Here is a 70661-nt window from a genome sequence, read left to right as displayed (position 1 = left end):
CTTACAGCAAGGCAGGCCCTTGAAAAAAAAAGGAAAAAAAAATAAAGTTTAACTCTTTCTTTTCTGTGTGAATAAAGCAGCAGAGATTTTTCTAATGAAGTCTCCCTTTGATCTGAGAGGATGGGGCCAGGAACACAGAGCAGAGACAGATGTTGAAGAAGACCATGACAAAGTCTGAACTTCAGAGGTGCACCCAGCATAGATCCCACCAGGGGCTCCAGCCCAGCTCTGGATGGGGAGATTTGGGAAAAGCCTCAAAATCCTTGGACAGTTCTGCTTTCCCTTCTCAGGGTGACAAGGAGGGCAAGGCCAGCCCTCCCTCCTGTCACAGGTATCAGGACAGATCATCTTCCCCAGCTCTGTTCCTTGGCCCTGAACACCACAGGGATGAGTAATCTTCCAAAGAGGGAATTATTCCCAAGCCAACCTGTGAGAAACTCTGCTGTTTGGTTTGGGATTTAACCTGTCCATGTGTCCATCCTGCTTCCCTTTTCACACCCTCCCCTCTGGATGCAGCCAGAGGTTCAGCCCAGTCTGACCAGGAACAACCTGAATTATTGGAGTTTATTCCTCATTTCTGCCAGGTGCTGGGATAGCCGGGCCTGAAGGATTCTCCAAGACAGGTATGAAACAAAACCTGATCCGTTAGTGGAGACGCCTTGGAGCAAAGACAAGGAACACCTGGAGCATGGTGGAACCTGTGACCCTGCTGTGACACTGAGTGACAGCCAGCAGCAGTTTTAGAAATAACTCAAAAGCACCAAATCATTGGGTCCTGCTGCCCGCAGAGGTCCAGGTCCCTCTCCAGCCAAGCACTCAATGTCCAGACTTCCAAGTTTATCCCCAAAGGGAAAACAATTCCTGAAGTTTTTATTGCCAAGAAGCTGCTTCACTGATGACTTGTAGAGGGATTTCTCTTCCCAACTTTCACCCCCAGCTTGCACCTCTTCATCCTGCACTTCTTGTGGTGATGAAGACAAGACCCGAATGCCTCAGACAGCAAAAAGCTGCTGGTTTTCATCTCCCTGACAAACACAGGCCAGGCCCCAAACTCTTCTCATCCAAATTCTCTTTCCTAAAAAGAATATTTTACTTTCATAACGGCACGGTGCTCAGAGTTTGGGTTTTTACTCCCGAAACCCAAGCTGGGGGTGCTCCAGGTCAGGGGGTCAGGAGAAATCTGGAGCACTCAGCAGCTTCCTTCCCTTCCAGCTGGTGGCAATGCTCTGCCTGAAGTCACAGTCACGCAAGTCACTTTTTGAATAAAACTCAGAAATCACCTCCCAGATAAAAACTGAAGCTTTTGGAGTCCCTGTTTCCACATATTTTGATTTGGAAGTGAAGAGGAACGTGAGCAGCACGGGCCTGGTCCTGCTCCCACGGCAACACCTACTGCTGCCTGCCCTGGCCCTCATCCCAAGTTTCACTTTCACCACTGACGAAACCAGGATGAGAAAAAGCAGGAAAGAACGATTCCTGCTCGGGATCTGTTTCCATAGAAACACTGAAATTCAGAGGGAGAGGAGCCTTGTAGCATCCCCCAGTCCCCCCAGTACAGCAGCGAGCACCGGGCCGGAGCTCCCTGCTCACACCCGAGCTGACAAAACACATTTCCATGGGAATTCCACAGAATTCCTGCCAACGCCGACCTGCGAGCCATCCCAGGGAAAATTCCTCGCTGTTGGGATTGAATCAGGGAGCCAATGCTCCATGGGAGCATCTCCCAAGGGCATTCCCTGGATGGGATGGGCAGGGGCCGCCCTCACGCTCCTGCCTCTCGGATATATTGAACTGACAAGATGCACAGAAACCAAAGCAAGGAGAACACAGGAGTTACTTGGACAGGGTTCACAGGTTTGCAGTATCCAGATGGAGCACACAACTCCTCCAGGAATGTGAATATCGTCTCTTTTTTCCCTTTTTTTTTTTTGTAGCAAATTAATGTGGGCCACCAGCCAGGCTGTGTCAAGAGGAACGTTCGCATAAGGGAAGCAGTCACAGCGCGACCCTTTGTCCCCAAAAACCATCTCTGTACTTCCCACTGCTGCTGGGTTTAGGGATAACCCAAGCAGACAAAGGAGGCTCCCACCTGGCACCAAAATCCCGGGAATCTGCTGGTCCTGGTGTCCTCCAGTGCTGGCTGGGAAGGAGGAATTTCATCTTCTCCTTTGGACGCCTGGAAACGAAAACATATGTGCCAAAAAAACCCCCAACAACTAAAAAAAAAACAAACCCAAGCCCTGAAGCATTAATGAAAACTGGATGCTGCTCCTTGTTACTTTCTAAATTTGAGATATAACAGGAACACCGAAAAATGTGCAAAGGAATGTTCTTCCCCCTGCACTCAATGACAACAAGCTTTTCCCTGGCAGTTTGCAGCACCATCCCTGCCCCATAAAAACACAATAAAGTCACTGGGAGAAACACTAGAAGAGATTGACAGAGTAAAACAAGAACAAAGTATAAACCCAGAAGCATCAAGAGTAAGCTCTTAAGTCTCTTCTTCCTAATCTTCCCAATGATCTCCTCCACTGCTCTGTTTTATTACCTCTCAGAAGGGTTTTAGCTTTAATATAGATTGGAATTACTGGGGAAAGGAAACATTTTAAACATTTAGGCATCCTAACTCTTTCAAGAGAGGCTTCTTAACCTTTAATCCTCCTTCCTCCACCCGCGGGCCACGCAATATGCGAGGGAAGAGGTCAGGAACGTGGACAAAGGCAATAATCTGAGTCTAACCCACTTTCCTGCGAGCCAGGCAATCAGCAGTCCGTGCACAAACACACAGCACTGCCTTTGCTGCTGCTGGGGGCTGCCGGGCTCGTTTTAAACACTGGCAAGAGTTTAATCCACCCCACAGGCAGGGGCGGGCAAGGAGGAGGGGTGGAGGGGACAGAGAGGGGCACGGGCAGCAGAGGGGTCAGAAAACCATCAGAAAATCATCAGCATCCCTGAGGTGCTGCTGGAAGGGATGCCTGGAGAAAAAGGAGTTGGGAATCTCCTCACTCACCCCCTGTGAGCAAGGAGGAGCAGCTCACACTTCCCAGGAAAAATATTCCTGTTTAATCCCTGCCTAGCAAGGATTAAAGTCTTGTCCCACTCCGTGCCATGGTCAGGGACACCTTCCACCATCCCAGGTTGCTCCAACCTGGCCTTGGGCACTTCCAGGGATCCAGGGACAGCCACAGCTTCTCTGGGCACCCTGTGCCAGGGCTGGGCCCTCTCCCAAGAGCTCAGGGCTGCCCAAGCAGCTCCTTGGCTGATCTGCGTTGATCCTTTCCCCTTTTCCTTGCCCCTGGGGGGTTTTTGGGGTGATCAGTGTGTTATGATCAGCTCTGTCCCCAGCCCTGGAGCCCCTGAGGAGCCCCAGCTGTCACAGCCCCGTCACTGCTGTGCACCAGGGCTCTCAGCTGGCTCTTGGGACTGTTCCTGGCAGCTTGAAATCAAACAGAGGCGGCAGAATCAGCTCCAGAGCCACCCCCGGGCTGAGGCAGCAGAATCAGCTCCAGAGCCACCCCCGGGCTGAGCAGCTCCGTGGAAATCCTTCCTGGATTTCACCACAAATATCCACCAGGTGCCCCAGGGAGCGGTGCCTTCATCTCCCCTGCCCTCTGGCTGGCAGGGTGACAGCTCTGGAGCCACGGACACCTCCCCAGCACCCTCGGGAGGTCTGCAGGGACAATGCTCGCAGCAGGCAGGGATGTGCTACAAAAGAGATGTCACAGCCACGCTGCCTCGGTGACCTTTCCAAACCCACTCACTTCACCAGCTCTACTGAGCACAGGCTAAATTGCCCAGAAATGCCATTTTTTACACGGTTTCGTTCACTCCCAAAAGCTCCCAAAGGAACAGGGAATTAGGTGCAGCCACGGGGGTACCCAGAGCCAGAACGGGGTCCCAGGGGGGAGGTGAAGGCAGCTTCTCCCTGGTGAAAAGACTGAGCACAGCAGAAAAAGAAAAGCTTTAAAAGAGATTCAGCCCTTCTGCTGGTATTCCACACCAAGCTGATTTACTCAGCTAAACATTCAGCCCCGAGGCTTTCCTCCCTCAAACTGATTCACTCCAAAAGTTGTTTTATTCGGGGCAGGAAGGATGGGCAAAGCCAGGATCTCCTTTGTCCTTTCTCCCGAGCCATTCAGGCTTGGCTGGGAGCAGCTGAGCTGGGATTGCTCCCAGGGGATGCTGAGTTTTGGGGTGATGGAATGATGATCTCAGCCTCCCCTCAGGGCTCTCCTGGGTCCCTCTGTGGAGGAACCTCTCCAGAGCTCGCTGCTCACCCCCAGAGCGGGTGAGGAGCGACTTTGGAACCGTCTGAGGGAGAGGAATAAAAATGTGAATTTGAGTATTCAAATACACACAGATGTGTTGATGCTGCCTTTTGTTACACACACCAGGCACTGATCTGTACCTTCTGTCAAAGCTTGGGATTTGGGAGACAGCACAAAATGTTGGGTCTGCTGCATGGAGTTGGGAAAAGACCTATAAAATCAAGAAAATCGTGTGCACGTTGCTGCATCCCTGGGTTTTTGGAGTTCATCTGCAGGTTTGAAGGAAATATTAATTCAGCTCCAAGGAAATAATCCTGGGGCTGTCAAAGTTGTGCATCTGTCTGAGAGGTGAGTGACATTTAAAATTAAAAAAAAAAAATCATCAGGGAATCAGCAAAACGGACCAGGAATGATCCCATTTCTTGTGATCAGGATTTATTTATCTGGGAGGATAATTCAGATTTACCCCACAGATGAACCGATCATTAACCCCAGTGATGTTCCTTTTTTCAGTCGTTTGGAAGACCCTGACAACTAAAAACACAAAGTGCACCAAACCAGCCTTTGGCTGCTCTTTGCAGGATGGGAACCCGCAGCATTTCACGGCTCCATCCCACAGACAGGGAATTTCAGCAAACTTCCCTCTCCCTTTGATCACCTCGCAGGTCTCATCTGTTCCTATCACAACTTTTGAAGAGGAGTGTCTGATGTTTTCCTCTGAAGTCGACGTGAGAAAGTGAAGAGCCTTTATTTTAATTTACCTTTGGAAAGGAGGAGGTTGACACATGCAAAATGGAATTTTCAGTCGTTGGGTTGAGTCATTCCAAGGCAAGAAAAGGAATCTGTGAGTGACAAGTCAGGAGGTTGTTTGTTATTCCTGAATATTAAACCCACCAGGAACGTGTTCTGGGAATTCCACTGCTCCCTATTCTTCCTGAAGGATAAAGAAGTGCTGTGCCATGGAATGAGGCAAATCAGCAAAGAAGCAAATTAGGAACAAGAGTTTGGTGACAGAATTAGGTAAGAGCACCTAACCAGGTTTGTCAGCAGAAGGGTTTTGTTCTCCACAGCAAAAACGCTCTCCGAGTTAAGAGATTTAACTTTAAATACCTGACAGAGCAAAATGCAGCAATTTGAATAATTAATTACCTCATGACTCTACCCAAGGCCTCTCTACAGCAATAATTTTACCCCCAAGTACCAAATCAGTGCTGGAAAAGGGAGTTTACACCTGGAATCCGCCTCACTCACTGATTCAGAGAGGGAAATACCTGAGAATTCCTAATATGAAATAGTTCCCAATGGGAATTTTTATGCCAGTTTTCACTAAAGGAATTGGAAGGTGTTCCATAAACTCTATTGAGCTCTGAATGTGGGTAAGGAGAGTCCTGATGAGGCTTTGCAACGAGATTTTCCGTACTGTATCCTGAAATTCTGGGGTTTCTGACCTCCCTTTTCACAGAGCTAAGATTTGCTCCTAAAACATGGGACAAAAGAGGAATACCCAGGGATTTTCAGCATCCCTGCTATGGCATGGCAGCAACAGGCTGCACAAATGACTGATTCCCTCAAATCTGCAGCCAGGAGCTTTGGTTAAACCCCATAAATTTGGGCAGCGAGGGCCTCCGACCGTCCTGCCTCACACGTCAAGAGAGACATTTTATCACCACATCCATCAGCCGTCCCGGCTCCTCCGAGTGGGGAGCTCTGTGATTTCTGGTTTCACGTTCTGCCAGATGCTGGGCTCTTTCATTCCCTGCCAGACAGGAACAGCCTCATAACTCACAGGCTGCACACGATGCCATAAAGCTTTTTGCGAGACGCGCTCCCCGTCCGCGAGGGTTAAAAAATACGACCCCATCTATTTAAAAAAAAAAAGAACAATAAATGAGGAATCTGGGGGGATAAGTAGCCCATTAGGCATGGCATTGGGTTGAAGCAGGAATTCTGCCTCCTCGGGTTTTCTAACGCTTCCCAGATGGATAAAGATTGACCAAAATAGAAGCAGCCCACAAAAAGGTGATTTTGATGCAGTTCTGAGGAGAACCTGTCTCCTTGCCTGGCACCCAGCACGTCTGGCACACAGAGCCCAGCCCAGAGCCTGGAATGCCACATTCCAGAGCACTTGGATGGCTCAGGACCATTCCAGGCTCCAAGCCCGGCGTCTTTGCCCCACAGATCCCAAGAGAGAGCTCCACGTCCTCCTGCTGCTTCTGGATCTCTCCACCCAAGAGCTGGGACCTCAGGAAAACGCAGCCCTGGTACAAACCAGTCCTTTTCCAGGTTCAGCCTCAGTGTGCACCAAATTCAGGTCACATTAAACTTAATCCAGGCTCTTTCTGGCCTCCAGCTTTGGTGACAGCCTCAGCACTAAATTACTGATAGCTAAATTCCATAAATTCCCAGGTTTGGAGTGGGACCAGCTGTAAATACAAATATCTCCCAAAACACCCAAGCTGCAATCATTCCCTGATCCCCACAGGCCGTGTTGGATGTGGCAGCATCCCTGAGGTGCTGCTGGAAGGGATGCCTGGAGAAAAAGGAGTTGGGAATCTCCTCACTCACTCCATGTGAGGAAGGAGGAGCAGCTCACACTTCCCAGGAAAAATATTCCTGTTTAATCCCTGCCTAGCAAATTATAAAGGTTTTAAAGCTCAGCTTCTCTGTTTTAAACCAAACAAGGTGAATTCATGCCTGCCTCAACGTCAGATCCATTCGGATAATCCTGCATCAGGGCTCTGTTGGAAGGATGTCCCTGGAAATGGCACATTCCCATTTAGGAAGTGACAAAATTCTCTATTTGGTAAAAATGCAAACAAGGAGATCACAGATACAGGGGAAGCTGTGCTGGTAAAGGATTCCCAGAAAATCCCAGTAAAGCAGAGCCAGAGCCAAGCAGTTTTCTGGGAAGAGCCCTTTTCCTCCCCATTGGGATGGACATTCCAGAGGGCAGGGACACGAGGCCCTGAGATAAAGGAGGAAATCCCTGCCAGGTTCACAGCCATCCATCCAGGGGGGAATGTCTTCCCAAAAAGAAAACAAACCCTGCAAAGACTTATCTGGTGTAATTGCAAGGCTTGCTTAAAAGCCTCTTTTCCCAGTGGTAGCCAGCAAATCTCTGGAAATGCCAGAAGAAAGGGATTGTTCGTATAAACACATCCATTTCCAGGGGAAGTTTACTCTTCCTATAGCCAGAGGATGTTTATTTTGTGGAAGAGCAGCACGTTAAAGCCTCTCCTCCCTTCTGCTCCATCCCCGTTTCCCTGGCACTCAGGAACAGACATTCCTCATTCCCGAGGTTCAGCGGGTCAGGGGAAGGGGGAGCCCCAGGAAAAATAAATACAGGCAATGAAATGGATAAACAACAAAAAGAAAAAAGAGCTGAGCTGGGGCTTGGAGGTTCAAAATTCCCTGGCAAAGGGTGGCTGAGAGGTGTCAGCTCCGCAGGGTGATCCCAAATCTCCCCTGGACCCCAGGCTGAGCTGCCCTGCCCTTTGGAACCGCAGGGAATGTGCCTGGAATGCCGGGCACGCTCGGCTCCCCAGGCTGCCGCCGGGATTTGGAGATGCAAAATCAATGCCAACGATCCGCACTCGGGTTTAACACACTCCTAATGAAGTTTAATGGGCGCCATTAGGAAAATTGGGAGCGCCGGCAGGATCCATCATTGCACAGATAAATGGACAATGGGAATAAAGAATATCTCGGGGTTTTAATCACTGCTTAAACCAGCATCTCCGGTATCCAAAGGGAAAAGCACCAGGGAAAATTCCAGTGTCTCTAGGGGATTCCCAGGGTGGAACTGGGAATAAAACCAGCAAATACCCACAGGAAGGATTTGGGGGTTTCCAGTCCAATTCCAGGATCTTATCCCAGAGTTTTGAGGACTCCGAGGATGGAATTTTCTCTGGGTTCCTGGAAAAGCAGAGAGGGAACAGCTGAAAATTCACTTTCTGCTTGTCTTGGGCACCAAAGCAGCTTCTCAGGGGCACCTCTGGCTCCTCTGTTTCCAGAGCAAGGAATCCAGCAAGTCTGGGGATGGAAGGAGAATCCCAGATGAGGTTTGGAGTTCAGTTTTCAGGGAGAGGGTGGTGGGGACTGGGAAAGTTCCAAAGTTCTTGAGGCTCTTCCCTGTGCTGCAGCCTGGTCGAGGTTCCAAGAGGAAAGCACTGTCCCATAGAAACAGAGAAGAATCATGGAATAATGGAATCATGGAATGTTTTCGGTTGGAAAGGGGCTTAAAGCTCATCCATGGCACCCATTCCATGGGCAGGGACACTTCCCACTGCCCCAGGCTGCTCCAGCCTGGCCTTGGGCACTGCCAGGGATCCAGGGGCAGCCACAGCTGCTCTGGGAATTCCAGCCCAGCCAGGAATCCCTTCCCAATCTCCCACCCAGCCCTGCCCTCTGGCACTGGGAGCCATTCCCTGTGTCCTGTCCCTCCCTGCCTTGTCCCCAGTCCCTCTGCAGCTCTCCTGGAGCCCCTTCAGGCCCTGCCAGGGGCTCTGAGCTCTCCCTGGAGCCTTCTCCTCTCCAGGCTGGACAATCCAAATTCTCTCAGCTTTTCCCTCTCATCATCCCCCTGTCCCCTCTGGAGCTCCCTGAGGAAAAAGAGATCTCATCAACAGCAGCAAAACCCGGGCACCACCTCCAGGTTCCACCTCAGAACCGCTGCAGGTTCTGGACACAGAGAATTTTCCCTCAGCTGAACCCACGTGGGTTTTCCAAGAAGGCTTTCCAAGGAGGAATCAGGAATCCTGTCATGTGCGTTCCTTCCTCTCCTCAAACTGAGAGCAGCAATCTCCGAGGGAAGAATTTAATCAAAGCCAGCTGCTAATTACTTTCCTGACACCAGGGGAGAAAGATGTTGGCATCCGAAAGATCTGGAAGATTTTTCCTTATTAATACTTGATAAATCTGTAATTGGATCGTTTGATTCCGCAGTCTCCTTTGGATAGAGACTTTATTGAAATGAATCTTTATGAATTCAGGCCGCAAACTTCAGGGGCTGGTAACTCACGGATTGATTGGAGGATCTGGAAGTGGCAGCCCTGGAGAGGAGATAAATTGGGATTGCCTAAGGACAAGTCGATACAGGCTGGATTTAATCCAGAGTGCTTCCTTTTAGAAGACATAAATTACATTCTGTAAAGAGTTAAAGTTAAATTCCTCCCATTCCTCTTTTTTTTTTTTCTCTACAGTTCAGAGATTCCAAGCATGAATATTTAATTCAAAAGCAAAATGAGAATTAAGTGTGCTAACATTGAATTAATAAAAAGAGTTGAGTGGCATCCAATAGTGAAAAAATGTGCTCATGAACAAGTCCAAAAATCAAAATTGCAACGTTAATAGCTACTTAATACATCACATTGTTTAGGAATGGATAGCACAATTTCCTCTTGATCCCGATAAAATAAAGCCAAACCTTTATGAAATGCAATAAGGACATTGTAAGGCTCAGTGTTATTACCATGGACACCAACCCAATGTCTTGCTCTGATTCTGAACTATGGAAACCTCTGGAACTGGTTTATGTTAATAAATTTCTGCTAATAAACCAGTGGCAAAGCAAAATAAATGTCCAGAAACCTCTGGTTTAGAAGGAAAATAAATTCGAGACTTGTGCAGAGTCGCTGAGGGATGGGAACGCCCAAACTTTTATTTGAGAGAGATTAAAATTCCCTTTCCTTGACCAACAATCCTGCTTGGAACAGACAGCAAAGAAACGGCAAAAAATGAGAAAGAAGAGTTTTAATCCCTGGGGCTGTGACCATTCCCTGGGGAACCCGCCCAGAGCTTTTCCATTAAAAAATAAACCAAAATAACAAGAACAACAGGGAGGGAAGCCATTGAAGAAAGTTTTAAATATTTTTATTATTATTTTGTATAAGTTGTTCGAAGTCTTGCCCTGAAGTCAGTGTTTTGTGGCAGAAGTGCCACTGATGCTCCCCATTCCTGGCCTCGCGCTTTTCCTTAGTGGAAACACTCCCACCCTTTCAATTCCCTCCAATAAAATCCCTTTTCCCCCTTTTCCCCTTTATTTTCCACTTTATGGATCCCCGGGAATGATGAGTGGAATGAGGGCGGCTGACGCTCCATGACCGCCCCCTGGTGCCCCCCGCGGGTACTGCCCCGCCCTTCGCCGCCCCTCACACGGGGCAACACCGGCCCGGGAGCACCGAGAGGACACGCCAGCCCCGCCACGACGGATGCCAGCCCCGCTGATCCCACGGGAACCCCGCCGGCCCCGCCGGGCCCGCCGCCATCGCCGCGTCCCCTCACGGCCTCCCACAGCCCCTCCCGCAGCCCCGAGCAACCGAACGCCGAGCGGCGGATCCAGCCCGGTTCCGCGCCGCGCCCATCGAGGTGTCGGCGGATCCACTGGCTCGGCCTGGGGGAGCGCAGCGAGGGCGTGGCGAGGGCGGGTGAGCGCCGCCATTTTGCAGGAAGAGGTGAGGGGGGCCGGGGGTTCTTTTTTCTTTTCCTTTTTTCCTGCTGCCTTCTCCCCTTTTCCCGTTTCCTTCTCCTTTCCCGTCAGCTGCCGCTGCCTGTCCCCGGCCGCGCCGCTCCTGGGGCGCGGGGGAGCGCGGGGGAGGCCGTGTGGGGCGGGCGGGGTGTGAGGAGCCGTCGGGGCTGGGGTGTCCGGCGCCTTCTTTTTCCTTTTCCTTCCCTTTTCTTGTCCCTTTTTTGTTCTCTCCTCTCTCCTCTTCTCTTTTCCAGGGGTATCCGGGCCTGCCAGCGAGGGGAGAGCAGCGTCTGCCATGGCCAATGTGAGTGAGGACGCCCGATCTTGTGGCTATCCCGGGAGCGGCGGAGTTGAGGATTAAATAAAGTTGCCAACAGGTTTGGGTGGGAAAGGACCTTAAAAATAATTTCATTCCAACACCCTCCATTATCCCGGGTTGCTTCTGCCAGGACCTCGCACCCTCCCAGGGAAGAATTCCTTCCTCACGTCCCCAACCCAGCCCTTCTTCAGCTTGAATATCCCAAAATAACATCACTGAGGATTAAATCCCCTTTTTTCCTGTCCTTTTCCCATTATCCTGGCCTCAGCCTCAAAGCAATCCCGCGTTTCTGCAGCACTCAGCTGATTCCAGGCTGGAGAATAAAACAAACACCTTTTATTGATTTTATTTTTATTATTATTGCCCTCGCCGCGGGAACACGAATAATTCCTGTTGTTCCTCGTGCAATGCCAGGTGTGTCAATATTTGCATGAGTGAGCTCAGTCACAGCTGTAATTAGCGACATCTCCGTGCTAAGTGAGGCTGCTAATGAGGAAAATGCTCTTTTCTGCTAATTACCCGTCAGCCGGGATTGTTTACATCTGTTTGTAACATCATCGTCGGGCAAAAATTAATCTCAATAGCGATTTTACATAATAAAGAAGAAAAGATGTGAGTGGGATCAGATTTTTGTTGTTGCAGGAACCTTTCAGAGCTGTTTTGCAACGAGGCAGTTCCAGGTTTGAGCTGTAAATAATTGATTTAAGTCATAAATTAAATGTGTCTTTAAGCATTTGAGGTTTTTATAATTTGGTAGAAATTATTTTATGTTTATACAAAGGTGCTGGATGAGAAACTTTCTGCTGCCTTAGGATCTGCTGCTTTAAATACAATTTTTATATGAAACATCCAAACAGCACCATTTATTCTCTTTTTTTTAAAGTAAATTACTTCTGAAAGTCCCTCTTTTGATGTAAAATTGCATCAATTTTTATAGAATCAAAGCTCCAGCTCTTGAGGAAAACCCTTTTAAGTGATTTTCTCTAAAGAATTGCTGTTCCTCACCTGAAAAGTTGAGTTTTACAAAAAACACCCACCCTGTGCCAGGTGGGATTTGTATTTTCCAGGGTGACATGCATGGAAATAATCATGGAGACAATTCTTATCTGTCATTTAGTTCAAATTAGCTTTAGTTATGTAATTAACTAATTAAACTAATTAGTTTTAATTGTAGTGCTGAATTCAGTGGTACTGGACTTTTATTTATATTTACTTCTAATAATTTTTTAGATTTTAATTTTGTTTTTATTTAGAAATTTAAATTTTCAGGGCATTTTGCTCACATGAGAGGCCTTTAATTACCACCAAACCCCCTTGTTTTTGAGGCTTTTTCTTTGGAGTAGCAAAATGTAAAAATCACAATAAAATCCTTCTGCAGCTGGCCATAATTAAAATTTTAATATCATTATTGACGGAGGATTTTTCTCGTGACTCACAGAGTTTGTTGAAATGATTATTTTGATTTTTTTCCTCTCTTCAGGTGCTCTGTAACAGAGCAAGATTGGTCACCTACCTGCCAGGCTTTTATTCCTTAGTCAGAAGAGTTGGGAGTGCCAAAGCTTTTTCCACTGCAGGATCCTCGGGCTCCGATGAGCCTCACGTGGCTGCTGCACCTCCTGATCTATGTGAGAAAAACCCAAATTTCTTCCCTTGGAATCCCAGTCTGGGAGCGGGATTTGGGACACACTTGTGCTGGTGTTTGTCACCAAATCTCCCTGTGGGAGAGGGGCTTTCCTGCTTTCCTCCTGTGGGAGAGGGGCTTTCCCTTGGGTTTTCCTGCTTTTCCCCTGTGGGAGAAGGGTTTTCCCATGGGTTTTTCCTTGGGTTTTCCTGTTTTCCCCCTGTGGGAGAGTGATTTTCCTGCATTCCTCCTGTGGGAGAAGGGTTTTTCCCATGGATTTTCCTACTTTCCTCCTGCGGGAGAGGGGCTTTCCCTTGGATTTTCCTGCTTTCCTCCTGCGGGAGAAGGATTTTCCCTTGGATTTTCCTGCTTTCCTCCTGCGGGAGAGGGGCTTTCCCTTGGATTTTCCTGTTTTCCCCCTATGGGAGAGGGGCTTTCCTGCATTCCCCCTGTGGGAGAAGGGTTTTCCCTTGGGTTTTCCTGTTTTCCCCCTATGGGAGAGGGGTTTTCCCATGGATTTTCCTGCTTTCCCCTTGTGGGAGAGGGGTTCTCCCTTGGATTTTCCTGCTTTCTTCCTGTGGGACAGGGGTTTTCCTGCTTTCCTCCTATGGGAGAAGGGTTTTCCCATGGATTTTCCTGCTTTCCTTCTGTGGGAGAGGGGCTTTTCCCAAGGTTTTCCTGCTTTCCTCCTGGGATAGGGGCTTTCCCCAGGGTTTTCCTGCTTTCCCCCTGTGGGAGAGGAGTTTTCCCATGGATTTTCCTGCTTTCCCCCTGTGGGAGAGGGGTTTTCCTGCTTTCCTTCTGTGGGAGAAGGGTTTTCCCTTGGATTTTCTTGCTCTCCTCCTGTGGGAGAGGGGTTTTTCCCTTGGGTTTTCCCTTGGGTTTTCCTGTTTTCCCTCTGTGGGATAAGGGTTTTCCCATGGATTTTCCTGCTTTCCTCCTGTGGGAGAAGGATTTTCCCTTGGATTTTCCTGTTTTCCCCCTATGGGAGAGGGGCTTTCCTGCATTCCCCCTGTGGGAGAAGGGTTTTCCCTTGGGTTTTCTTGTTTTCCCCCTATGGGAGAGGGGTTTTCCCATGGATTTTCCTGCTTTCCCCTTGTGGGAGAGGGGTTCTCCCTTGGATTTTCCTGCTTTCCTCCTGTGGGACAGGGGTTTTCCTGCTTTCCTCCTATGGGAGAAGGGTTTTCCCATGGATTTTCCTGCTTTCCTTCTGTGGGAGAGGGGCTTTTCCCAAGGTTTTCCTGCTTTCCTCCTGCGGGAGAGGGGTTTTCCCTTGGATTTTCCTGCTTTCCTCCTGTAGGAGAAGGGTTTTCCTTTGGGTTTTCCTGTTTTCCCCCTGTGGGAGAGGGATTTTCCTGCTTTCCCCCTGTGGGAGAGGGATTTTCCTGCTTTCCCCCTGTAGGAGAGGGGCTTCCCCTTGGCTTTTCCTGCATTTTTGGGTTTTTTTTGGGATCTGCTGAGTGGAATCCCCGCAGGTCCCCGCACGGTGTGGCCGGACGAGGCGATGGGGCCCTTTGGCCCCCAGGACCAGCGCTTCCAGCTGCCTGGCAACATCGGCTTCGACTGCCACCTCCATGGCACTGCTTCCCAGAAGAAATCCCAAACCTCCAGGAGCCTTCCCGACATCCTGGCAGAGCCCTCCGCCAGCGAGAGGCACGAGTTTGTCATGGCACAGTACATCAATGAATTCCAGGTGAGATAAAACCCCCCTGCCTCGGGGGTTTTCCTCCTGGAAAGGGATTTGCTGCAGTTTGGAAATCTGAACTTTAGCTGGGTTGAGCAAGAGGTGCCACAAAAGTTGTTATTTTTAGGAGGAAAGATTTCAGGCTGTTTTGAAACAGCGTTTTAGGGGTGATTGATGGGAGGATTTCAGTCTCCAAACCTGCTGTTTGCTAAGTCTCACCACCTTTTACAGAGTAAAATTGAAATTCTCTGCAGTATTTTATTGAACAGGTCTGGATTTGCCAAGTTTGGGCAATGTTTAGTTGTAAAAACCGTGGAATTCACACAGGAATGCTCACAGCAGGAGGATTCAGATTCATCATTCATTAATCAGAATTATCAGTTGGTAATTGCAGCATGATCCAAACATCTCCACAAATCTTCAGTGCTGCTGACTCAGTTTGGAATGCTCAGATTTTGGGAATCAGTGAGGAAATCTCCATTGGGAAAGTGCTGGATCCTGGATTTTGGGAATGAGTCGTCGTATCCCAAAGGGGCTGGGAAATACCAGCTTCTGAAAGCTCCCCAGGTTGTGTTTTCAGCTTGGCTGGACCCTAAAAAGCCCTAAAAAGGCTTTTTTTCCCCCTAAAAATCCACCAGAAAATTCTGCTTTAGTTCATTCAGTGCCACTTTTAGAATCAGGGAATATCTGAAATCTGTCAGTTAATTTTATATTAAATAATTCAAACAATAATTTCAGATAATTAACAAAAAAATCTGTAGTTATATATGTGTATGTTTATAATATATTTTTATATATTCTGTATTTATATTACATTTATATTATGTATAATAATATTTCTGTATTTATATGTGTTTTGCTTTAACAAAATACAGTTCCTGTGAAATATAAAACTTTTTTTGATATTTCTAAAAAATATGAATATTTCTGTGTGGATTTGAGTAACACCAAAATCTATTTTACTTTTAATGGCTATTAAAAGATATTAAAATATATTAAGAGATAGTAACCTTCTAGTATTTTCTAATAACTTTTAATGTATTTAATAATATTTTAATACTTAATATAAAAAATATGCAGTCCCAGTGCAAATCACCTGAAACTGCTCAAGTGTATCTGATCACTAAACCGTATTTTGATGTACAGAGTTATTCCTGTTTGATATTAACTGAGAAATTTTGTATTTTTGTGGGTTTTAGGGCTCTGATGCTCCCCAGAAGCAGCAGATCAATAATGCAGAAACCTACTTTGAGAATGCCAAGGTGGAATGTGCAGTGCAAGCCTGTCCTGAGCTGCTGAGAAAAGGTTCATTTTTATTTATGGCCAGGAAAATCCCAATTTCTAAAGTGTAAAACCAGTGCAGGAAATGCTCTGTCATTGATTGCAAAGAGTGTGGTGTAGAAAAGGTGAATTCAGAGTTAAAAATTACAGAAATCCCACTGTATAGAATGGAAACCAAAGCGTTGCTGTTGACAATATATAATATTTAATTTCAAATGTCATTTTTAAATTGTTGTTTTAGTGCCAGGGGAATTCTGCATTTAATCCCCCACCCAAAATCCAGCTGCCAAATCCTTTGGAACTCCTAAACAAAACAACAAATGGGAATCACAAAACTTCCCACCAGCACTCACTTGATGGTTTTAATTTATTCAGGCAGAAAACAACTGAAATTAAATGGGAATAAAACAAATTTCCAAGGGGAAATGTGCCTGAAATTTGGGTGTGGGTGAGAAGGGAAGGCTCCCGTGGAGGAGCAGGGCAGACTTTGCTGCTTTTCCCTTTTGCAGACTTCGAGTCGCTGTTCCCAGAGGTGAATTCCAAGCGTCTCACTGTGCTCACTGTCACCCAGAAAAGCAAACACGACATGACCGTGTGGAGCCAGGAGGTGGAGGAGGAGAGGGAGATGCTCCTGGAAAATGTGAGTTTATCTTCTTCTTCCTGAAGGTTTGGTGCATTTCTGGCTCTGGTTTGGTGCATTTCTAGCCCTGCTTTGGTGCATTTCTAGCCCTGGTTTGGTGCATTTCTAGCCCTGGTTTGGTGCATTTCTGGCTCTGGTTTGGTGCATTTCTAGCCCTGCTTTGGTGCATTTCTAGCCCTGCTTTGGTGCATTTCTAGCTCTGGTTTGGTGCATTTCAATCTCTGGTTTGGTGCATTTCGAGCCCTGATTTGGTGCATTTCTAGCCCTGCTTTGGTGCATTTCTAGCTCTGTTTTGGTGCATTTCTAGCCCTGCTTTGGTGCATTTCTAGCCCTGGTTTGGTGCATTTCTAGCTCTGGTTTGGTGCATTTCTAGTCTGGTTTGGTGCATTTCTGGCTCTGTTTTGGTGCATTTCTAGCCCTGCTTTGGTGCATTTCTAGCTCTGTTTTGGTGCATTTCTAGCTCTGGTTTGGTGCATTTCTGGCTCTGGTTTGGTGCATTTCTGGCTCTGCTTTGGTGCATTTCTAGCCCTGGTTTGGTGCATTTCTGGCCCTGCTTTGGTGCATTTCTAGCCCTGATTTGGTGCATTTCTGGCCCTGATTTGGTGCATTTCTAGCCCTGGTTTGGTGCATTTCTAGCCCTGGTTTGGTGCATTTCTGGCTCTGGTTTTGTGCATTTCTAGCCCTGGTTTGGTGCATTTCTAGCCCTGGTTTGGTGCATTTCTAGCCCTGGTTTGGTGCATTTCTAGCCCTGGTTTGGTGCATTTCTAGCTCTGTTTTGGTGCATTTCTAGCTCTGGTGTTGTATTTTAAAAACATTTTGGATTTATGCTTTTCCCGTATAAAATGGAGATTTTTTTTTTCCGCCCCAGCTTTATTTTTTTTTATTTCTTTATGAAATGCTTGCTTAGAATTCTTAAATTCTACAGAATTTAAGAATTAAAAAAACCCTTTGCACCTGTTAATGATCCCTTTGTCCCCAAAAAATGAAATTTTTCTTCCTCTGCAACAGGGGGAGCTTTCAGTGGGAGCTGAATTTTAGTCTGAGCTCTGCTAAAACCATATCACAAAATTCTATTAAATTTGGGGTGAGCCAAATCCTAAATACTGGGGTGAACCAAAAGTCTGTTAAAATGTAACAGGAAATTAATAAAGACACTTGATTGTTGTCCTGATCCAGCAACTATTTTCTCACTTATTCCAGCTTTAATCCAATGGATTTTGTGGGATTTCACTGCTGGTTTTATTTTCCTGTCATTTAATTAAGATTCCACTGCAGAGTCTGTCTGAGCACTTTTTACTGGTCAAAAATGTAAAAATCACCAATTTCTCTGCTGGTTTTTTCCACTTTAATGGATGCTTTTAATTCTTTTCCCCTGGATTTCAATTCTGTTATTTCATCTGAACCGTGTCTTGTTCTTTACCCCTAGAGGGCTCTGAAAATCCCTTTTATTTCCCATTTTCCACAACTTTTCCATTTCCCCAGCAAGTGTCGCTGTTCACTGCTGCCCTTCCCCCTTAGCACCTCAAAAAAGAACATTTCTACCTATTATTGGTAAAATATCCCCAAACCCAGCGTTTATTCTGTAAAGAAATCATATTTATGCCTGAAATTAATCTGGGAATGTCCTAAAATGCAAATGTGGGCTCTCTAAAGCAACCACAAAATAAAGGAATCACCATAAAATGCCACAGAAATTAGAATTCCCTTCATTTCAGTGTGTTCTTCTCTTTGAATTATTTCTGGGCTGTTGCTCTTTGGCGTTTTAATCTGGTCTAATTATGTGTTAATTGGCATCTTTCTTCCTCAGGCTCCTCCTTGTCAAGTCTAATCCAGTCACTGGGGGGGGTGTGAGTTACAAACAGCAAATTCACAGGGAAATGTTGGTTTGCTTGGCAGGATTCACCTGAAAAATGCTCATTTCAGGGGCTAAAAAATGAGATTATACAGCCAAATCTAAACATTTGCATTAATGCAGCTCAGGGGTTTATTAACCTCACTCTGAGGGGTTGTTCCACCACCAAAAGAGATCCTGGGTCAGAAATGCTGTGTCTGAAATGGTGATATTTGGGATTTAATTTACAGTTTGGACATAATTCATCATGAAAGCCATCAAACTTCAAAATAAACAATTTACTGGGGTAAAATTCCCTTATTTTGAACTAATACAGAATTTACTGTAAAGGGTAAAATGCCCTTATTTTGAACTAATACAGAATTTGCTGTAAAGGGTAAAATTCCCTTATTTTGATCTAATACAGAATTTGCTGTAAAGGGTAAAATTCCCTTATTTTGAACTAATACAGAATTCACTGTAAAGGGTAAAATTCCCTTATTTTGATCTAATACAGAATTTGCTGTAAAGGATAAACTTTCTTTATTTTGAACTATTATAGAATTCACTATAAAGGGTAAAATTCCCTCATTTTGAACTAATACAGAATTTGCTGTAAAAGGTAAATTTCCCTTATTTTGGACCTTTAAGAGACTGAAGCTGAATAAATCTAATTTTTATAAATTTGGAACCTTGAGCAGCTTAGGGCGCTAATTGCAGAGAAAATCCAATTTTTTTAGAACTGTAAGTAAATAAAGGATTTTATTTATAACAGGTCAAGTTAGAAATAATTCTTTTAATGTAATAACCTCCTTTGATACCTTTCTTTTCCCAATTTTTTCCCTTTCAGTTCATCAATGGTGCCAAGGAAATCTGCTATGCAATTTCTTCTGAGGGCTACTGGGCCGATTTCATCGATCCATCCTCAGGACTGGCAGTAAGTTCTTGCTGTGTGGAATTTGGCTGAAATCCAATTTTTTTTCAGGAGAATCCCTTTCATAAATTAAGATTATAACCCCGAGCTCAGCTGTGTCAGCTCTCAGTGCAGGGCCAGCATTGTCAGGAAATGAAATTGGATTTTAGGGAACTGGAGAAGTTTTGTGCCCCAAATCCCTTGGGTGCTTTATGCCCTCCCCAGGTAACTTGGGAACCCTGACACCTGTGCAGGTGAAGGCTTTAAAAAACCCCTTTGCACCTGTTAATGATCCCTTTGTCCCCAAAAAATGAACTTTTTGTTCCTCTGCAACAGAGGGAGCTTTCAGTGGGAGCTGAATTTTAGTCTGAGCTCTGCTAAAACCGTATCACAGTTCAAGGGGATCGTGGCAAAGCCGGGCTTAGTGGGGTTTTATTTAAAAACACTGCAAAAAGCAGGGATTTATTGTGTCAACAGAGGCAAGCAGGGGGTGTTGGTAAGGCTGAAGAGGCAGTGCAGGGGTGGAAAAGCTCCCCAAAATTCCATGCATTGAAGGAATTGGGGATGGATGGAAGCGGGGTTTTGTCTTCAGTCCCCAGCAGTGACATCCTGGCCAGGAGTCAGGAGTGGCTTTAAATCAGAAACTTCCTCTAGAAATAAAGAACTGAAATCTCTGGTTACAACTGAAATACCAGCTCAATTTAAATACCTGTTTTCAACTAAATACCAGCTCAATTTAAATACCTGTTTTCAACTAAATACCAGCTCAATTAAAATAAATACCTGTTTTTAACTAAATACCAGCTCAATTTAAATATCTAATTGCAACTGCAATACCAGTTTAATTTAAATACCTGTTTGCAACTGCAATATCAGTTTAATTTAAATACCTGCTTCGAAGTGAAATGCCAGTTTAATTTAAATCTCTGTTTGCAGTGTAATCACACTTTGCTCTTCTAACCAGTTTTCTGTAGGGACTCAGTGCAAAGTTGAACTGTTCATTTTTGCTGTTTCCCTGGAAGTTTCTGTGCTCAGTCCCTGCCTTGTCTGTGCTGTTTCTGGCAGGGTTCTGCCCTGAGCCCCTGCAGAGGCAGCAGAACCTTTCCAAAGGGGAGGGTGGGATTGGCACCAAAGGAAAACCCTTCAAAATCAAACTCAACACTTCTCCAGCTGCCCTCAGCCTTCCAAACATCCTCCAGGGTTGAAACCCCTCTGTTTTTTTGTTCTTTTTGCCCTCTTTGTGTTCAGTTTTTCGGGCCTTACACCACCACGCCCCTGCTGGAGACGGACGAGCGCTACCGGCACTTGGGGTTCTCAGTGGACGACCTGGGCTGCTGCAAGGTGATCAGGCACAACCTGTGGGGCACCCACGTGGTGGTGGGGAGCATCTTCACCACCGCCGAGCCCGACAGCCCCATCATGAGGAAACTCAGTGGGAACTGAGCCCTGCTGCCCCCTCAGGGTGACCGTGGTGTCCTGGGCTTGGATGAGTCTCCTCTCCCTCGGCAGCGGCAGGAGTTCCTCCCTTCCGAGTGTTCTTAGAGAATAAAAAGTAGCTGGTATTTATTTGTAGTCTTTTTGGGAATGTGTGTTCACCACGTGTGGCTTGGAATGTGGATTTGACAGCCTTGAGACGCACGGGAATTGTTTCCTGTTTGAATTTGCCAGATTCTCTTCTCTCGACAGTTCTGTCTTTCCCTGGGCACTTTAGTACTCAGCATCCTCTGAAAATGCCACAGAAATTTCCAACCAGTCTGTGCCACTCCTGAAATCAGGAACTGGCCCAAAAAAAAAATGGAATGAGTCATAAAATTGTTCTCCCAGAATACAGAACTTTAGAAAATCTGGGCTGATCATTGTCATTTTGGAAAATGAGAATGAGGTCAACTTTTAGTGGTCTCCAACTCATCCAGAGACTCCATAAAAAGTCCTTAATTACCCTGGAATTACTCATCTCTTATTGTTTTTTGTCTTCATGGTGCTTGGGATTTATTTTCTCAGTGTTAGCTAAATATATTTAATTAGTTTATATATCTAAATGTAATTTAAAGTTGCTTTTGTAACTTTCTTAGGTCATTAAATACCAAAAAAAAGAGGTAATAGGGCAATGCCTGGATCTCATCACTGTTTTCCTGTGCTTGGATGCAATCTAGACTTGCCTTTGGAATTTGGAAATGCAAAGAGCAATTAGGATCAATTATTGCAATTAGAAAGATGTTTCAACAGGAAGGTTCCAGGCTCCTCAGGTATCACAAAAACAGTCAGCTCAGTGGGGGAGCAACAGGGAAGGAATTCCAGGGCACCTGAAACACCTGGAATTTCAGTGCCTTGCAGTTTGGCTCCAGGGGTGAAGCAATAAAGCAGATTTCAGTCTCAGCCTGGGCACTTTTGGAGCTGTTTTTCATGGAGCAGTGGGAATCCCTCAGGCTGGATGAAGATCCAGGAATTTTAACTTGATCACTACTGGTCTTTTCCCAGTTTTATCCAACCCCGTGGATCCCAAACCTGCCCCTGTTCCCTGCTCAGGCTCTAAGCCAGGCTCACCAAAGCTCTCCTGGCTTTAGGAGCAGCTCCTTGCCCAAGTGCCTCTCTCTGTCCTTGTCACCACTGCCCATCCGTGGCTTGGCTGGATCCCGGACCCGGGAGCCAGGAGAACTTCCCAAGGGAGCAGTGAGTGCTCCCCATTCCCAATTCCCTCCCCAAGGCAGCAATTCCAACCTTTTCCTGCTCCTCTGCAGTGTTGGCACCTTGGATTTTGGGGCAGGATTGATCCCTTTGTCATGGAATTTGTGCTGTGATTCCAGAGCCCCATCCCTGACCCTGCTCTCCATAAAAACTCTGTGACTTCAAGGACTTTATTCCTGTTTTTTTCTCCTTCTCAGCAGGAAGATTAAAGAATTTGAGAACTGCAGGGTGTTGTGTCTGTTTGCAAAATCCACACAGGAGCGTTGTCACTGGACATTGGGGGAATTTTTCTTGGATAAATACTGGAAAAGTTGTGGAGTGCTTCACATAAATTGTAAATATCTGAAAGATTCAATGTTTTATCTTCAGCTGGCTTCCTGTAACTCCTGTGCTTTGGAGAGGGTGGGAGCTGTCAGGTTATTCCAGTTAATGGGATGTTCATTTTTGAGTTCAGGTTCTTTGAGTTTTGTCCTGTAAAGAACTTTTCCAATGGTTTTTCCAGTGGCTTTTCCTGAGGCAGAAATCTCCCTGGCAATAGTGGGAGTTTTGCCTTGACCTTGTTAATATTAATGTTTTATTTCATGGTTTGAGGGGAGGTCCAATTCCTGATATTTTTCTCGATACAATTTTCTCAATGAGAGTGGAATGAATTCATTAATAAGCAATTAATTAATGAGAGTAGAATGAAGTGCTGCAGTGCAGTTACTCGGCCATTCCCCAGCATTGCTTTGGTGACCTGCAGAAATTCAATTTCTTCCTCTTTTCCTTTTCTCCAGTGACCTTTGCTCCCTGGGTTTCAAATCCAGAAATGCATAAAATTCTGGGAATATTGGAAAATCCAGGTTGGTGTGAGGGCTGAGGTGAGGAGAGGTGCAGGAGGGAGGGATGTTTGTGGAAATCAGGGAGTGAGGGCGGAGCGTGGGATCATTCCTGACATTCTGGAGTGAGAGAGACCAGGAAAATTCATAATTTAGGGACAAAAGCGTGGACAGAACATCCACAATTCCCACAGGCAGGACTGTGAGCAGGAATGAGAGGAAATGCAGGGATTTCACTCCATCCTGTCACTTATGGAGCTCATCCACAACAATGCCTGGCTGCTGCTGTCCCTTAATCCCAGGAGCCAGGAAAATCCCAAACTGAGCTGTATTTAGGGAATTTTATTTGAATTCCCCTGTAAATAATCAATTATTTCCGTGTTTTCCTCCTATCGAGCTCCAGGGGTTACCAATTATTTTATACTGGACACAAATCTGAGGAATTCCCGTTTATCTGGGGATCCCTGGATTCTGTTTTCCCTCTCCTCTGGAAAACTCCACGTTTTCCATCATTTTCCCACATTTAGCCTGCTCTGGGTGGGGTTTTCCTGGTGTTCCCTCTAATTCCACGGCTGGAATTTGATCAGACGCCTCGCAGTGAATATTTAACCCATTTATTTATACAGCTGTACAGAATTTACACCTGTTAAAAACAATTAAACATTTCAAAGCAACAGCCCTGAAAAATAAATAGGGTGCAGCTCAGCATTTTCTGGGGTTTGGAGCCCCACACTGGTGCAAATTTCCTTTTTTAAAACCATCCAGGGAGATGCCAGAGGAGGGACAGGCTTGGATTTTTTTTTTTAGGGGGGGAATTTCCAGAGCCAGGTGGAATTTGCATAGAAAAAGAGATTTTAAAAAACAGAGATAGGTGAGGAAGTCCTGAAAGGACAGCAAAATTCTGGGAATGAGACCCCAAAAATGTTGATTTTATATTAAAAATAATGAAAAACAAACAGCTGTGAAGGTCGATTTTTATAAAGATCTATATCTATAATTTATATATATAGATAGATTTTTTTAAAAAATAACATCTGTGAAACACACTGAGCCTTTCCTTCCCTGGAGAAATCACCTGGAATTAAATGGGGAGCTGCTCCAAGAAACCTCCCTGGAAATTTCAGTCCCAAGGCCACAAAATCCAGGACAGCCCCTTCCATGAGCAGATTCCTGATTTTCCAGGATATCCCACACGGATTCCGGACCTGGGAGCTCTCCAGGAGTCTGCATTTCCCTGCAATTGCCCCCAAAAAAGCTTCTGAGCCTAAAAATACCAGAATTCGATAGAGCTCAAGTTACCTTGGAGCAAGAATAGGAAAAAATCTGCTCCTGAAAAAGTAATTAATGATTATTTAGAAAAAAAACTAATTATAAAACAGTTTTAAAGCAAGTCCATGACAGCCTGCTTTTATTACTGACTTTGCAAGACAAAGTTGATTCTTTTTTTAAAGTGATGTAGAACATTTTATATATATATTTATATTTATATATATTCTTTTTAGCATTTATATATTACAGGCTCGCTGACTTGCAAACCCTCCCTTTTTTTCGGGCAAGATCAGCGATTTGGGAATCTTTTCCAGCACTGGAATCTTTTCCTCCTCGACTTATAAAAATAAATATTGCATCCGTGATTTCCGGGCCAAACGAGCCCCACAGGTCACCCGAACAGGCCCGGAGCCCGTGGAATAAAAATCCCAGGAGATGTTCGGGATTCACCTTCGCTCGTTCAGAGCGCGGGGTTTGGGGCTAAAATGGGAAAAAATTGGAAATATCCCCCTGAGCCAGCGGGAATCCGGCGAGCGGCGGCTCCTCCTCATCCTCCTGCTCCTCTCGGCGCCTCAGATCCCGCGGGAGAGGAGGAATTTGGGGATTTCTCTGCTTCGGTTCGGGAATTCCAGCGGAATTCCCAGGGAAATTCGCGGGGAATGAGGAATTCCAGGGCAGAGGCACCGGGAATGCGGAACCGCGGCGGTGCCGGAGCTGCTGCTGGGCAGGGCTCGCTCCTCCCCGTGCCCATGCCGGGCTGCGGAACGCGTTAATTAACGCCTGTTAATGAGCCAGCGCAGTTAATGACGCTGCTGCTCCCAAGGGGGATTCGATGACGCCAGCAGTGACGGAACGCCTCAAAGGCCGAGATAAGCCGGACTTGCCCAGAGTTAGGCGGGGCTTGGTGGCTGTTGCAGCCTCAGAGGTCCCTTCCAGAGCGATCAGCGCGGGGTCCCGGGAATTCCTCCGGGAGTTCCTCCGGCGACACGCGGGGGTTCCGCCAGCCCGTCCCGGTTATCCGGGTGGGATCGGGAGGAGCCAGAGGCCAGGAGGGGATTCAGGCCCGGCCGGGTGGCTCAGCTGGGGCAGCGTGGCACTGTCCCTGTCGTGTCACCGTCCCTGTCATTGTCCCTGGTACCATCCCTGTCACTGTCCTGTTCCTGTCCTGTCACCATCCCTGTCTCTGTCTTGTCACCGTCCCTGTCGCTCTCCCTGGCACCATCCCTGTCACCGTCGTTGTCACCGTCACTGTCTCTGTCCCTGTCCCTGTCGTTGTCCCCATCCCTGTCCCTGTCTCCATTCCTCTCCCTGTCCCCATCCCTGTCCCTGTCTCCATTCCTGTCCCTGTCCCCATCCCTGTCCCTGTCCCCATGGCTGTCACAGTCCCTGTCTCTGTCGCTGTCCCCGTCCCCGTCACAGCCCGTGTCCCGCGGCTGTCACAGCCCGTGTCCCGCGGCTGTCGCTGTCACAGTCCGTGTCGCTGTCCCCGCGGCTGTCACAGGCCGTGTCCCGCGGCTGTCACAGGCCGTGTCCCGCGGCTGTCGCTGTCACAGCCCGTGTCCCGCGGCTGTCACAGCCCGTGTCCCGCGGCTGTCACAGCCCGTGTCCCGCGGCTGTCCCTGTCGCTGTCACAGCCCGTGTCCCGCGGCTGTCGCTGTCACAGGCCGTGTCCCATGGCTGTCACTGTCGCTGTCACAGGCCGTGTCCCGCGGCTGTCGCCAGCAGCGCCAGGCACAGCCCGAGCGCGGTGGCGGGGCCGGGCGGGGCCGGGGCCGCGGTGGCGCCGAGCGGGGCCGCGGTGGCGAACACGGCGTCCGAGGCGTTCCGCGGCAGCGGCAGGTTACAGATGGAGCCCTCGCAGCAGGACGTGCACACCTGGGAGCGCGGGGGAGGAGCGAAAACAGGGAATGAGGAATTCCAGGGAAAACAGGGAATGAGGAATTCCAGAGGGAAAGGGCAAACAGGGGATGAGGAATTCCAGAGGGACAGGGAAAACAGGGAATGAGGAATTCCAGAGGGACAGGGACAGGGAAAACAGGGAAGGAGGGATTCCAGGGGAAAGGGAAAACAGGGAATGAGGAATTCCAGAGGGGCAGGGACAGGGAAAACAGGGAATGAGGAATTCCAGGGGAAAACAGGGGATGAGGGATTCCAGAGGGACAGGGACAGGGAAAACAGGGAATGAAGAATTCCAGAGGGAAAGGGACAAGGTAAACAGGGAATGAGAAATTCCAGGGGAAAACAGGAAATGAGGAATTCCAGAGGGACAGGGAAAACAGGGAATTCAGAATTCCAGGGGAAAGGCACAAGAAAACAGGGAATGAGGAATTCCAATGGGAAAGGAACAGGGAAAACAGGGCATGAGGAATTCCAGGGGAAAGGGAAAACAGGGAATGAGGGATTCCAGAGGAAAGGGAAAACAGGGAATGAAGGATTCCAGAGGGAAAGGGACAGGGAAAACAAGGAATGTGCAATTCCAGGGGGAAAGGCACAAGAAAACAGGGAATGAGGAATTCCAATGGGAAAGGAATAGGGAAAACAGGGAATGAGGGATTCCAGAGAGAAAGGCACAGGAAAAAAAGAAAATGCCGGAATTTCAGGGAGAAAGGCACAGGGTAAACAGGGAATGAGGAATTCCAGAGAGAAAAATGAAGGAAAAATAATGGTACATTTGCAAAGGAGCTCACTGGGATTTTCCCCTCCTTTTCCCCTCTCCTCCCATTATAGATATATAAAATATAATATATTGTATTATATTAATTATATATAGATATATATTCTATTATATATATTCTATTATTATATATATTCTATATATTATATAGTAAACATTATATTATATTATATGACATTATATTACATTACTTACATTGTATTGTATTTTGTTATATTATATTATATGACATTATATTACATTACTTACATTGTATTGTATTTTGTTATATTATATTATATTATATTATATTATATTATATTATATTATATTATATTATATTATATTATATTATATTATATCATATCATATCATATCATATCATATCATATCATATCATATCATATCATATCATATCATATCATATCATATCATATCATATCATATCATATCATATCATATCATATCATATCATATCATATCATATCATATTATATTATATTATATTATATTATATTATATTATATTATATTTCTATTCTATTTTGGATATAATTTAATATTAGATATAATTTTTATATACATATTCTCTTCTATTTTTTTCATTTTTCTCTGTGTGAGCCCATATTATGTTGACAAAACACGATAAAATTACAAATAAATTCTATAATTTCCCCCGTTTGCCCACCTTGTACTCCTCGTGCCCGAGGTAGGAGCAGCCCGAGCTCAGACACTCCTCGAGCCCCGCGCAGCGCTTGGTGACAGAGACGCTCTCCCCGCTGGCCCTCATCGTGTGCTGGCTCAGGCAGTACCTGGTCCCTGAAAACATGGAAAAAATCTTTATTGCCAAATTCCCCTTCCCTGGGAGTCCAGCAGCAGGAGAAATCGGGAACAATTATTGGATTTTTTAAAAAAAAAATACAATTTTTTGGTGTATTTATTGTGTATCGTGCTGGCTGAAGCATTATGTTATCCCTAAAATCATGGAAAAATCTTTATCTGCCCAATTCCCCTTCCCTGGGAGTCCAGCAGCAGCAGCAATCGGGAACAAATATGGTATTTAAAAAAATATATATATAATTTTTTGGTGTATTTATTGTGTATTGTGCTGGCTGAAGTGCTGTGTTATCCCTAAAAAAACATGGAAAATCTTCATCTGCCCAATTCCCCTTCCCTGGGAGTCCAGCAGCAGGAGGAATAGGGAAGAAGTCCTGGATTTTTATCAAATCATGGTAAGAAATATCGATTTTTAATACAAAAGATGTATTAAAAAGGAGGGGAAAAGGAGGGAAAAAGGTGGGGAAAGGAGGGAAAAAGGAAAAAAAAGGAGGGGAAAAGGAGGGGAAAATGAGAGGGAGGAAAGGAGGGGAAAAGGAAGGAAGAGGAGGGGAAAAAGAAGACAGAAAAGGAGGGGAAAAGGAGAGGGAAAGGAGGGGAAAAATTAGGGGAAAAGGAGGGAAAAATGGATGGGAAAAGGAGGGAAAGGAGGGGAAAATGGATGGAAAAAGGAGAGGAAAAGTGGGAAAAAGGAGGGAAAAAACAAGGGGGAAAAAAGGGGAAAAAAAGGAGAAATTTCCACCTTTTCCAGCTTCTCCTGCCCTAAAGCTCAGCATTATCCCAAAGGCAGCAGCTCCCAGGATTTTGCTGGAAGTGCCATTCCCAGCAAATCTGGGCTTTCCCTCTCCTGCTCTGGCAGACCCCACACGGAATAAATCCAGCTTCCAGCACCCCATAACTCTTTCAAGGCTGTTTTATCCTTTATTCCTCCTTTTTTTTGTGGGATCATCTCGGAGAGGGGGATTTTCCTGGCACAGGGAGCCCGAGCAGGGACGGCTGTCACGTCCAAGGCCACACACAAAATCCACAAGGAGGAACAAAATCCACACCCCTTTCTCCTGTCAAAACAAGGAATATCCGGGAATATTGTGCTCATCCCATTCCAGCCAGCCTGGGGGGTTTATTCTTTTTGATTTTAGCTCAAAGGAAGCAAATTCTGGGGCTGATAACGGGCCTGACAAACACACTGGGGTCATCTCCTGCCAAAAAAAATATTTTTCTTCCAAAATAAATAGATTTCGTCCCTCCAAAATAAACATTTTCCAAAGGTAAAATCCCCCAAACAGCCCATCTGAATGGGATTCACTGGGGCTGTGGATAATCTCGATGTTGTGTGAGGGTCTCGGAGGAGAACTGAAGGAGGGGGAGATCTGGGGAGCTCAGCAGTGCCTGGATCTGATATTTGAGTGCTTGTATTAAAGGGCTTTTCTGAGCTGTTCCTCATTTCAGGCTCCGAGGGGATTTTATGGGATCAAACCAGTGAAAATATCAGAATTCCAGCCATGGCTGCCCTGGGTGTGGATTTGTGCCATGGGGGAGGGAAGTGACCACAGCCAGGACTGGTCCTGTGTTCACCAGGAAGAGAAAAAAACTCTCAAAATTCCTTCCCTGTGAGGGTGGGGAGGGCCTGGGCTGGAATTCCAGAGAAGCTGTGGCTGCCCCTGGATCCCTGGAAGTGTCCAAGGCCAGGCTGGAGCAGCCTGGGACAGTGGGAGGTGTCCCAGGAAAGGGATTTAAAGTCCCTTCCAACCCAAACCAGCCTGGGATTCTAGGAAAACCTGATTTAATCCCCAGTGAACCAGAGAAAAACAGAGAAAAACAGAGAAAAACAGAGAAAAACAGAGAAAAACAGAGAAAAACAGAGAAAAACAGAGAAAAACAGAGAAAAACAGAGAAAAACAGAGAAAAACAGAGAAAAGCAGCTCAAACTCCTCCACCTCACCCATTGCAAGGAGGCAGAAAAGCTTGAAGGGTTTTTCCAGAATCCCATTTTCCAGAATTCCCACATTTCTGGGAATGACGGGTGGGATGTGGGTTGGGATGGACGCCTGGGGTGGGGCTGGTTACCTCGGGGGCAGTAAACATCCGGAGCCCAGCGGTTGCACTCGTAATTATCGGAGGCCTTTTCACACGTGAAACACTTAAATCCATGAGGGTACGGCGTGGCTGGAAGCAACGGGAAACACGGAGTTAAAGGGGATGGAAAATATGGAGTTAAAAGGGATGGAAAATACAGAGTTAAAAGGGATGGATAATGGAGTTAAAAGGAATGGAAAATATGGATTTAAAAGCAATAGATAATGGAGTTAAAAGGGATGGATAATGGAGTTTAAATGGCCCAATTATTCTGGTTCTACGCTGCTTTTCAGGAGAAAACAGCAACATTTTTTTCTCTTTAGATCCAATTTTCTCCACTTTTTCCTGTCAGTGTCAGCAGGTTGGTTCTGATTTGTAAAACTCTGCCCCCACAGCAGGAGAGGCACATTTGGGTCCCTGTGGACTCGTTCCAGCTGTGTTTACACAGCCCAAGTGCCCAGTGCTGACTTCAAAGGGAGTTAATGGGAGCTGGGAATGCTCCTTCCCTTGGAATCAGAGCTCACATCCAGCACTGCGGCTCTGTCGGTGCTGATAACAAAATATCAGGTGGATTTAAACACTCCGGGAATTGTCCCACCGAGGCAAAGAGCTGCTCCTGCTGGAGGCAGGCTCAGGGCCCCAGAGGGAACAAAACCACTTTGCTGAACCTCAGGCTCTGAACAGCAGCCTCTGTCCTGGATTATCTCACCAAACGAGGGCTCGTTCCTTAATTGCTCTCCTGGCAGCACTTCTGGGACACTCTGGATCCATCCTCGAGGTGCTGCCACCTTCTCAGGAGCCAAATGGTGAACAGGTCACATTTACCAATGAATGGAACCCCCCCAGCCCCAGGGCCACATCCTCACCCTCCCTCCTCATCACTCCCCTTGCTCTGGGCAGGATCCTAGAGGTGAGGCAAGAGGATTTCATTGCTTCTCTCCTTTCAGCTTTTAAGGAACAAGAAATCACCCAGCAGCAGCTCTGGTGGGGCTGGGACAACACAATGATTAATTAATCCTCTCACCCTGCACCTCTGGCAGGTCACAGCTGTGACACAAACAGGAATTTCAGCCTGCTTGCACAGAAGAGAGAATTTGAGCAGAGAGTTTTCTGTGGGGAGAGGAGGCAGGGACAGCTCCACAGGCACCCTGCTCTCACGGAATTCAGTGAGTCTGGGTCTGATAAAGTGAGCAGAGCGGTGAGGGAAGAGCTGAAGGTGCACAATTCCATTGCTCCAGGAGTTACTGGAGTCAAGGCAGGAGCTGTGGGTGCCCCAGCAGCTGCCTGTAACCCCACGTGTCCTTCCAGCCCTTCTGGTCCAGTCTCACACCGAATCAGGGAATAGTTTGGGATGGGAGGGATTACAGCCCATGTTATCCCACCCTCTGCCACAGGCAGGGGCAGCTCCCACAGAAACTTGGCTTTTCTTCCACCAACCTGGCCCTGTGAGAGTGGGGACTGCACAAACCAGGTCCCTCCCAGCCCAAAATTCCATGATTCCATGTAAAACCAGGCTAAAGGCAGAGCCAGAAGCAACAAACACAGCCGTGGCTCAAGGAGAAGTGGGGAAAAATGAAGGAAACGTCTGACGAGATGAGATGTGGTGCAGAGAAAAACACAGCACCCCGGAGCCCTGCTGGAAAATATTCCAGTGGCCTCTGAGCACCATGGGAACGATGATCAGAAGCGGCTTTTGGGTTTTTTGGGTTGGGCTCCTGCAAGAATTTGAGTGTAAATCTGTAAATTCAGGAGATATCCGATATTTCCCTCATCCTCGTCCCTGTCCCTGGGACAGCCTAGGGTGACCTCATGATGCAGTGATACATCATTGGTATCCCCAGTCACCTGTTCTGAGTGTGCTGTCTCTGAGTTCTGTGCCTTCAGGAGGGGTTCTGAGAGCCAAGCAGGAGCAGGAGGAGCGCTCAGTTTGTTTTGGGAAAGCTCCCTGACTCCTGCACGTTCCACTGCTGGACTGTGGCTCACCTCAAGCACAGACTGGACAGAGATCTCCTTTGCTTTCAACTAGCATTGGCTGGCTGAAGCAGAGAAGAAGCTTTCTAGACTGTTTTTAAATTTTTTTTTTCTTTTTATTATATTAATATATTATATTTTTATTTTTTATTATTTTTAATTTTTTTATTATTTTTCTTAGGACTGTTCAAACCTGCTCTAGACTGAAAAAGCCAGAGGAGCACCAGGAGCTCACACCTGGGGCCTGGACCTCGGCATTGCCAGCACCAGAAAAACTGATGAGAGACTGAGCAAGCTGAGCAACAACCCAGAGCAAGGAGTTCCTCAATTTGCCATCTCAGTTCAGAGCAACGAAAAGTTTTGCTGTTTCACATTATTCTTTCTTTACACTTGCGGGCACTTCATTCATTAAATAAATAGCTTTCCCGCTTTTCTCTGAGGAAATTCCTTCCCAGACCAGTTAGGGGAGGGGTTGCTCATGTTTCCTTCCCAAGGAGACCCTGTCCCAGAGTTTTCTCCCCGAACCAAGAGCAGGTCACTCACTGGAGGGGTGCAGGTAGACGATGTCCTTGGCGGTGAAGTCGCGGCTGCGCGCGGCCGGAGCGCGGCCGGGCAGCGCCAGCAGCAGCAGCAGCGGCAGCGGCCAGGCCATGGCCCGGCCAGGCCCTGCTCATGCGGCGGCCGAGGGTCCCCACCTGGGCACAGGCACAGAGTGACAGAGTTAGACAGGCTACAAAACCCCCCGGAGGTCATTGGGTCACCCGTCAGCCGCTGTGGGCCTGGTATTTTTGGGCCTGAGAGGTTTTGGCCTGAGTTGATGCTGAGCTGTGACGAGCTTCTCTTTTTGGGATGTGGATCCTCAATTTTTAGCTGCCAACTCCTTGTCCAAGAGAAAAGTTTCTTAGGAAAGCTTCCTCCCTAAACAACCTTGGCAGAACAACCGTCCCTTCCCAAAACAATCTTTCTCCAGGCGGCGTTTGCCTTTCTGGCTCTCAGGGAAAACATTTTGGCCGTTCTCTCTGGTTTGACCAATGCGGCTGGGGAGGGGTTGTTCCTGCTCATCAATCCTGTTGGGTCTGTGTGGGAACACCTTGTGGAAGGTGGGAAGATGTAAACAACAAAGCTCTCTTGCTCTGCCTGCCTCCTTCAGAGGTGTTTTGGGGGTTCTTGTCTTTTTTTTCGTGTCGTACAGCGACAATTCTGGATCCCTGTGCTGTTGGAACCCTGGGTGCTGAAAATGTCAGGATTTCTGCTCTGACAGGAGGTGACCCTCAGGAGGGCTCCCAAAGCTGGGTGATAGCTCTGGGAGTGTGTGTGAGCAGTTTGGATAGAGGTGTGTGATGGCACAGGGGGAAATATTTAGAGTTTGGGGGTATAGAATAATGTAATGTATATAAGGGACAATATGGAGCGGTTTGGGCTTTTCCTGGGTCCTTCTTCTTCACTTCCTTCTTCCTCCTCTTTCTCGGGTTTTGGTGATCTTTTCTGACTGGGCAGTGAAAGCTCACATTGCAAACATTGAGTGATCTTTAATTGGGTTATAAATGAAAATATCTTGGGTGTCGGGCTTTAATTGGTTTTGCTTATTGTTTAAAAGTCCTTGAAAGGAGGTAGAAGGGGACATTTTCTTGCCTTCTTAGAGCTCACACCTCCTGAGATTGTAACTTAGATAAGAAATAAAAACCAACCCAGCCCAAACGAGACCCCGCCGTGTCTAGAATGTTCTGTGCAGGCCTAGCAAGAGCTAACAACCCCCACACAATAACTGCCAGCTTTTGTTTACATTAAGCCACACATTTTCAAACATTTTCAGGATCTCCCAGGATTTCCAGCGCAGTGGAAGGTGGCTGGTCCCACAGGAAGTTCTGCTGCCACCTCATCTCCACCTTCCCCCTGACTCCTCCTCACTGGCTGGGCCACATCTCCACCATCCCATGAGGTTCCCACTGATTTTACCTTGGCATTTCCTCTTGGAAAAGCCTCCATCCCAGAGCTGCAAACAAAGTGTCCACTGGATTTTCCTCATCCATGCTCCAAAGGGATTTATTCCCTTCACGATGCCATTAATAAACAATTATTTTTCCAATGTCTCTGATTGATGGGAACTAAATTAAGTATTACTTATTAACCACAGTGGCCAGTACATCATTAAATACACGGCTCAGATTATTATAAACTCTTAAAAATTATGAAACTGCCTCAAAAATCAAACAGGACAGGAAAATCCTGAAAGGATGTGGCTGCTGAGCCAGGCAGGAGCCGAGGGCTTCCTTTGGAATCCATCCAGAACACACAGGACTGGGATGAGCTTTTTCCACCCTGCTCAACCAAGAGATCTGCAACACCCAGATAATCCCTAAGCAGCCCTGAATATGTGGTGGTTATTATCTAATAAATAACTTTTTTGTTGATTTTTTTTTTCTTTTTCAGGAAAAATATGACAAGGTTGGGGATGTCACTTCCAAATGTTTGTCCCACAGCAGAAATCCAGCCAGGGCCAGCAGCACAAAGGTTGTCATTGTCCCTGCTGTTATCTGCAAACAGCTTTTTTATTAAAACACAGCGAGATCCATGAAAAAATAGGAGGAAAAAAGATAACGCACAGCCCGGTGCTTTAAACTTTGTTGCTTTAACCTTATGAAGAGGGAATGCTGGATTTACTCCATAGATCCCTCTCAGCCAGGGGAGAATGAAATCCTGATTAGAAGCAGACAAGAAGCAAAACAAACCTCTCCCAGCCGCGTGGAGGATGAAAGAAACGGGTCCATGTGGGATCTGGAGGGAGAATTTGGAATTTCGGGATACGTTTTTCATCCCAAACAACACCAGGAAGGTTTTACAAACCCCACTCTTCATCAGCAGTTTGTGTGAGACCGTCAGGAGCAAAACACGAGGATTTGATCCTGACACACAGCACTCGAAAATGAGGATTCACATCCCGAAAAGAGGAGCCTGTCACAGCTCAGCCCCAGCTCTCATCAGCAGCCTGTGATCAACAAATTATCAGCACAAGGGAAAAACCCTCACGGAATCATTAAGGCTGGAAAACACCTCCAATATCATCAAATCCAACCATTAATGTGATATTTTAAGTTGGAACACAGCAAGCTTGATACAACGGCAGGAATTCCTCCCGACGAGACGAGGATTTGCTGGGTTTGCTCATCAGAAGCACAAATCTCTTTTGTTTTGTTTTTTTTTTTTTGCAGAGCTGATCAAAGCCCTGCAGTTGAGGACGTTGGTTTTCAACGTTTTCAACGTTGGCTCACCCGGCCCCTCTCCAAATCCTGTGTGGCAGCACTCAGCCATCAGTCTGGAAAACTGGCTGTTGGAGCTGCCCAAAAGGGGTGTCAGAAATCCCCCAGCTGCTCCCTGAAAACATCCACATCCTTCCTCTGGTAATTGCCAAGACCTTAATTGCCAGCTTCTAACGAGCTACAAGGAACCGTGGACGAACAGGGAGAATTTGCTCCCCCAGTTCTGTTTTCTGTTTGAAGCAGGTTTAATTACAGGCAAAGAATCACAATTTTAAAATCCTCTGGGTTAGAAAATTGTCCAGAGCAAGGCAAGGAGGGTCAAAATTTTAAAGGGTGGAATTTAGGGAAGTAGGAAGCCCTTACTGAACAAACACCTGCCACCATTATTGTCACCCTTTGTCACCACAAGCAAATTCCACCTGCCCATTCAGTGTCACTCTGTTCTTCACAGGGCAGGGACAAAACAAATCCTTTCTCAGATGGAGACCAAGCACAACTTTCAGCCCAAAAGCACAAACAGGAGTAGCTGAAGGGAGGAACAAGAAGGATGGAACCTCACAGCCTGGAGCTGGAATTGGACAATTAAACCCCGATATGCAAATGGACCAAGACTTATCAAAGTGTGAGACCTCATGACTGGTCATCAATTTTGTGACCATTTTGTGCCCATTTTGTGTCCATTTTGTGCCCATTTTGGGTCCACCTTGGGTGCAGCCCTGGCCAGGCCCTATCCTGCCCAAGGTGTCCCTAAAGGCCTTTCAATAAATCCCTGCTTTATTCTCCAGCTTTGCCCAGTCCCTGTTCCAGCTCAGCCTGCCCAAGGCATCAAAGCCGAGTGCTCATCCCAAGATAACGGAAGCTGGCGTGGCCCGATAGGAATCCCCCGCTAACCCAATCATTCCACAAACCCCTGCTAGCCCAATCTCCCCAGCTCCAGCTGGGGAAGACCTCTCCCATTCCCGTTCCACAGCGGGATTGCTGCTCCTGCCCTTTGCCCTGTCGTGGATGAGCCACCGGAGGCCCCGGGCTGCAGCTCTGTTCCCCGTTTGTCAGGTCTCATTAAGGACGGGACATCTCGGCCTCGTTGGCACCGGCGCTGGGGACAATGGAAGGTCCCAATCCTCCCGGGAAGGGCTGGATATCAGAGCTGTGGTTTTAGGGGAGAAGTGTTGATGGAGAGGACAGTTATTTTTAAGGATGGCTTTGTCCCTTCTGTGCCCTCCCCAGGCTCAGCTGGCTGATTGTGACCAAACCTGTAAGCTGGGCCAGCTGCAAGCTTGCAGGAAAAACAACATTCCAGGAGGAAAAAAGGGAGTCAGAGACCAAATCTTCCCATACAAACACTCAGCCAAAGCCAGGCAGGAAGGAATTCCTGGTTCATGGGTATTTCTGTGGTTCTCCTCATGCAAGCACGGCACAGCTTGTGGTGTTCAGGGCTCTCCACCTTGTTCCCGTGGGAGACAGAGCATTTCCCTGCTCTCCCTGGATTTCCAGCACAGTGGGAAGTTGGCTGGCTGGTGAGAGGATGCTGAATCTCCCTCACAGGAGGCTGGTGATTCTGCTGACACCTCATCTCAACCTTCCTCCTCCATCTCCTCCTCGCTGTCTGGGCCACACCTCCAAGTCCCTACAAGGTTCCAACCGATTTCATCCTGACATTCCCTCTTATCCTTCCCCTTGGAAGGGCCTCCACCTCAGAGCTCCCCAAACCAACCCTTCCTTGAGTGAAATCAGCCAGCCCAAGCCAGGAAAAGTTCCCTCTCAGCAGGCAGGAGACTTTCTGAGCCCTAAAGCAGCGATCACAGCACGGCCAGGCAGCGCCATCTGTGAGAAGCCGCCCAGGCCTCGGCACGAGCCGCCCGCTGCCGCGAGTTCCGCTGTGCAGGGTCAGCTGGGCCATCCCTCCAGTGCCTCAGGATGATTATTCCTCTGTGGGAAACGGAGCCAGGGGAGCCCTGAGCAGCCTGAGCAGGCTGCAGGAGCTGTTCCTGGAGGCAGAGCCTTCCCTGCAGGAATTCCGCCTCACGCACCTCCCCAGTGTGATTTTCCCAAACGACTCCGCAGATCTTCCTCCTGCCTTTCTTCCAGGTCACACAAAGCTACAGGCTGGACTTTCCATGACTGAGTTTACAATTCCTGGATTGGTTTTCATCTCCCTCCAGCTTCCAAACCAAGCCCAGCTCTCTGCCTGTGTCATCACTGTCCAAACACAAATCGGAATGGCGATGGAACGTTTTCCACCTGGCAGCTGCGCCAGATCCCAGACAACAATCCCAAGGACTATTTGCAACTTCTCCAGCTCTAATTGTCCTTTTCTCCCTTCTCCTTTCAATCCTGCTCAACCTTTTTGTTTCTATTCTATTTATTTCTTTTGGTTCCAACCACACACGTCAAAAGGTTATGAAAAAACCCTGGAATTCTTACGAATTGCCTCGAAATCCAGCTTTTTTCCACCTGCCATTTAGGGGATTTTCTTGGCAGTTTCACCCCAGGAATGGTTAAATGTGTGTCCCCCTCCCCATAAAATGGGATGTGGTAAAGCTCTCGTATCCAAGGAACCCCTCGGAGCTCCTGCAGAGGGGTTCGCTGCTTCTCCTCAATTACAGTGAGCAAGAGTAATTAAACAATCAAACACAATTAATGCACTAATTACTCCCAGGAACGTGGCCCATCTAATCGCCTTGCTGCTAATTACAAAGCCTGGAGTTCATTGAGCTAAAAGCCCCGGACCTGGGGTAGTGAAGGGGGGGACAATATGTTCCCTCTCACGCCGCCTTCCCGCGGATGCAATTTAATCTTTCACAGGATGTGATTCCAAGGTTGTTTTACAGCCAGCACTTGGCTTCTGTTTTCAACCTGAATCACTCATATTTTCAGTCCCACCAGTTAAACTTTTCTTGGGTTTTCCCATCTTTTAACAATTTGGGTAGTTAGGCTTCAGAAAAATCACAGGGGTGGAATAGACATATTTTACTGAAATATCTGTGACACTTAACATTTGGCATTAAGGACAGGGAAAAAAAATGAACTTAAAATTCAGCTGGGCCATGATATAAGAAAATATAATTTCTGCAAATTAATTGTCGAGCAGGTGAAATATTCCAAGTTAGACATAATTCATTCCCATTTTACTCCATGCATGCGGTGCAGGGACACCACTTTTCCTTCCTTTAAATTACACGGAATATTCAAACCCGTGACCATGAACACCTCTGAATCAGCAGGGAAATGGGCATGGATGATCCAACAAATCATTTCAAGGCCTCTTCCTGGGTTTTTGCACGGCCTGCAACAGAGGCAGCAAGAGCAGGAAGTCCAGGGGGATGTGGGAGATCAGGGTTTTGCTCATTTGGGGGATTTTGGAAGCCCCTCAGCACACAGACTGACCTCAGTGCATGGGGAGCCCCAGACAGCCCGGCTCCACACAGACAGGATAAGGAAACCATGCCTGAGCACAGAAATCCCGGGATTTTCCTGCTAATAAGAAGCAAAACCCCCAGTTGCTGAGTTCCAGTGGCCGAGGGGAGGAGAGCAGCTAAATTATTCCCTAAATAAATATTTGAGTTCACTGGGGCAGCTGAAAGGGCTCCTCTTCCCAAGGCAGGGATGAGATTTCTGTGGATCACACGTTGCCTTCCTCCTCCTCGGGAAACTCTCGTGGCAAGAGGAGGAAGGGGAACACCCAGGGAAGGAATTTCAGGACAGGGAGGCCGTGAGTGCTGGTCCAGGGTTGGTGACAGAGTGGCGATGTTCTCCTGGGGAAAAGCAAAATAAAGTCCCAAGGAACAGAGTCTGTGCATGAAATTAAATTTTGCTCCATGTGGAAACAGCGATTGGGATCATCCTGGACTATTTTTCCTACTTAAACCAAGCAAAAGCATCCCAGTTACAGGGGAAAAGGGAAAGAACATTGCAGAGTGAGCAAATAAAATGCAGCCAAAACAATGCCAAAGAAATAAGGGAAATTAAAAAAAAACCAGGAGAACATATTCCATGTTTATGACAAGAGCTGGAAAATTATCTAAGCTGCAACCAAGACATGAAACCCGCCAAGAAAACACTTTTCTAGCCCATGTTCCTGCTTGGCAGGTACATAAGAACAGCATTTTTAACAGAATGGGATGAGGTTTAAAGGTTAAATTTTCATTATGTCAAGAAAATTGGGACAACCTTGGGAGCAGGAGGATCCTGAGTATTTTTAAAGTGTTGAAGGAATGGCTGCTGAGCCCAAGGTCATCCCGGGTAAAACCCCTGGGGCATTTTATTTGTGCTACAGCAACAAATACTTCAAGTGGTAAAAAATTACAAGGGAGGGTCGTTGGGATGATGGGGAAAATAGGTCTCCAAACAATCCCGTCGTTTTCCAAGGGGCAGGATTCTGGCTCTGGCTGTGAGACTGTTACAGGGAATAATTGGGGGGAGACCAAAGCAGAGCACCAAAGCTCCGAACCCTCCTGATTACAAAAATGAGTTCTACCCAATTAACCAAGCGTGCTCGGCCAAATTAAACCCCAGCTTAGTGACATCTCCGAATCTAATTGGTGAAAAGGGCACCTCCAAAAGATTCCTTTTCCCCCCGTTTCCCCGCAATTCCGCATTCAGTATCCTCGCTCCAAAAGTATTGATAAGAAACTCCTTGATTAGAGGCTGACGGGGACATGAAAGAGGGAGTTTGTCCCTCCTGCGCCAAACTGTGCTTCAATAAAGCCAGACATCAATCTGGGCCATTGTGCCCCGCTCTCCCGAAGCCTCTCCGGCGGGATTTGTGACAGTTCCTCCGGGACATCACCTCGCACATTTGCCATGCTAGATTAGGCACCGAGCCGCAGCCGCGCGGCGTCCGAGCTTTGTGCGGCGCCCCGCCAACGTCACCGCGCGCAAATGAGGCACTGTTGTTGCCAACCCAGCCAAAATTTCAGCCTTCTCCCCTCTGAGGGAAGTTCTGACCCATCACTGATTATTATCCCTCGCCGCTCCTCAATTATGAGATATTAACGAATCCCGGTTTTCCCGATTCCCGCTGCAATGCCACGTTTTTCCTCCAAATAATTTAACATACGCACATAGGAGTTAACGAACACCGTGCATCGTTTTTGCAGCCCTGGGTGAGGCCATGGCAGGGCTCCCTTCCCCTGACAGTTCACCCAGAGTTCATCCCATTTTTTATTTCTGCGTGTGAATTCTCTTTGGCGCAAAAAGGCACCAAAAATCCAGGGAAGCCACAAAAGGAGAGGACGCTTAGGAGGACAACGCCTCTGCTTTCCACAGTTCCAAAGTGAACATCTCAAACCAGGCTGGAGAAGATGCCACGGCAACCCTCAGGGAAATAATCGGGAATTGGGAATGGCTGGGCCATTCCCAACTGTGCAATTCCAACATCTCCGTAAAATCTAATGGCCAACGACCCGAGCCTCGTAAGGATCCTTTAGATAAGTACCTCCTTCTCATTTTTATCTTGATAAAGTAGCTCGTGTTTGTGTGAATCCAAATTTATCTGAGTCAGTTTCTACACCAAAATAAATAAGAGTTTCGTGTTCTATTTTATTATTTCTGCCGCCACCTTTTGCTCCATAACGACTGTAATAGATTTTGTTGTAAATCTCATTGCAGAAATTGCCATAATTAGTTATATTTAAAGAACAAAAATCATCTGGTTTTGTATTTTCTATCCTGTGACACCAAATTTCAAATATTTTCCTCCCAAAGCTTTACTCGAAGTTATCCCTCTCCAGTTTTAATGCGTATTTTGTTTGGTATAAATTAGAAAAGTTACATATGATTAAATAATATGAAATAAACCCAAATGAGAACTGACCAATTAATGTAGTTTCAGGTGTCTGGTTAATCCATGGAGTAAACAAATCCTTAATTCATGAAGATTTTCATTCGTTTTTCCAGAAAAGAAAAAACAAACCAGCAGAACCCAAAATAAACCCTCTGCTCTACAAGAATTTCCAGTATTATTTGAATTCCAAGGCCAGTTCATTGTCACTTTTCCTCTGAGAAAAAGACATTTATTTTTCTTTATTTTTGCAACTCGATGACAAAATAAGAAGGCTAATTAAAGGCAAACTCAACCCCAGCACGATGGGAAGCTGTAAAACACCATCCCCATTTTAGCCACTGCTCCCAGGATGGTTTCAAACTTCCAGCTCCACAACGAGGGGTCTCAGTGGATATTCCTGAGACGGAAATTTTGGATTTCTCCCTGGTTTTTGTCACATAAATGTCCTGGAAAGCTCAGCAGTGTAGGTGCCTTCGCACAGAAAGTTCTTTACCCTCGTGCAGAAAGTCACTCCTTTTAATTAAAGTCATTAAAATTTACAGATGAACAAACTACACTGAATAACTGAATCAATTTTAATTTTAGTCCTTTTTTTTCTGAAGCTAAAATGAACAATTTTGCTGTTCCAAGTTGTTTGGAGGAAACTATTTATGAAGTGCATTAACTGCAGAAAACTCCAGGAATAAAGCAGGGACATTTCACTCCCCCAGCACACATTTCCCTGTATATTTAATTTCTCATTCAATTTTTGCACAAGTCCTTTACCCTCCCTGCAGTTCATTTGTAGATAAACGCTCTCATTAGATTATAAAGTGTATTTATCACATAATGAAAAGTAGGGGCACAACACAACATTATCATGAAAAATCCTGTTATATTCCACAGTTAAACAGGGAAACATTCCTGTGATCCACAATTGTCTCCACTCTCATCCTACCCCAAAATCTGAGGAGGAATCAGTGTCCAAATGTTGAAAATACACAGATTTTCAGCTGCTAATTTCTCACAAATTGACCTTTTCTGCCAGTGACAAATCCCACTGTAAATAACGACCCTCCGAGGGCGCCTCTTCTGATTTTTTCCTGGGAGAAAAACACTTCCATGTTTTACCACAACAGAATATTTACAACAAAATAAAACCCTTTAAATCTGAAATATTTGAACCAAAGATTTGTAGTTTGCTCCCCAACTCAAGCACCAGGCTGACATCGTTATATTTGATTATATTGGGGTATTTTTAGCTCCCTAATAATTGGGAAACCACCTCCAGAAGGGTGGAGGAACCTTGGGAATACCAAAGGGTTGCCCCTGGATCAGCACAGCCTATGTTGTTTTGTTTTGTTTGTTTGTTTTTTGTGGGGTTTTTTGTTTGTTTGGGTTTGTTGGGGGTTTTTTTTTGTTTGGTTTTTTGGGGGGGGGTTTTGTTGTGGTGGGTTTTTTTGGGTTTTTTTGGGTTTGTTTTTGTTTGGTTTTTTTTTTAGTAAATAATAATTTTAAAATACCAAAAGTAAAATAACAAAAATAAAGTAAATTTCCAAGGCCAAGTTGGACAGGGCTTGGAGCAGCCTGGGATGGTGGGAGGTGCCTGTGACTGGGGTTGGAATAGGATGAGCTTTAAGATCCCTTCCTAAATTTCGGGAAGGCAGCACATCCACCCCTCCTGGCTACAATTCCCTGATAAATCAGCAGATCCCAGCCCAGCTGGAGGCACCACTCCGGGAGATCAGGTGGATTTTCAGCCCCAACAGAGGGGACAGAGCAAAACCCAGAACTTCCCACCCTGGGCTCACTCATCCTCTGGAATCCTGATCACAGCGCAGAAAAATTCATTTTTCATCTTGAATCGGAAGAGAAGAGATAAAAAAATGTGCAGTACAACCTTCTCCTGTTGTGACAGACCTGCAGATATTTCACATTTTTCATTTCTTATCAGGGCCTGGTTTGTGGAGCTCCAAGCCATGCTCTGTGCCAGAGGTATGAGCTCATGGAGCTGCAGTTCTGACTCCCTGCCAGCCCGAGCTGGGATATTAAAAGAAGCCAAAATGAGCTTCCTGTGCAAACTGGGAACAAAAGAACATTTTCCAGCTCTGCCCTGGGGGTTCATAGGAGCCTCCGTGTCCAGCCCCAGGCACAGCTCCCGTCTCATCCCACCACCAGCCCCTGCAGGCAGGAGCAGAAAGCCAGGGCGGGCTCTTCTGGGATGTGCCTGTGTTTAAATCAGAGGCACTGGAGATCCTGGCAGGAGCTCCCAGCTCAGACATTCCCAACGAGGAGCTCGTTCCCCAAACCTGGAGCACACGGAATAAAGCAGGGACATTTCACTCCTCCAGCACACATTTCCCTGTATTTTTAATTTCTCATTCAATGTTTGCACAAGTCCTTTACCCTCCCTGCATTTCACTCGTAGATAAACACTGTCAATCGATTTTAAAATGGGTTTATCACATAATGAAAGGTACGGGTACAACACAACATTATCCTGAAAAATCCTGTTATATTCCACAGTTAAACAGGGAAACATTCCTGTGATCCACAATTGTCTGCCAGCAGCTCAGAAAGCTGAGGCACAAATTTATTTTAGTAAGAGTAAATAGATAATTTAATCAGGATCAATTCTGACTAAATGGGGTGGAAGATGCAGAAACAATGGACTCTGTGGCCATGGAATGGTTTGGATCATCCCATCCCACCCCTGCCATGGGCAGGGACAACTTCCACTGTCCCAGGCTGCTCCAGCCTGGCCCTGGGCACTGCCAGGGCTCCAGGAGCAGCCACAGCTGCTCTGGGAATTCCAGCCCAGCCAGGAATCCCTTCCCAATCTCCCATCCAGCCCTGCCCTCTGGCACTGGGAGCCATTCCCTGTGTCCTGTCCCTCCCTGCCTTGTCCCCAGTCCCTCTGCAGCTCTCCTGGAGCCCCTTCAGGCCCTGGCAGGGGCTCTGAGCTCTCCCTGGAGCCTTCCCTTCTCCAGGGGAACATTCCCAGCTCTCCCAGCCCAGCTCCAGAGGGGCTCCAGCCCTGCAGCAGCTCCAAGATGCTCCTCCAAGCACCTTCTGAGGCTGGACCCAGAGCTGGGGGCAGCTCTGAGGGTGGGCTCTCCCCTGAGGGATAATCCAAATTCTCGCCCCGTTATCCCCACGGGAGGTTCCACCCACGAGGGGCTGGATTCAGGAGATTTCTCTCTCCCCACCAGCAGCCACAGACCTGGTGATGGTGATGTTCCCTCTAAGCAACCTCAGTGCTTAAATTCTACACACCAGAGACCCAAAACAAATTCGGGAGGTGCTGTGTTATCCAGTCAGGTGAACTGCAGGAATTTCGGATTTGAAAGGAATGAGCAGATATTAAATTCTTACCCACAACACTGAAAAATGACGTGAAAAATCCGACAAATGAACAGAGCTGAGACAGAGCCAGGAGCGCCGGCCCAGCCCTGCCAGACCCTGCTGACAGCTGCTGGAAGCACAGGGGATCTTTCCAGGACGGATCACCTTGAGAATAATCCTCCCCCAGAAAGCTTCTGATGCCCAACAACATCAACTGTGCTCGGAGAAACGTGGGAAGCACAGCGGGGAAAAATTTCCTTGGAAAAGCAATGATAATATGAATTATGGAATGGTTTGGATCGGAGAGAATTCCCTAATTCCAACCCTCCCCCATGGATGCTGACCAGAAAGACAAACTGAAGGTGAACACTGGCATCAATGAACACGATTATCAGGAATTTTAACCCAAACTGCAGGTGGACACTGGCATCAATGAACAGGATTATCAGGAATTTTAACCCAAACTGAAGGTGGACACTGGCATCAATGAACAGGATTATCAGGAATTTTAACCCAAACTGAAGGTGGACACTGGCATCAATGAACACGATTATCAGGAATTTTAACCCAAACTGCAGGTGGACACTGGCATCAATGAACAGGATTATCAGGAATTTTAACCCAAACTGAAGTGAACACTGGCATCAATGAACAGGATTATCAGGAATTTTAACCCAAACAGGACAAAACTAAACTGGTTTGGAATTGCTCTCGTTTCCTGAAGATGCAGGATGCAGACCAGCAGGCAGGTGTGGGATCAGCCTCGGGAATGAGGCCTTCACTCTCAAATGCCCCAAACTGTCCTTGGGCCCACAAACACCAGTGGGAATTTGGATGTGCAGTGCACACTTCTGATTTTTCTGTTACCTGAGAGTTTAGGAACCACCAGAGCCTTCCCTGCCTCCGAGGAAAGCCACGTTTTACTGCAAGTTGCCACATTTTTAAAAAAGAAATTACAGATAAAGAGTGTGCTAAAGCCATCCCCAAAATCTGCCCTGTCAGGTGACAAAAGCTCAGTTCCTCTCCTTGACTCCGAGCCAAGGATCCATGGGGAAGCTGCTCCAGGGCCCACAAAACTCTGTGAAAATCCCACTCTTGATATAAAGATGTACCACATATTTTGTCCCAAGACATTTTTCCTTTAAAAAAGCCACACAGAAACGTTGCTGCAAGATTTAAAAACCCTTCCTGTAGAGGTTTCAGGTGTTTCATCTTCCCTTAAAACATCCCGTGGGTTGATCCTGGATACAAGGAGAAATAACCTCGGACTAAGACTGGAACTGGAATTATCGCAGCAACAAGTGTGGTTATGATGTTGCTTCTACTTTTGGGACCTCAACACAATTGTCATGTGGTTCTCACACGGTTCCCTTCGTGTTTTTGGCAGCCGAGCCAGGAAAATCCCTTCCCCAAACCCCCTCCCAGCCCAGGAATTCAAATGAAAATGGGAAAAAGAGGTGACAGACGCCCAGAGCTGCACACCTTGCACGGGGACAATTTGGTGCAGGGCCCAAAGCACCCAACCTGTCCTAATCACCTTGAGCTCATTAATTTACAAAGCTTTGGCCCAACTCTCGGGGCTGGCAGATGATCAAGCTCTTAGTGGATGTGATTCAAACTAATCCACTAAAAGGCATTTAATTCCAGCGAGGAAATCAGGACTTTTCAATTATTAGAAGTGCTAAAAAGTTTTACTGCCAGCAGACTTTCAAGGTGAGGGGAGAAGCGACGCCCAGCCCCATCCATGGGGGTTTCAAATCCCACCTCAAATCCCTCCCTGTGGTTCTCCCAGTCCCCTTTCACTGGAGACAGGGAAAACTGCCCCTGGATCCAGCCTGTGGTGTTCCTTATTTCCCCTCTTTTCATCCTTCAGAACCCATTTTCAGGATGGTTTCCAAGGGAAAAGAGGATTTGGTCAAGTTACACAACTTCTCCCTTGGATCCATCAGTGTTTGGCCAGGCTGGAAAGGAAGGGAAGGTTGGGAAGTTTGGGAATTTAAAGAACATTCCATGGTGGGAACATCCTCCAGCTGCCCCAGCCAAGGAAAACCTGCACTGCCATCAGCATCAAAAAACCCGACCCCAAAAATCCCAAAAGCCAGCAGAGAAAGAGAGAGAGAAAACTTTTCAGTGTCCCAACCATGGAAAAAAAGTCAAATTATAAACCAGGATAAGAGCCAAGGTTGTAAAAAGCAGCTTCCTCAAACATGGGGCTCGTGGTGTCCTTGGAGGCAGGAATGGGTCATGCTCAAGATTTTTATTTTGCCACTTTCAAAAAGCCAAGGCCTTGTTGTCTGAACACCAAACCAAACAACTCCAAATATCATTTCCAGATAAAATATTTTAGTGTACATAAAACTCAAAGCAGGGAAATATTCACTCATTTAACAACACTCTTGGTTCCCTCCATTAAAATTTGCTCCATAAAGCAATTCCACAAAAAAACCCCATTCCCTAGGACAAAAATCACTGAAAAATCACCTCTTTTCCCTTTCCCACTGGAATATTAGATCTAAACCCAAGGTAGAAGCTGTTTAAAATCTCTGTTATCTGGAAAAAATATTAATTTTTTTAAAATAAGATATTAATTTCTAAAGCATTGTAAAATGCCCCAAAGATGCTTTGTACCCTATTAAATGTCTAAGCAGTGCAAGGTTTGGTAGACACAATCTGAAAATAATTTAATAGCAGTGAAACTTCTTGAAATACTTAAACTGCAGCTGAAAAAACAACTTTAAAACCTTCCCAGTCCTTGAAGGGCACCTGAGCAATGCCAATCTGTATTTGTGTGCAGGTTTTACAGAGTTATAGGAACTAGGCATGTTAGATGGATAAAATACATATTTTAGGTGGATAAAATAGATATTTTAGATTTAGGTTTTACAGAGTTATAGAAACTAGGTATTTTAGACAGATAAAATAGATATTTTAGATGGATAAAGTGGGTATTTTAGATGGATAAAGTAGATATTCTAGATGGACAAAGTAGATATTTTAGATGGATAAAATAGATATTTTAGATTTAGGTTTTACAGAGTTATAGAAACTAGGTATTTTAGACAGAAAAAATAGATATTTTAGATGGATAAAGTAGATATTCTAGATGGATAAAATAGATATTCTGGATGGATAAAGTAGGTATTTTAGATGGATAAAATAGATATTCTAGATGGATAAAATAGATATTTTAGATGGATAAAGCAGATATTCTAATGGATAAAGTAGATATTTTAGATGGATAAAATAGATATTTTAGATGGATAAAGTAGATATTTTAGATGGATAAAATAGATAGTTTAGATTTAGGTTTTACGGAGTTATAGAAACTAGATATTCTAGATGGATAAAGTAGATATTTTAGATGGATAAAATAGATATTTTAAATGGATAAAGTAGATATTTTAGATGGATAAAACAGATAGTTTAGATTTAGGTTTTACAGAGTTATAGAAACTAGATATTATAGACGGATAATATAGATATTTTAGATGGATAAAGTAGATATTCTAGATGGATAAAGTAGATATTCTAGATGGATAAAACAGATATTCTAAATGGATAAAGTAGATATTTTAGATGGATAAAATAGATATTTTAAATGGATAAAGTAGATATTTTAGATGGATAAAATAGATAGTTTAGATTTAGGTTTTACGGAGTTATAGAAACTAGATATTATGGATGGATAAAATAGATATTTTAGATGGATAAAGTAGATATTCTAGATGGATAAAGTAGATATTTTAGATGGATAAAGTAGATATTCTAGATGGATGAAGTAGATATTCTAGATCGATAAAGTAGGTATTTTAGATGGATAAAACAGATATTTTAGATGGATAAAGTAGGTATTTTACATATATCTTTTGCACATTTCTCTATGGATGGACACACACTCCTCACCCAGCAGAGACAGGAGGTAAAATGAGGACGACGAGGCCACTCAACCTTTCCTTGGGATGTGAGGACTCCCCAACGTCTCCACCGCCATGGACACCCCAAAAATCCTCTTACCCACCCAACAACCTCCTTGCAGAAATCCTCCACGAAATCCCAGTGGGCATCCCAAGGGTCCACACTTGGAATTTACGGATGGCTCCCAGGGCTGGGTCCCAACCCCGCGCTCACCCTTGGATCCGCCTGGAGAGGGCTGGAAGCTCCTTAAGAGCATGAAGGCATCTCAGGAGATATTAACTCCTAATATCTGCAGACTGGCAGCTGCTTCCCCGGCAGTTTAGCCCCAAATGTGCGTCTGGGACCAAGGAGAGCCCTGGAAGCAGGAGGGATTTCCATGAAATCCAGCCCTGCACCGGTTTGGCTTTAGAATCTTGTTACACCAGGGAGAGAATCCCAGGAAAACAAACTCCCTTTGGGGAAGGGCTGAAGGCTGGGAAAGGCTGGTCGTGCACAAAAACAGAGGGCTCGGTAGATGTAATGAAAATAAAAGGTGCAAAAATAAATTCCAACACATTAAATATTTAAATGTATATAAGGACACAACAGACTAGGCCAAATTCGTATAAAAAACACAGTAATATGTAAAATAAATCTAAAAAAAAATCTAAAAGTTTAAATCCTACGTTTTATTTCACATATTTGGATTTACCACCAGCCTTAATGTGGGGACGCTCGAACAAACACCATTTACACAAATCCACCAATCGACTCCAAGCGAACTGCACGTGCACAGCCCCTATTAAATCAACATTTAAATGAATTAAATGAAAGAATTAAATTGAAATTAAATGAAAGATGTGCCTCTCGGGATTCTGGCCAGGAAGGCCCACGAGACCCCGTGACTCGAGCAGCAGATGCACAGAGCGAGGTGTCGAGATGCTGGCGCTCCATCAAGGGCTCCCTTTCTTCTGGGGACAAGAGCCATTGTTCCCTGTGCCACCAGGGCTCTTCGGGAGCACTGCTGATGCACATCTGTCCACAGTTATTTTATTAGCAACATTTTATATGTGTTTTTTTAAAGTTTTTTTAAAGTGTTTTATTCGATTCCTCAAAAATAACATCCCAAGAGTAACCTGGCGGAATTTGGTTCATTTATTCAAAAATTTGTGTTTGCGGAACAACAAATAAATTGAAATCTGCAGGAGCTGGCAAAGAGAAATCCAGGAGTTTAAATGAAGAATATTTTGGTTTGCTTGTCCTTCTCCTTCCACCCAACCTCATTTTCAGGTGACTTTGGGGCCTATATTTACAGCCTAACTCCACCTTCTCCTCCAGACACACAACACTGACATTAAAAATCCATCCTGAAGGTGATTAATCTCCAAAAATGAGCTTGTCAAACCCTTCCCTCCGCCAGCCAGGCCCAAAAATTCCTGATTTCCCTCACAGAAGCGTGAATTTTGTGGCATAATAAGCTGAAATCACCCCAGCTGCACTCCAGGAGCAGAGCTGGAACACACTGGGCTCACCCTGAGAGGTGATTCCAGCTGGGAATCTCTGCCTGGATAAATGAATGATAACAGTGAAAGGGAGCAGGGGCTGGAGTTAAAAATTTCCAACTATTTGAATGTAATCAGTAAGTTAATTAATTAATTAATAAGGGCTAAGAGCAGCAATTCAGGAAATTTCCTGAGAAAAGATATTTTTGAGGACTTTTTTTAAAACACTGGACTCGCCCTGCGAGGTGATTCCAGCTGGGAATCTCTGCCTGGATAAAGGAATGATAACAGTGAAAGGGAATGGGGGCTGGAATTAAAAATTTCCAACCATTTGAATGTAATCAGTAAGTTAATTAATTAATTAATAAGGGCTAAGAGCAGCAATTCAGGAATTTTTCTGAGAAAAGATATTTTTGAGGGCTTTTTTTAATTGCCCCAGGGCGCTTAAAACCTACATTTAATAAGCTCAAAATTAGACAAGATTAGGAGTATGCAGCCTTCAGCATTTCTGGATATAAACCACCAGGAAAACGCTCTCCTTCCATGACTCCCACTTTTCCAGAGTCATTTTATTCCCTCTGTTAATAATTTCCTGTGTTAATCTGGATTTACACTTTTTTAATTTTAGCACAGCACATCCCTAAGCAGGGTAATTCCCTCCCTTGGACAAACCCCAGGAATTCTGCCTGATGCTGAAATATTTCCCCCTTCCCGTTTTTCCAGCCAAATCCCTGCAGCATCCACAGGGATCATCCCAGGCACCTGCCTGGGAGCCGTAATTCGTCTGCACAGCAGCTCAGGAGATGAAAGCAGAGACACACAAAAGCTCAGGGCTGGCTGAGAGGAAATAATTGCAGCCAGAATTCCACCAGAGGAATTTGTGTAATTCTATTAAAGGCGCTTGTAGAGGAAGAGAATGAAAGAAAACCCAAAAAACCCCCCAAAAAAACCAACCTCAAATTCAAATAGAACGCACCCAGAATTGGATAAAATACAGGAATAATTGGCATTAAACAAATAAAAGACATAAAAGGGAAACATGATGAAATTTGAATTATAATTTAGGTAATTCCTCTCTTCTTTTCCTGTCATATTTAGCAGTTTACATAGAATATTTAGCAATTTATATAGAACATTTAGTAGTTTATGTAGAATATTTAGCAATTTATATAGAATACTGAGTAGTTTATATATAATATTTAGCAATTTATATAGAATATTTAATAGTTTATGTAGAATATTTAGCAATTTATATAGAATACTGAGTAGTTTATATATAATATTTAGCAATTTATATAGAATATTTAGTAGTTTATGTCTAATATTTAGCAATGTATATAGAATATTTAGCAGTTTATTTAGTGGTTTATATCCATTTAGTGATTTATATAGAATATTTAGCGCTTTATATAGAATATTTAGCACTTTATATAGAGTATTTAGCTGTTTATATAGACGATTTAGTGGTTTATATAGAATATTTAGCACTTTATATAGAATATTTAGCAACTTACACAGAATATTTAGCAATTTACAGACAATTAGGACGCCCCCAGAGGCGCTTACTCAGGAATACACACCGATGGAGCAGCAGAGGGATATTTCACAGCTTCATCCCAAATCCATCCCAACTCTGAGGCTTCCAGGAAGGATCTCCTGAGTTTCCCAGCGGAGCCTGGGAGGAGGCAGCCCCTGCTGAGCGCATCTGCAGCATCCCCTGGGAGAGAGCCCCTCTTAACTCCCTGCCCCGGCACTGCTCGATAAATGGGAATATTGTGGATTCACAGGGAATCGCTCAGAGCGGCCTGAGCTGGGATCACGTAGGCACAACTGGGCAGTGAACAAACGGCCATTTATTCGGAGTTTCTGCCCGTTTTAACACGTGCCAAGGGATAAACCGTGGGCTCATTGGGGGTGTGCAGATGTCCAAAATAGATATTTGTGGGGGTGACAATTATTTATTGTTGGTGGGGATGGAGCCCTGCCTCCAGACACACATTTCTCCCGTGAACCCCATAAAATTGGCACTGCAGATTTATAAAAACTCAACCGGGGACAACAAAGTGGAGGGGGGAGAGCCCAAAGAGCAGCCCTGGTGGAAAATGATGATTATTTCTGGGAACATATGGCCGCGGAGGGATAAGGACTCTGCTCCTCTCTGAGTAGGTCACACCACGCCACAAAGAACACAGAAAACTCACCAGGGGCAAAATGGGTCTAGGACAGGGAGAAAAAAAAAAGAGGAATTATTCACTTTGTGGGAAAAAAAGGTGGATTCCCAGGAGTCTTGTTGTACAAACTACAAAAAAAAAAAAATCACAGAATTCAAAATAATTTTTAAAAATTGGTGGTACAATCGTGGGTTTTATTTGTACTTTGGCTCCTCCTCTCCCATTACACCACAAGGAGGGATTGTGTGAGGTAAAAACCTCTCCAGACTGGCAAAGAGCCACCAGAAATTCTACCTTGCCACCTCCTCTTTGTGTTCCCACCAAGCCAAGATCTCTTTCCAAAGGCAGATCCCAATCAGCAAAGCAGACACGGCACCTTTCACCCAGGGCCCACGTCAGCCGCCCCAGGGCTGAAATAACAGTTTGTTTTCGAGCTAAATGAGTTCATTTTCACTAAATAGGTCTCGCTGAGTGAGATCCATGGAGCCAGACCAGCAGCAGACACTTCCAGCTCTCCCCAGAGCTCCCCACGGCCGGGCCCGGCCCTTGGATCGCTTGACCCCAAGGCCTCGCCCTGCCCATTCCATCACATCAGTCTGACAGACTGAGGAGCAACGTGGGGCAGGAAAAGCAGGGGGGTCAGAACTTCCTGCCCTCAGGTCCTAAAAATCACCTTGAGGGACGGCCGGAGCTCCTTTCTAGCGCTCCTCAAATCCCTTCACCCACCCAGGCCGTGAGAAACCGGAGTGATCAACAAATCACGGGATGCAACTTGGGTTTCCATTGGAAAACCCCAACCCTGCTGACCAGCAGAGCTGAAAGCAAATAATTTATTCAATTTCCAAGCTCTGTTGTAACTTATCCTTTGCTTTTACACCAGAGAGTGGCAGGAGATCGGCCTCGAGATCAGACACGCGAGCGCCAAATAATGAAACCGGCGGATCGCTGACGCATAAATAAAGTTTTGGATTCGCAGGGAACAAATCTCCCACTGTGGCACGGCCAGGAGGACTTTTCAGATGTTTTTATTGTCAGCACTGGCCTAAAAAGAAAAAATCCAGTGGGGATGGGAAGGGTTGGATTCCCTCCCTGCTGGCACCTCCTGGGGCTGTGGGGAGGCAGCGGGGTTAGACCCGAGGGCAAGCCTGGTTAAACCCAGTCCTTGGGGTTTGCATAATTAATGAGTGGATGCTGGGAATGATTTTATCCCGGCAGCCCTGGTGAGCTGAATCATTTTGGGATCAGAGGATTTGTTCCCAGCTCGTTCCGCCGCCGAGGAAACGTGGATCCAGTGGAGAAACCTCGTCCCTCACAGAGCTGGACCCTGCAAGCTCAGCACTGAGCAACACTGAGCAAAAAAATAGAAAAATTTGGGTTTTCCTGGGCTGCTTCCAGCACTGGCTGCAGAGGGAACGGCACCATTGGGTTTCCATGGCAGGAAAATAACGCGCAGCTCTGAAATCCGCGGGATTCGGGGAGGCTGGAGAGAGACACGGAGCCAGCCTGACCTCCTGACACCCCCAGAGCCAGCCCTGAGCCAGCCAGGTCCTCCCACCTCGGCGCAAAACTGCTTTTCCACAGCAATAAAAACAGGGAAAATCCAGCAGAGGCTGTTCTAAAGGCGTGTTCATGGTCACGCCGGGGATTTCCACCCACTTCCCACTGTGGTTTAAACGATTCCCACAGAACAAGCTCCATGAAGCAGCAGAATAATTATTTATAATACAGAAAATACATTTTTGTGGCAGTTCTGCCCTCTGGAAGTCCCCAATCCATCAGCTCAGCAGCTGGTGAGGCCTGAAAATGATTGAAGTGATTTTTAAAAATGGGCCACAGCCTCGGCTCCTGACGCTGGAAAAATCAACCAGTGTGGATTACAAATTATGGATATTCCTGCAGGGACTCCTGGGCAGGTTTTCATCCCTGTCCGTGTCCATGGCCAAGTGAAAATTCCCAAAATATAGCAGAAATTACATGGATATAGAAAAGAATTATCCAGCTCATTGTATTGGCAAGTGATGTTTAGGAACAGAATTTAATAATTATTAAGAAATTTGTAATACTCCTTCCACTTTAGCAGGAAAGAGCACAAACACTGGCTACAACTGGAAACACAGTTAATTATCTATGAAAATAATTTAAATTTTAATTTAATTTAATCCAAAGCTAGGCTGGATTGGGGCTTGGAGCAACCAGTGGAAGGCATTCCTGCCCACGGCAGGGACTGGAATGGGATGAGCTGTAAAATCCCTTCCAACCCCAAATATTCCATGATTTTTTAGAGAGCAGCGTTTTTTAATTAACAGGGAAGAGGAGCAGGAAGCTCTTTAGCAGCAGCACCGCGATTCTCTTTTACTCCAAACAAACATCATTATTCCCTTCGCTTTCATTCGGAAAACAACTCGTGAAGAGCCCCATTTCCATAAAGAGGCTCTCAGGAAAAAACAAAATAAATTAAAATAATGACACTCGCAGCGCCAGGTCCGTGCCAAACCCCGGAGCCCCGCTGGGGAGCGGGGCAGGACCGGCCCGGGAGCGCCTCCACCGCCTCCCCGCAGCCAGAAACACGCGGAGAAGCCTCTGCCGTGCCCCGGAACACCGGGAATTCGGGGGGAGAGGGGGTGTGGAAGGGAAGGGCGGGTTCCAAACACGGGGAGCTCCTGGAGAACCCCTCCGGCTCCCCCGGGCTCATCCCCTGCAAACGCGGGGCCGGTTCTGCTCCCGGAGCGGAGCCAGGAGCCCCCAGACCCAGCTGGAATCGCCGAGCCGGGGCTGGACCGAGGGAAAATGGATATTTTCCCATTTTCCCTTTAACCCGCACAGGCACGGGTTTGTTTTGCTAAGCACGTGTCAACCCGAGTGACTTCCCGACTAAAAAAAAAAAAAAAAAAAATCGCTTTTTTCTCTGTAACAATAGCGAAAACAATAAGGAAAACAATAAGGAAAACAATAGGGAAAACACTAGGGAAAAGGGGTGGAAAGAAGGGATTTGGGGGGTCAAACAGAGACACGGACGTACCTTTGCCGCACGGATTTTCCAGCCGCTGGCTCAGGGAGTTTCCATCGCGCCCTCGGCGGCCGGGGCAGCCCGGGAGCCGGGAATTGGGGAGCCGGGAATTGGGGAGCCGGGAATTTGGGAGCCGGGAATTGGGGAGCCGGGAATTGGGGAGCCGGGGATGCCGGAGCCGGGAATTTGGGAGCCGGGGATGCGGGAGCCGGGGATGCGGGAGCCGGGGATGCGGGAGCCGGGAATTCGGGAGCCGGGAATTGCAGAGCCGGGAATTCCAGAGCCGGGAATTCCGGAGCCAGGAATTCCGGAGCAGGCTGGGCTCGCCTCCGTGCCGGGGCCGGCTCATGGAGCGGCGGTGCCCGCTCCGCTCGGCTGCCAAGGCGAGATTAGGATCTCCGGCGGGCAGGGAATTGTGCTGAGCTCCAGCTTTTCTCGGCGCTTCATTGAAAACGAGCTGCTGCCTTATCCCGGGCTGCTCTGGACACAGCGAACAATCAGCGGGTTATCCTGCTCCAGGAGGGGGAAAAAAAATTTAAAAAAATCTATGGATAGCAAAGGATGAGCTCCGAAGCGCTGGGAATTAACAGCCGAGAAGGAGAGGAATCCTGCGAGACAGGAGCGAGCGCCATCCGAGAGTGACCCACGAACATTCCGGGCTGCGGGATCGCCTCATTCCCGTTTTTCCTCCTCCCGAGGGTCACCAGAGCGAGTCCCCGCTCCCTGCCCCGGCCGGGAGCGTCTCCCGGCTCTGAATCACCGCCGCTCCCGGCACAGCCTCCCCGAGAGCTTCCCCATCTCCTGCAGCCTCCGGCGGGGTTTGTTATCTCCGCCGCTCGCAGGTTTTGAGGGCGGTGATGAGGTTTTATCACGCCGGAGTCACGTCCGTGTCTCGGCAGGCTGAGCTCGAACCCCCCCGCGTGTTTCCAGCCCGTGACATCACACCCAGCCCGGGTGAGTGGCTTTGAGATAAGAGGCGATGCCCCCTCCCCGAGAATTCCGAGATAAAATGTCGGAGAAGGGCCGGCTGTGCGCACAGCACAACCTAACTCATCTCGGGACATTAATTAGGCATGCGGGAGGCATTCAAAGCAGAAAGTATTCAAAACAGCCTAAGCAGGGATTCATAAAAAAATCATTACTATGGAATGAGCGCCGGCTGCCAGCGGGACGGGGCTGGGGAGAGCAGGAACGCTCCTGGGAGAAGCTGCACCGCCCCTCTCCCACTGCCATCCTCACCCAGCACCCAAATCACCCAAATCCACGGCCCCGCCGCTCCTTCCTGCTCCCGCTGTTTCCTCTTCCAAGGTTCTTGGGAAGAGCATCCCCAGAGCGGGACCGGAGCGCTCCTGCCGGGCTGTGAGCGCTCCTGCCGGGCTGTGAGCGCTCCTGCCGGGCTGTGAGCGCTCCTGCCGGGCTGTGAGCGCTCCTGCCCGGCTGTGAGCGCTCCTGCCCGGCTGTGAGCGCTCCTGCCCGGCTGTGAGCGCTCCTGCCCGGCTGTGAGCGCTCCTGCCGGGCTGTGAGCGCTCCTGCCGGGCTGTGAGCGCTCCTGCCGGGCTGTGAGCGCTCCTGCCCGGCTGTGAGCGCTGCCACGCGTCCCCTCCTCTGCACAACTGCGTTTGCAGGAGCCCAAAATACCCCGAGCTGGGAGGGATGCACCAGGATCAGCCAGTCCGGGCCCTGGCCCTGCACAGGACACCCCAAAAATCCTTCCTGGGAGCGTTGTCCGATTGTTCCTGGGGCTCTGGCAGCCTCAGGGCTTTGCCCATTCCCTGGGCAGCAGTTCCAGTGTCCCACAACCCTCTGGAGGAAGAACCTTCTCCTAAAATTTGCTCTGTTGGCATAAACATTGATCACTCCCTGAAAAAGCTGCAAAATCTGGAATTAATAACTTCTTATTTACCTACATGGCATCTTGGAGACATCCACGTTTTCCTCTTAGAGTTACTAAAGCATAAATATTAATTTTAAAAACTCCTTGCATGAAAAACGCTCCAGAATTGAGCACTGAGTCAGGGTCAAGGACAGACCCCCTGAGACCTCTGTGTCCCAAAATTTAGATAAAGCCTGGAGGAGGGCTTGGAAAAATGACTGCGAGGAGGCCTAGAAGAGCAGGCAATGAATAAAGAGGTTCGGGAAGACCTTTAAGGGAATAAAGGAATAAATCTCTGTGGGCAGGGAACGATCCGTGTCCGTGCCCTGCTGCAGGAGCAGGGCTGGGGTGGCTCTGGACCCTGCAGGGCTGGGGCAGGAGATCTGAAGGGCAGATCTGGATGCCAGGACTGAGTCAGGGCTGGGCGAGGTCAGCGCTGAGCAGGCACTGGGATGGAGAGGGCAGGAGCTGGGAATTCCCTGTGGGAAAGGTGCCCTGGCAGCCCCAGGAAGAGACAGGGCCAAGAATTCCAGAATCCAGGCAGGTCTGGGTTGGAAGAGACCTTAAAGCTGGTCCCATCCCACCCCTGCCATGCCCAGGGACACCTCCCACCATCCCAGGCTGCTCCAGCCTGGCCTTGGGCACTGCCAGGGATCCAGGGGCAGCCGCAGCTGCTCTGGGCACCCTGTGCCAGGGCCTCACCCCTCTCCCAGGGGAGAATTCCTTCCTAAAATCCAGTTTAAGTCTCCCCTCCTCTAGTGAAAGGAAGTATCTCCCTGGGTTTTATCAGTGGCAGCCGTGGAAGTGGCTGAGGCACAGCAAACCCTCTGTGGCTCTCTGCAGAGGGAGGAGGCAGCCAAGCTCATCCCAAAAATAGCTGGGCAGAGCGAGAAATCTCCTTTTAGAGGTTACAGGAGTGGAACAGACCCTGCGCAGTGCTGACAGAGCGTGGACACCCTCCTGACTCAGCTCAAATCGTCCATCTGACCCAAACCCTCACCTGATGTGGGATTTAATAACACACCCCGGTGATTTCCAGATTTATCCCCACAGATCCAGAACAGAACAATCCGTCTGCTGCTCCCAGGGCCTGTGAACCCTCCCAGGGATTCAACCCCAACAAAACCAGGAGCTTTGGTGAGGAGAGGAGGAGCAGCGAGGCTCTGAGACAGCACCAGCAGCATGAGGAGTTTGACAGGAATCAGGAAATCCCAGCCCAGAATCGGGATTAGAAGGGCTGTAAGTCTTGGGGAAGGCTGCAAAAGCTTTGTGCTCCCGCAGGGAGATTAAGGAGGTCAAGGTGTCCCATTGAGCAGGGGTTTAGATGAATCAATTGATTCCACCAGGAGCGAGCCCCTCCCTGCCTGTGTGTGCATGCACAGAGCCATTCCCAACCTTTGTGTGAAACCCTTTGTGAAAATAGCTCGTAAAATCACGTCAGTCAGGAGAGAAACTCGGCAGCGTTTTAAGACTCCCGTGCAGAGGTGAGGATTAGAGGAGTAATTGATGTCAAACATTGAAAAAACAAAATAATAAAATGCTGGGTGGTTCTTTGGGAATGACATTTCTCTCTCCTCCTGAGGAGCAGCAGAGTCTGAGCCCTGGTTTGGGGTGTTTGGGGCAGCACTGACCAGAACAGCCCAGGAAATGCTGGGAAACCAAACTGGGAAATCCTGGAGCATCCAAAGCCAGTTATTAACAGCAATTATTAACTCATTAATCTAAAACACTACATGAAAGAATTGAAATGAAAGAATCAGTGCTCAGAGAGGGCAGCTGGAGCTGGAGAGGACAAACCCTGGGCTGGTCCCTCTGCTGGGGGACATCTGCTCCTCCAGGAACGCTCCAGGCTCTGCCTTTGGGCACTCAGCAAAAATCAGATTTTCCCTCTCACACCTCTCCAGACGCTCCCTAACTGGGCAGGAATGAGCCCCACCAGTGCCTCAGAGGTTCTGGGCCAGCTTTCAAGGGTTTTATTCACTGCTGGCTCGGGTGGTTCATGAATGCTCGGCTCATGGCTGAGGGAGATGAAAGCTGCTGGAAAGGATTCCTCAAATTCCCCATAAACTGGGGAAAGAGCTAAACTGGGACTGTAATAATTTCATTCTCTGTGTTCACCAGACCTACTCCAGTCTAGCACAAAGCTGGGCTTCATCTCTGTCTGAGATCAGTAATTCTGCTGTTAAATATAACTTATCGCTGCTATTTATGGCTCTCCACTATCAGCATCAAATAAAACATGTCTGAATAAATGAAATTTTGCTGTATCCTTTTTTTTTTTACAGCCTTCTGGCAGTTTTAATCCCATTTAAACCTTTGCTGGAGCAAAGAGCACCCAGCATTTGGTGTTTCTAGAAAAACAGTTTGGTTACTGCAGGTAATCCCTGAAGGAGGATTAATTCTCTATAAACTTTTGGATTTAGACCAAGATTTTGGAGGACAAAGCACCTTTGGGCTGCTCGAATTGGGGCTGGGTGTTGGAGCAGCCCTGAGGAGAAGGGTTTGGTGGATAAGAGGATGGACAGGACCCGGCCCTGTGTGCTGGAATCCCAGAAATCCCAGAGCTGCATCCCAAGATTTTCCAAATTATGACCCTCCAAGTGTCCCCTAATTCCTCCAAACCTCAGGAGTTGAGGAGTTTGTGCTGAGCCCAGGGAGCATCACCAAGACCCAGCAAGAAGAGTCCCAAATTGACATCAAAATATTAAAATTTACGTACAAGGAACAGCATCAAAATATTGAATTTGGACACCTGGAGCTCAAAATTCGCCACCGAAATCCCACCAAACGAAGTCCTTTGGGAGAGGATTCCATGACAAAAGCCCCTGGAGGTGAATCCCAAGCTTCTGGTGCTTCACAGGGATGTTGGAACATGGGGCTGAGGTTCCTGCGTGCCTGGACAGTGCTGGGTTTCACCTGGAATTAGTGACATCATTCCCACATTTAATAACCCCCAACAGAGACTCAGAGCCAAAGGGGCAGCCTGGAGAGAGAATTTTCCAGTCCTGCAGGAGGAATGGAAGGAAAGGTCCTTTATATTTTATTTATATAAAGGTGATGCTGGTCCCCAGCACCTGACTGCTTTCCCAGCAGTAAAACTGGAAACACCTTATTAAATCCCAGCATTTAAGGAAGAACGGGATAAACTGGGAATTCCTGTCTCCCTCATTTCACTTCAGCCTTCCTGGTTAAAGAATCATTTGAACAGAGGAAAAAAGTCTGATCATTATGGATTCTAATTCCATCCAGTTTAACCCCCCAACCAGCAAAGCACCTCAAAAATAAAAAGAATTCAATTTTCCACGATAATTCCCAAACACAATTCCTCTTGGACATCCCTGTGAGAGAAACTGGGTGATAGAACAGAACAAAACAAAACAAAACAAAACACATCTCTAGTTCAATTTTAAAAACAATAAGTGAATACCTCAAATAAACAAGGAAATATTCCAGGGAAGAGTGAGGTGAGAAAGATGGGCAGGCGAAGGAAGGCTGGAGGGGAAAAATAGGAATATTTCAAGGGCAACATAACATGGAGACACAATTCCAGGCTGCCCAGAGAAGATGTGGGAATGTGGAAATGCTCAAGGATGGGGTTGGAGATTCTGAGGTGTGTGGTCTGTTTGAACAACACCCCACAGTTTCTAAACTCCATTTTAACGTGCCCAACGAGAGCAAGATTTCAGCCAGCAGCTCCCAGCGTGTTTTTCCTGCTCTGCCAGGCCCTCCTGGGCCAGGAAGAAAATTCCAGAGGCAGGAGCTGAGTGCAGAACCTCCAGCTGTGAGACTTTTTGCTGGATGGAAAACACTCCACAGAAGGAGCACTTCTGGATCAGCAGCAGCTGGAAAAAGCAGGGAATAAAGAATTTTTAAAAAGATAATTAATGGTGTAAAGAGGGGTTAATTTTTTCCCCACAATCTTTTTTTTTTTTTGCCAAAGAAGGGAGACAAATGACAGCAATAAAGAGACCCTGTTTGCTCTGATAATCTGCCAGGAGCACCAGGACTGTAATTCCTGGAGTGAAACTAATAAGGAGCTGAAGGAGAGGTGGGCTTGGAGGCTTTGTGGAATTCCTGCTGGAAAATTGGGAATGAAGCCTCTGGCTCTGTATTCCAGCCACTCTCCCTCTTGGACTGGCAGGAAAATCCAACACCAGAGAGCTCCGGAGGGGTTTTGGATGATTTTTGAGGATTTCTTGTTGTTTTTCCTCTTTCCACCTGGAATTGAAGTACTCCAGCACTAAAATTCATCCAGCATCAATCCACAGCTGTGGATGTCCCATCCCTGGAATGTCCCAGGCCAGGCTGGACAGGGCTTGGAGCAGCCTGGGATAGTAAAAGGTGTCCCTGCAGTGGCAGGGGCAGAATGAGATCACCTTTAACTCCCCTTCCACCCCAAACCATCCTGGGATACTGTGAAAAATAAAATAAAATAAAATAAAATAAAATAAAATAAAATAAAATAAAATAAAATAAAGTAAAATAAAATAAAATAAAATAAAATAAAATAAAATAAAATAAAATAAAATAAAATAAAATAAAATAAAATAAAATAAAATAAAATAAATCTGTTTTTTTCCTATAATTAAATATCATTAATTACTTTTTTTTTGAGCTTAATTAAAAAAAAAGAAAATAAACAAAAGAAAGAGGAAAATCCACTGGGAAACCCTTTGCACATCTTTAGAGTTAAGATGTGAATGGTCCAAGCTGACATCTGTGTTTTTCCTACATTCTCAAAATACACTAAAACCCTCCCCTGCTGATGATGTCAGCTGGCTTTAAAAGCCCACAGCAGATTTATTATTTCCTTTGGAAAAAAAATGCACTTTGTTCTTCCCACAAGATCATTCCCATCAGCTCCAGCGTGCCAAAAGAAGCTGCTTGGGAAGAAGCCAAGGGATGGAGACAATGTGGGCGACCCTAGCCCAGACTATTTCTGGGCCAGGGGACAAAATCCTTGGGTAATTTTGGATTTCTGTGTTGCTGGGAGTTAATGAGAAAGCTGCAGAGCCTGAGAGGTCTCATTAAGAGATGTCACTCCCAGATCCCACCTTTGTTTCCTTCATTTTCCTTTAAGCTGCTCCCAAGCTGGCTGAAAAGGAATCTCTGTGAGAGAGGGTGAGATCGACTTTTTGGAAGGCAAAGATGGCCTGGACAGGATTTGGTGCCCTTATTTCACTCTGGTGGGGAGGACAGAGCTCCAAAAGCCCAGCTGTGTTTTCCTCCTGCTGTTCCAGCATCTTCCTGGGGTGAGCAGGGAGTTCCTGGGACACAAATCCAGTGCCAGTGGTGCAGGAGTGGTGGAGTCCCCATCCCGCAGGGATTTCAGAGCGGTGGGGACACGGTGGGGACATGGCAGGGACATGGTGGGGACATGGTGGGGACATGGCAGGGACATGGCGGGGACATGGTGGGGACATGGCAGAGACATGGCGGGGACATGGCGGGGACATGGCAGGGACATGGCAGGGACATGGCGGGGACATGGCAGAGACATGGCGGGGACATGGCGGGGACATGGCAGAGACATGGCAGGGACATGGCGGGGACATGGCAGAGACATGGCGGGGACATGGCGGGGACATGGCGGGGACATGGCGGGGACGTGGCGGGGACGTGGCGGGGACATGGCGGGGACATGGTGGGGACATGGCAGGGACATGGCGGGGACATGGTGGGGACATGGTGGGGACATGGCGGGGACATGGCGGGGACATGGCGGGGACATGGCAGAGACATGGCGGGGACATGGCGGGGACATGGCGGGGACATGGCGGGGACATGGCGGGGACATGGTGGGGACACAGCGGGGACATGGTGGGGACACGGTGGGGACACGGTGGGGACATGGCGGGGACATGGCTGGTCCTGGCCGGACCCTGTGACCTCAGAGGGCTTTTCCAGCCTGCAGGATTCCCTGATTTAAGGGATCAGTCCATGCTGAGTTACCTGGGAGCTCCAGCAGCAGGGGTTGATCCCAGCTCCCTCGGCCGTTCCCGTTTCCTCTCTGAGCCCCGGGGTGCAGGAGAAGGAGCCCAAGGCTGCTCCCAGTGCCGGGCTCTGTCCCCTGCAGGTCCCTTTGGCTCCTGGCACCGACACCAAACCAGGCTGGAGGGGAAATTGGGACATCATTTAAGAGTTCAGCTCAGGCCTCACTGCCAGCCCAGGGGAGGCAGCTCTGAACAGAATTCCAGGCTGGTTTGAGGTCACAGGGATCTGGAAGCTCATCCCATTGCACCCCCTGCCATGGGACACCTCCCACTGTCCCAGGCTGCTCCAAGCCCTGTCCAGCCTGGCCTTGGGCACTGCCAGGGATCCAGGGGCAGCCACAGCTGCTCTGGGAATTCCAGCCCAGCCAGGAATCCCTTCCCAATCTCCCACCCAGCCCTGCCCTCTGGCACTGGGAGCCATTCCCTGTGTCCTGTCCCTCCATCTCTTCTATCTATAATATTACACAATATATAAACTATGTTTATAACAACAATATTTATAAATATATACATCTAAATATACAAACCCTATTTATAACAATATTACATTAGTGGGGGAGTTTATCGAAGTATTCTTGCAAGGTTAGGAGTCAATTCTATTTTCCTCGACCTCAAGTGGAGGGGCATTTTCACTTTTTTTTTTTTTGTTTTTGTTTTTCCCCTAAATTAGTAGCAATTTCTAGGGAAATAGCAATTTCTAGGGAATTCCAGATGAGAATTGTGGCATCACAACTGCTCCAGGGAATCCTCTCACCTACCAGGCGAGCAGGCAATATTTGGAGAGATTCCTAATGAAGGACAAACCCGATTTCTCCTCTCTGCTCCCTCCCCAGGACCCTGCCGTGTCCCAGGCACGGAGCCGAGCTGTCTGCTCCTCACGGAAACCAGAGGAGCTGGAAAATCGCGCCGGGGCAGAGATAAACCCCTGGGCTGGGAGCAGCAGGGATGCACGGGAGCAGCAGGAATGCGAGATGAGATCTCCACAAACGCTCCCCGATAGTAACTGGGCAACCCAGAGCGCTCCCAGCTGCACACCCGCTGAAACCAGCCCCAGCCAGCAGAGGAGTCACAAATTGCTGCTTTCCCAATTTTTTTTTTCCCTTTGGAATGCACAGATACCTTAAAAAAATCCGAAGTGTGCTTCTGCGGTTCTTCCTGGAGTGTTAAAAATTCTGATTTAATCTTTTTGTTTTTTTCAAATCTCCACTACAGATCTCGAATGGTGAATATGATTTATTCCTTCCTTGGAAGTGGAAACCTGTGGGAGTCAAACCCTTCTCGCACTTTTTCCTGCTGATAATTCTCTCTTTTTTTTTTTTTTTGGCACGTTTTCAAGCTCATTAGCTGCCACTTGAGTGATTCTGCTCCTAAAATAGCACAGTGGAAACTCATTTTCTCCGGATTATTTTCATCCCAGAAAAATCTTCATCACCAGGATGACTTCATTCCATGGAAAACAGAATGGCTGAAAAAAATTTCCTTGTTCGAGGATCATTAATGATCTGGCAATGGGAGAGCTCAGGGATGGGAGAGCCAAGGATTTCAATCAGGAATGGGAATGGGAATGGGAATGGGAATGGGAGTGGGAATGGGAATGGGAATGGGAATGGGAGTGGGAATGGGAATGGGAGTGGGAATGGGAATGGGAATGGGAATGGGATGAAGCTCCCCTGGATCCCTGGAATTGTCCAGGGCTGGAGCAGCCTGGGATGGTGGAAGCGTCCCTGCCACGGCAGGGGTGGGATGGGATGAATTTTAAGGTCCCTCCCAACCCCAACCATTCCATATTCCCAGCACGGTTTTAGGTTGGGATCCAGCCCAGTTCAGTCCAGCTGGGCACTGGAACAGATCCACTGGAAAGGAGGAAAAGCTCTGGGGATCCTGATCTGCCCCAGTTCCTTCAGCCTCACATCCTCCCTCCTGCTTTTCCTGTGTTTCCCCTCCCTGTCCTGCCCCAGAGCCTGCGGGCACCCACATCCCCCGAGACACGGAATTAGGACAGGAGAGAGCGAGAGGAAGGGGCTTAACCAGCAGAGGGGGAAAAACATCAGAGGGAGGAAGAAGAAAGAGCCGAGCTCAAACCCCACAACATCAGAGAAAGGTCCAGGGGCGGGAGCTCTTCAACCCACGGACATTTCCTGACAGGACCAGAGGGGAAGTTCCTTGAAGGTCAACAAGGACAAACTTCCTGTGGCAGGGAATTCCACGGGGAAGATGTTCAGGCCCTGCCCTTCCTCCAGGGCTCTTCCTCCTCTTGGGGCTCCTTTGAGCCCCAAACCTGCAAACAGAAAGGAAATTGTGATTCCCATGGATTTTGGGAACTCAAACCTTCGGGATCAGCCTGGATTTCACCGTGAGAGGGAGGACAGAGGTGCTGTCACCATCCAGAGTGAAATCTGGAGTTTGGCTCTGACATAAACTCAGCCTGTGCACAAGAGATTTGGGGAATGGGTTGGGTTGGAAAGGACCTTGAAGCTCATCCCATTCCCCCCTTCCACCATCCCAGGTTCCTCCAAACCCTGTCCAGCCTGGCCTTGGACACTCCCAGTGCAGCAAAACCCTCTCAGCCCAGACTTTTGAGAGGAACTTGACAAGGATCAGCAGTCCCAGCCATTTTCCAGGGACGCAGGACACTCCAAGCAATGTTTGGGAGTTCTGACTTGTTTTTCCAACACATTAGTGAATAATTTATCTTGTTAATCTGAAAGGCTGGAAAGAGATCACTGTCTCCAAGATTGATGGCAGAAAGTGGAGGGGGGAAGGGGAACATGAAACAAAATACCTTCCAGAGCAATTTGCTCATGCAAAATGATTTATGGGGGATATTATATCAGTGGGGGAATTTCTGGAAGTATTCTTGCAGGATTTAGGAGTCAATCCCATTTTCCTGGACGCTCCAGTGGAGGGGCATTTTAACAGAGGGAGAGGCTGTCCCACAATCAATCACTGCTCACATTTGCAGGACCTGCAAATCAAAAAATCCTTCCCTCAGCCCGGACTGACCCACAGGTGAAAGTTTTGGTGAGCGTTGAAGAACCTTTATCCCAAAAAACCTCTTGGAAATTGCCAGTGAGCTGTCAGGGAGGGGGTTTCATTCTCCCCTTTAAACTGTAAATCAGGCTCTGACCACAGCACGTTTCTGCAAAGCCGGAGCCTGTGCAAAGCTGGGCTTAACCAAACACAAACTTCCCGTGGCAGGGAATTCCACGGGGAAGATCTTCAGGCCCTGCCCTTCCTCCGGGTGTGTGAGCCCCAAACCTGCAAACAGAAAGGAAATTGTCGTTCCCATGGATTTTGGGGACTCAAACCTTCGGATCCAGCCTGGATCTCACTGTGAGGGGGAAGGCAGAGGTGCTGTCACCATCCAGAGTGAAATGTGGAGTTTGGCTCTGATATCCCAAAGGATCCCAAATGGGAAGGGTTGGAAGGAAAAGCTGCCTGGAAGCACAAGGCATTAACACCAATATGTATTGTCCCAGCACATTATTAAACACACAAATACATTTAACCTATCTGATTTTCACTTAGGAAACTGCTGGATCTTGCTTCCCCGGAATGAAAAACGCTATTTCCCCCCTCCAAATCCCTTTTCCTCCATACCTGTGGAGCAGGGCCCAGCCCTGGTTTCCCCCAAGCCAGCAGGGCAGCCCCTTTCATCATTTTCAGCCTCTTCAAAGTCATTTTCAGCCCTGGACCCACATGAATAACCCCATTGTTGGCCCTGCCATGCCCGGCGCTAGGGTTACACCGCGCTGGGGAATCGCGGCTTTGGGATCACCCCTCCCCACCAGGAGCACGTCTGGGGGGGTCAAAGCCATTCCAGGACAGGAATAAAGATGGGAAAATGACCGAATCTCTAATTAGAGCTAAAATTATGAGTTTGGAGTGGCAGGAGGGAGAACACGACTCCCTGCGCACACCCGGCCTTCCGCGGGCTGCGACTCCGCGGATCCACGGAGCTCGGGAGAACAATGGGAATTCTGAGGGGACATGGAGCCACTGAGGCCTATCTGGGGTTCCATCACCCCCTGGCCAAAGCACATTCCTGCTCTCCTGGATTTCAGCGGATACGGGAGCGGCTGAGCAAACCCGGCGCAATCGCCACGCTCTCGGTGCCTGCCCTGAGAGCAGGGTGACATCCAGCCCTCGGGATCATCCCAGGCCTTGGACTGGAACTGAAGGAAAAACAAAAAACAAACCCAAAAAACCCAAACTCAAAACCAAACACAAAACAAAAAAACTCAAAAACAAAACCCAAAACAAAAAACCCAGAAACAAAACCAAAACAAAACCGAAAACCAAACCCCCAAACAAACCCAAAGTAAAAAAAAATCCAAAAAACCCAAAACCAAAAAAGCCAAAAAATTCCAGAAACAAAAAACCCAAACCCAAACCAAAACCCCCCAAAACAAAACCAAAACAAAAACCAGCAAAACCCCAAAACAAAAACAAAACCAACCCAAAAAACCCAAAACCAAACCAAAAAACCCCAAACCCAAACCCAAACCAAAAGAACCCCAAAACCAAAACACCCCAAAACAAAACCAAACAAAAAACCCCAAAATAAAACCAAACAAAAAACCCCAAAACCAAAACACAAAACCCAAACCAAAATCAAAACCAAACAAAAAACCCCCCAAAACCCAAAAAAACCCCAAAATAAAACCTAAAAAACCCACCAAAACAAAACCAAAAACTCAAAACCCAAAAACAAATACAAAACACAAAAACTAAAATCCAAAACCAACCAAACAAAACAACAAAAAACCCCCAAAAAATTTAAAAAAATTCAAATTCGTCCCCTTCTTGGCAGTTTTTCGCGGGTTTTTGGGTGAAATTTGTGTTGTTGCACCGAGGTTGGGGACAATCAGAGACAGGGGGACAAAGCCAGCCAAGCTTCTCACGTGGGACAAATTGCTGGGTTTATCTTCTGGGAGTTTCGTGTTCCTGCCGGTTCCCCCTTTGAAGGCAGGCGGGATCAGTCATCAGCTCAAAGCGCTCCAAAAGCTGCTCCTGCTGCACCTCTGGCACTCCGGCAATAAAACCACGGGATTCATGGAAATTCCCATGATTTGTGTTCTCTCTGGGCAACATTTCCAGTTTTCCCTGTGATTTACAGACCAGCCTGGAAAGGTGGATTTGGTATTTGGGGGGGTTTTTAATGTTATTGTAAAATATAAATGGGAGTAGCTTCAAAATTCAGCCCTGTTAGTTATTGAAAACGAGGAGAATTTTAGTCATCCCCTCCCTCCTTTGGTTCAAAAAGAACATTTTGGCCCTTTAATATATATTTTTAATTTATATTTTTAATGCCAGCAGTTACACAAAACTGGCTGGGATGACAAACATGTCCAGCTTCTTGTGGCCCCTGGCTTAATTATCTTAAAATTTATTAACATTTTTTAACATTATTATTTATTTCTAGATTATTTCTATATATTGTATTTATATATCTATTAATTATCTATTTTCCCCCTATTACAGTTATTTGATGTTCTTCGATGTAAAATATGTTTCTCTACTTTATATTTGTAAAATATATTTCTCTACTTGTTTAAATATTCCACATAATACATTATTAATGTTTTAACATTATTATTCTTTATGAGCATTTTTAACACTCTAAACATTCACAACATAAAATTACGTTTAATTGTTAATTAAACCAAGCTCACTGCCTTCTAATAAATCCCTCCTGACACACAAATATTGCTTTAGAGGGAGCAAATATAGACAGAATTACACAGGGCAACTGCAGGAGAAGAGTTAGAATTACCCAGGCATTCAAAGCACTCATTTTAGGGTTTTTTTCCACAAAAACTTTATGAGGAGAAGCTTTTCCAGAGGTCTAATTATGGCTTAATCCTTGGGAATATCAAGGATTTAAAAAGCTGGATCTGGACATCAGGGCAAGATAAGGTTTGATGCCATTAGCTCTGGTGAAATCTGGTTAAATGGACCAAAAATCCCTAATAAAACCCATAAAAAAGGCACAAAATAACACCAGGACTTGTAGTTTGGAGAAACAAATGGGATTTTAAAAATATATATATTTGATTTTAATTTATTATTTTACCTGCAGAGGCGCTTCCTGGTGAAAACCCAAATTTTATGAGAATAAAACAAAAATAATACGGGGTTTTTTTCCCCTCCAAAGTGGTTTTCCTTGCAACCCTCCCGGTTTATTTTCTGAAGTTTGGGGTTTTTTTGGCAGATGGATCCTTTTGCTCCACTTGGTGAGGGAGAAGGAAACCTGAGAGTTTTTAGCCTGAGGCCCCACATTAATTCTTCCCTTTTTGAGAGATGTTGGCCTCCAGCTTTGGCCAGGGAAAAAAGCAGGTAAAGCCCACGTGTCCTTGCTGAATATATGGGATTTGGGAAACAGAGCCCACAGGACCTAAAAAGAGCCTGAAAAGAGCCTGAAATAGCTTTAAAATAGCCTGAATAGACCTTAAAAAGAATCTGGAAAGAGCCTAAAAAGGGCCTGAAAAGGGCTTGAAAAGAAATTAAAAAGAGCCCCAAAAGAGCCTAGAAAGAGGCTGAAAAAAAGCCTAAAAATGGCCTAAAAAGGGCACAAAAAGAGCCTGGAAAAGGCAAAAAAAATAGCCTGAAAAAAGCTTGAAAAGAGCCTAAAAAGAGGCTGAAAGGAGCCTGGAAAGAGCCTGGAAATAGTCTAAAAAGGGCCTGAAAAGAGCTTGAAAAAGGCCAAAAAAAGGGCCAAAAAAGAACCTGAAAAGAGCCTGAAAAAAAGCCTAAAAAGAGGCTGAAAAGAGCCCAGAAAGAATCTAGAGAGAGCCTAAAAAGAACCTAAAAATGGCCTAAAAGGGGCATCAAAGAGCCTGGAAAGAGCCTAAAAAGAGCCCAGAAAGAGCCTAGAAAGAGGCTGAAAAGAGGCCCCTAGAAAGGGGCCAAAAATGGCCCCAAAATCAGCATAAAAAAGAGCCTGAAAAGAACCTGAACAGAGCTTGAAAAAAGCCGAGAAAGAGCCTGGAAAGGGATGGAAAAGGATGGAAAAGGACCTGAAAAGGGCATGAAAAGGGCATAAAAAGGGGCTGAAAACAGCCTAAAAAAGGCTTGAAAAGAGCCTAAAAAGAGCTTAAAAAGAGGCCAAAAAGAGGCCAAAAAGAGCCTAGAAAGAGGCTGAAAAGAGACAAAAAATGGTCTAAAAAAGGCACAAAAGCATCTTAGAAAGAGCCTGAAAAGGGCATAAAAAGGGAATGAAAGAGCCTGAAAAGGGCCCAAAAATGGCCTGAAAAGAGTCTGGAAAGTCTGGAAAGAGTCTGGAAAGTGCCTGCAAGGATTTCTGTTGGTTTCAAAGGTGCCTCCAGCCACTTCACATGAAGAAAAAGATAAAAACCTGGAATAATCCATCAACACTTGGGAATGAGGGAAGGGAATGAAGGCAGGGAGAGCTCTGGAGCTCCGTCAGTCCCACAGCAGCACCTGGGGAGGACAGAGGGACGGAGCTGCTGGGGCACCCAGAGGCACCCAAAGGTGCCTGGAATGGTGCTCAGGCTCCCTTCAGCACCAGCCTGGATATTTCTGGAAGTTTTTCCTTCTTTATCCACCAGATCATGCTTTTATCCAAACCACTGATTCCATTCTCCAAACACGTACTGCCCCCATTTTGTTTTTCAACAGTAAAATAACAAAAAATCCCCAAACCCACTGAAATCCAGGCACTTTCACCATCTCCAAAATCACCTGGCAGGGCTGGATGGAGGGCAGAGAGATTTACAGGAGGGAAGGCAGCCAGGGCCGGGGTCACAGGGGGAGCTCTGGAATTCCTCACCCCAGGACAGCAAATTCCACGGCAGCCGCAGGGAAGCTCCGGGATGATGACAGCTCTGGATGGGGCTGCTGACAGACGGGAAAATGTCCTGCTCCCCGAGCAGTGCCAGCAGCCTGCTGGAGAGCAGGAATTCCCCTGGATAGGGGGATTCTGGAATGAGGGTGGCTCTGGGAGCAGCACCAGCTGTGCTCTGTTCCCATGAGAGAACTGGGGTGTGCAAATCAGATCCCAAAATGGGTGTGCAAATCAGATCCCAAAATGGGTGTGCAAATCAGATCCCAAAATGGGATGGGCAAAATCAGATCCCAAACTGGGGTGTGCAAATCAGATCCCAAAATGGGATGGGTAAAATCAGATCCCAAAATGGGTGTGCAAATCAGATCCCAAAATGGGATGGGCAAAATCAGATCCCAAACTGGGATGGGTAAAATCAGATCCCAAACTGGGATGGGTAAAATCAGATCCCAAAGTGGGATGTGCAAGCTCAGATTCCAAAAAATCAGATCCCAATCAGAGCTGAGATGTGCAAACTCAGATCCCAAACAGGGATGGGCAAATTCAGATCCCAAACTAGGATGATCCCAGTCACAACTGGGATGTGCAAAATCAGATCCCAAACTGGGGTGTGCAAATCAGATCCCAAAATGGGATGTGCAAAATCAGATCCCAGAAAATCAGATCCCAATCACAGCTGGGATGTGCAAACCCAGATCCCGGTCACAACCGGGACCT

The 70661-nt window shown here is 46.8% G+C and overlaps 2 protein-coding genes across 5 annotated transcripts; one reads left to right on the top strand and one right to left on the bottom strand.

The window, feature by feature from the left end:
• The first annotated feature begins 10623 nt into the window (after positions 1 to 10623).
• On the top strand, positions 10624 to 20585 carry MMADHC (metabolism of cobalamin associated D). Its single transcript, XM_063401033.1, has 8 exons — positions 10624 to 10720; positions 10989 to 11038; positions 12534 to 12678; positions 14150 to 14367; positions 15558 to 15663; positions 16149 to 16279; positions 18961 to 19047; positions 20272 to 20585. The coding sequence occupies exons 2-8, from the start codon at positions 11030 to 11032 to the stop codon at positions 20464 to 20466; spliced, it is 891 nt and encodes a 296-aa protein (XP_063257103.1). The 5' UTR covers positions 10624 to 10720; positions 10989 to 11029; the 3' UTR covers positions 20467 to 20585.
• A 2539-nt stretch (positions 20586 to 23124) lies between these two features.
• LYPD6 (LY6/PLAUR domain containing 6) lies at positions 23125 to 55680 on the bottom strand. 4 transcript variants are annotated; one of them, XM_063401036.1, is made up of 6 exons: positions 55527 to 55680; positions 54284 to 54781; positions 31875 to 32026; positions 29352 to 29450; positions 27136 to 27266; positions 23125 to 25670 (listed from the first exon to the last, which is right to left on the bottom strand). In XM_063401036.1, exons 3-6 carry the CDS (start codon positions 31981 to 31983, stop codon positions 25488 to 25490), a joined length of 522 nt encoding a protein of 173 aa, XP_063257106.1. In that variant the 5' UTR covers positions 31984 to 32026; positions 54284 to 54781; positions 55527 to 55680; the 3' UTR covers positions 23125 to 25487. The 4 variants fall into 4 exon arrangements, with proteins under 4 accessions (XP_063257106.1, XP_063257108.1, XP_063257107.1 ...); XM_063401038.1 differs by having other exon boundaries at positions 55511 to 55620; XM_063401037.1 differs by having other exon boundaries at positions 55414 to 55545.
• Positions 55681 to 70661: the final 14981 nt, after the last annotated feature.

This window comes from Prinia subflava, chromosome 6 (assembly GCF_021018805.1).
Source record: "Prinia subflava isolate CZ2003 ecotype Zambia chromosome 6, Cam_Psub_1.2, whole genome shotgun sequence".
Lineage (NCBI taxonomy): Eukaryota > Metazoa > Chordata > Aves > Passeriformes > Cisticolidae > Prinia > Prinia subflava.
The sequence above is the reverse complement of the archived record's forward strand: the minus strand, read 5'-3'. Positions and strand labels throughout refer to the sequence as shown.

Bases quoted from the DNA above. Each gene is read 5' to 3' on its own strand.
- MMADHC (XM_063401033.1), top strand. The intron at 12,679-14,149 runs GTGAGAAAAACC...GAATCCCCGCAG, and splicing joins TGCTGCACCTCCTGATCTAT to GTCCCCGCACGGTGTGGCCG. The intron at 19,048-20,271 runs GTAAGTTCTTGC...CTTTGTGTTCAG, and splicing joins ATCCATCCTCAGGACTGGCA to TTTTTCGGGCCTTACACCAC.
- LYPD6 (XM_063401036.1), bottom strand. From the start codon at position 31,983: ATGGCCTGGCCGCTGCCGCTGCTGCTGCTGCTGGCGCTGCCCGGCCGC. The intron at 29,451-31,874 runs GTGAGTGACCTG...CGTTGCTTCCAG, and splicing joins CGTCTACCTGCACCCCTCCA to CCACGCCGTACCCTCATGGA. The intron at 25,671-27,135 runs GTGGGCAAACGG...CCGCGCTCCCAG, and splicing joins TCGGGCACGAGGAGTACAAG to GTGTGCACGTCCTGCTGCGA.